Source organism: Podarcis vaucheri (genome assembly GCF_965113315.1).
Source record: "Podarcis vaucheri genome assembly, chromosome: 6".
In the NCBI taxonomy this organism is placed as follows: Eukaryota; Metazoa; Chordata; class Lepidosauria; order Squamata; family Lacertidae; genus Podarcis; species Podarcis vaucheri.
The window spans coordinates 98,665,346-98,737,434 of record NC_138764.1 but is presented as its reverse complement, the minus strand read 5'-3'; the positions used below and the strand labels follow the sequence as shown (position 1 = coordinate 98,737,434).

At 45.7% G+C, this 72,089-nt stretch overlaps 1 long non-coding RNA gene across 1 annotated transcript; it reads right to left on the bottom strand.

The window, feature by feature from the left end:
• Positions 1-28,971: 28,971 nt before the first annotated feature.
• On the bottom strand, positions 28,972-53,195 carry LOC309534428. Its single transcript, XR_014220716.1, has 5 exons — positions 53,118-53,195; positions 51,779-51,869; positions 49,370-49,440; positions 48,549-48,667; positions 28,972-29,137 (listed from the first exon to the last, which is right to left on the bottom strand). It is a non-coding gene; the product is annotated as an uncharacterized lncRNA (long non-coding RNA).
• Positions 53,196-72,089: the final 18,894 nt, after the last annotated feature.

Genomic DNA, 72,089 nt, shown 5'->3' with positions numbered 1-72,089 from the left:
GGTTACATACGCTTCAGGTTACAGACTCCGCTAACCCAGAAATAGTATAGCGGGTTATGAACTTTGCTTCAGGATGAGAACAGAAATTGTGCGGTGGCGGTGGGAGGCCCCATTAGCTAAAGTGGTGCTTCAGGTTAAGAACAGTTTCAGGTTAAGAATGGACCTCCAGAACGAATTAAGTACGTAACCAGAGGTACCTCTGTAAAGTGAACAAAAGAACAAACAGTGAGGCAGATCCTCAATTTCTGGGGCTCCTCAAATACACAAGCAGAGCACCAAGGGGATATGACAGTACCAGCTGTCAATCATACCTATGGGCATCGCTTGGAAACAAAGGCATGTAAATGCTTGCCTAAGCTTTGGAAATGCCAGCTTTACAAGGTAGGCTTGGAATCTGGTAACCCTACTGCTAACTCGTGTAGCCCACCTAAGCTTAAGGACCTGACCATCTTTGGAACACTCCAACAGCCTCTTAAAGGGATCTCCATGAACGAGCCGGCTGAAACTGAGACACCCATCAATCCTTTCCTCCAGGCATCATCTCTGAAGCTTTCGATGCAGCAGTTTCCCTTTCAAGTTTAGGTTGACGGTTGGGGAGTCACTGTCCTTAGGATCCCTGGAGCAGCCCCAGATTCCCAGCAAGCCTCCCACCCACCCACCTGGTGCCAAAATTCAGCATCGTGCCTGGGCCGCGCAAGCACTGACATGCCGGTGAAACAGAGCCTCACCTCGGTCTTTCCAATCGGAAGCATGGGCCCTGATCCAGCTGCTCCGCCACCTGCCAACAAGCCTCCCCAACCTCCACATACCGATGAAACCTCCTCCCCAGCTGCCGAAAACTGCTGGGGCATCGGCGCGCCAGCTGGCAGGCAGGAAAAGAAAGCAAAAAAGAAGCCAGAGCAGGAGTTGGAAGCTGGAACCACAAAGGAGGGGGTGGGAAGACTTCTGGCACTGGGCCTTGTATGTATGTGGTGCCAGTTGCACAGATAACGGTGGGTGGAGGGGAGCAGAGTGGGGAGAGATCTGTAAGCAGCATTTGTTGCAGCTGGAGCTTCTGCCTGCTTTCCTGGAAACAGAAGCTTCCCCTGGCTGCCTTTGCTTAAGCTGGGAATGCTGCGTTCCCACTTTGTAACCCCAAAATGGAGGTCATGGTAAAAGACATCGCAAGAGGCTTGCTGGACCAGGCCAAAGGACCGTCTAGTTCAGCAGTCTCTTCTCACTGTGGCCAACCAGATGTCTATAAGAAGCAGGGGAACAAGATCTGAGTGTGACAGCATTGTCCCTGCTTGAGATTTCTAGCAGCTGGTATTTGAAGGCACACGTTTGCCCTGAAAACTGGAAGGAGTAGCCATCATGGCTGGTAGCCATGGAATTTAAGGACATAACTAAAGCCCTGCTGGTTCAGTCCAGTATACATCTCACCAAGTGGCCAACCAAGATGCCTGTGGGAAACCCTCAAGCGAGATCTGAGCACGAACAGCTTTCTCCCTGTTTGCAACCCCCAGCAGCTAATATTCAACACCTCTGGCAGTAGAAGCAGAGCGCTGCCCTCTTAGCCACCACGGTTTTGCCTAATCCCCTTTCAAAACCGTTCAAGTTGGGGGCCATTTTGTGGGAGAGAATTCCTCCAAAACTGTCAGATTTGGACTTCTGGAGGTATATGTTGATTCCAGGCTTGAAGGGTTGGATGCTAAAGTGAAATTTTGACAGCAAAACCCCAAATGCTGTTTCTGAACACATATCAAGGCCGGGGGGGGAAATAGTTTCAGCTCTCATCAGAACAATTCTGTCATTTTAGCGCTGCATACCCAACAAGCCAAAGGCACATTCCTGTGGGCTGAGTGTGATACTGGTCCATTGTTCTGAACTGGGCAAAGCCTTACACCACCATACTGCTGTCTATATAGATCATCTTGTGCTCCCATGCAACTATCCCATTTAATGCTCACAGTATCTCCAGATAGATTAGGCTGAGAGAAAGGGACTGGTGCGAGATCACCACACAAGCTTTGTGGATGACCAGGGATTTGAAAGCCATGGCCCCGCAGCCCAAGGAAAAACCTCAATGCTTTGGCTCTCATGAATGAAAATGAATGCAGCATGTATTCTGGGGGCTTGGCTTAGCGGTAGAGCACATCTATCTCAGCTTCAATCCCAGGTACCAACACTTAGAGAGCAGACGAAGGTAGCCCACAGCTCTCCAGATGTTGTTGGACTACAACTCCCAACGTCCCTGGTCAATGGATTTGTTGGTGGGATTTGGAGTAGGGCAACAGCCAGTGGGTGGGCACAAGTTAGCCATCCCTGACATAGCATTTCATTACAGCATTTCAAGTAAAGTACAGTGGTGCCTTGGTTTAAGAACAGCTTAGTTTATGAACAACTTGGAAATAGAACGCTGCAGCAAACCCAGAAGTAGGTTCAGTGTGTTCCGTTTGTAAATTAAGTCCCCTGCAGCTAATCAGAGGCTTCCTATTGCGTCTGTCAGCTGTTGAGTCCCCAGCACCCATGCAACACAGAGGTGATATTTGGAGCTGTTGTTTTTGCTATTTATTTATTTTGCGTTTTTGTTTGTGTGGCTTTTTTGTTGTTGTTTTTTATTGTGACTTGTTCTTTATGGGACTGACTTGTGACTGTGGCTTGTGACTTCATTTTTGTGACTTCTTTTTGTGACTCTGTGGAACCCAGTTCAGCTACTGATTGATTGATTGTGTGACTGCAGAAATGGATAAAAGCCCCCCCATCCAAACAATGACTACCATCAGTACACGTAATAAAAATAAATAAATTTTAATTCCTATCATCTACAATACTGTCTTATGGTTTTGTTAGTAAAATTCATGTTAAATTGCTGTTTTAGGAGTTGCTTTTAAAAGTCGGGAACGGATTAATCCATTTTGCATTACTTTCTATGGGAAAGTGCGCCTTGGGTTTGGAAAGCTTTGGTTTTGGAACAGACTTCCAGAACGGATTAAGTTTGGGAACCAAGGTACCACTGTAATGAAAGAGCTCTGATACTCTCTGTTGCCTACTGGAAGAGATGGAAGAAGACATAATGGACCAATAGTCCTGCTGCTCCAGAGAAGAGGACACGGAGCAATGGATCCAAACTACAAGAAAGAAGATTCCACCTAAACATTAGGAAGAACTTCCTGACAGTAAGAGCTGTTCGACAGTGGAATTTGCTGCCAAGGAGTGTGGTGGAGTCTCCTTCTTTGGAGGTCTTTAAGCAGAGGCTTGACAACCATATGTCAGGAGTGCTCTGATGGTGTTTCCTGCTTGGCAGGGGGTTGGACTCGATGGCCCTTGTGGTCTCTTCCAACTCTATGGTTCTATGATTCTATGATATAGAGCATTTTCTCATAGATGTGTTCTCTATGCATACCTGCTCCAGGTTTGAGGGAACTTTTGAGAACTGGTGGATCTTTTCTTATGTCACTCAGCTCACCCTGATGAACTTTTTTGGTAGCAGGTAGATGGCAACAATCCAGTCAGGAATTGACAGCTGGGTCTGACCACCATTTTACTTTCCCACAATGCCTTTCCCCCTCCATTTCAGTTTGACACATTTTTACCAATGGTCATATCCAATCTTCCCCCCCCCCTCCCCCATTAAACTGCAAAAATTCATCTCAAAATACAAATTTAAATACTTTTTTTAAAAAAAAATAAAAATGCATTTTTAAATGTGTGGCTTCTCTCAAACTGTTCATTTAAAGGACTTTTCTCTTTCCAAAGCTGGTGCAGTGTGGTGGCTAAGACTGAAATCATATACCTGGAATTAAGTCCTATTGAAAGTAGTGGAATTTGGCTCTAAGTAGAATTTACTTCTAACGCAAAGCATAGGGGTGGTGCAGGGGGAGGGAGAAAAGTCAGTATACAAACGTAAATTCATTTAGGACAAAAAAAACCCAGTCATTTGGGAAACACATGCAATCAGCAGTGGCGTAGCGTGGGTTATCAGCACCCGGGACAAGGCAAGTAATTTGTGCCCCCTAACCCGGGGCAAGGCAAGTAATTTGCGCCCCCTAATACCTAACCATGGTCATTAATACGCCAAGACGCGCGTCTTTGGGCGTCGCGGCGCAGCCTTCTCGGTCTCCCTCCCCGGCCCGGCTAGTCCCGGCGCGGCTTCTTTCTGGCGCGGGGAGGGGGCTTCTTTCTGGTGCGGGGAGGGGGCGGCTCTGGGGCCAGTGCGTCGGCCGGCCTCCGGCGCGGGTGGGGGGGCCCCGTCGGGGCGGGTGGGCGGTCTTGGCGCGCAGGCACTAGAGCGCCGCCGATGGCGCGTTTGGCGGGCTGCGCGCGTCCAGACAGTGACCCGAGCCTGGGCGGCGTGGCGCTTGGTGCCGGAGCCTCCGCCCGCAGCGCCCCGTCGGGAGACCCGGCCGGAAGGAGCCTCGAGCCGGCTGTCGGACGCGGTTGAAGCAACCAGGGCGGCATGGCAGGCGGCGGCGGCTCCTCTGCGACTCCACGCGGCCAGCCCAGCGCGCTGGCCGAGCCCCACAGGCGAACGCTGCCCGTCGGTGAGGAGGGGCTGCCTGGCGCGCCCTCCGTGGCCCTGACGTGCGGGGACCGCGGCGAGCGCTGAGAGCCGCTGCCAGCTACAGCCTGCGCCCGAGGCTCTTCGGCGACTCCGGAGGCAGCGAGCGCGCCCCCCCAGAAATTGAGCCCGGTGCGGCTGGCACCCCTGGCACCCCCCACGCTACGCCACTGGCAATCAGTATTACAAAATAAATAATCCTGACTTAAATGCATAAATTCAGAGCAGCAGGAAAAATTTAAAAAACAATAAAGTTCCACTTGCTCGTGGGGGTCTCATGAAGCCTCAGTACAGGCTTAAATACAGTTCAGATGAGAGGAGTCCTTTCACCAGGCTAGATGACTTACACTATAACAAACTCCCTCTACTCTCCTTGTGTGGTGTGTGTGTGTGTGTGTGTGTGTGTGTGTGTGTGTGTAAGAGACAGGGAGGGAGAATTATGATATGAACTTGATTGATTCGCAACTCCTGAACTCATGTACAAATCAAAACAAAGACCTTGTTTAGATTTCTCCAAATTTTGCAATATAGTTTCCTGGCTCTATATGCATCTAAAAAGAAGCTTTTCTGTACAAAAAAAAATGTTCAAAAATGCATTCTTTGAGGGGAAATGCATCTAGAAATTTCACTTCTGTATGTGTTCATATGTGTTCAAAAATAGGTGATTTTAAAACTGTGAGATGGAAACAGGGTAGAATGACAGAAAATAACACAAAGTGGACGTAGACTGGTCCATTCTTAGTGTGTGGATATCCCAGGGCAAGTATGTCTCTGTCCACCACTCAATCTGTCAGTGTATGTAGGCATCTACCTATTGACTTATGTATCTATCAGTTGGTCTATGTATCTATCTAGCGATGAAATTTCAGTCTGCCAGGAAGCCCCTGCTGTTTGCAGAGGTTAATTGACAGCTGGGAAGCAGACACATTTGAGTCCAAACATGGCTTCACATGCAGACTGATACATAAGAAATATTTATACAACAACCTTGCTGGAACAGCTTGAGCTGCTAAGAGACAAGGGGGATATTTCAACCGTAGAGGAAGTGTCGGGTTCTCAATGTCCACCCCCACTCCTCTTTAAAGAGGTTGTTGTATGCAGCCACAGCAGAGTCAAATATTCAGAATAAGCATCATATTATCATAGAACTGTAGAGTTGGAAGAGACCCAAAGGTATCGCCCACCTACCTGAAAACCTACCTCACAATCCTAAGGTAGGAGTTTTGTCACCTTGGGACTCCTCTGGGCTGTGTGAAGGAGAATGGAATCTAATAAAATAATCTATGAATTGTGACCCTGGGGGCTAGAAACTTGATTTTAAAAGCAATGAGAGCTGAAGGTCACAGATGGTGGAGGTAGAACTAGTAGCCATTGACAGCTATCAATAGCCCTCTATGAATTTGTCAGGATTCACAGTCTCCCTTGCCAACCACCTCACTGTGTCACATCTAAAGCTGATCTAAAATGGTGCCACTTGTGGTACAATTTTGGTGACTTTCTGGAGGGATGGGAAGAATTCCAGTAATTTTTCAGGACTGGGGCCTTTTGAGGGAAGAGGTTCCAGCCTCTTGTATATGTATTTATTTCTGCCGCAGTTTTTCTGCTACCACAAGTGGCATGGGGACACCTTTTGGTGGCCCAGCAAAGGGCACCTTTCCACACAGCGACCCACCTTGGAACAATTGTTACAGCATGATTTAATGCAGCAAAAAATGCCCCCCCCGACACACACAAAGGGAACTGGAAGTAGGGGGGGGAGATTATTATTATTATTATTATTATTATTATTATTATTATTATTATTATTATTTCATTTCTATACCGCTTTATATTTTTAAGAAAAATCTCAAAGCGGTTTACAGAATATTATGGTCAAAAGAGATGTTTACAGAGCCAGTGTTTTAGTCCCTACTGAAGAAGGGACAAATTTTGAGCCTTTGTCTATCCAAATTTCGCCAAGGAATGGCTGGTGGGACTTCTCCTTTGACTATCCCAAAGCTGATTGTTCTGACATCATGATACAAACTCGTTCCAAGGGCATTGTATGTGTGGGACACACACACACACAGAGTTGAGCTCTTTCGAACAAGGCTATACAGTCATACCTCATGTTACATTTGCTTCATGTTACATTCTTTCAGGTTATGTCCCGTGGCGGCCTGGAAGTACCAGAAAGGGTTACTTCTGGGTTTCACCGCTCGGGCATGCGCAAAAGCGCAAAATGACTTCACACGCATGTGCAGAAGTGGCAAATCGCAACCCGCGCATGCGCAGACACGCTGCTGCGGGTTGCACTCTTTTCATGTTGTGAACGGGCCGGGACGGATACTGTTCGCAACCAAAGGTACCACTGTATTATGACATGCCACTGTTCCAAGAGGGGCATTGTGGGACTTGTGCACTTGCCACTCAACCTACAGGAGTTCTGCCATTTTCTTGCACCAGGAAAACTTCTTCAAAGAAAAGAAACCATTGCTGCAGCCACCTTCCTTAGTAAGCTCTGCTGAAAATGGTGAGATGTTCTCCACCCACCTGGAAGAAGAAAGGCAAGGATGATTTGCCTACTCTTTCGCTCAGCCTTCCCCCACCCACATGCGTCAAATTTGCACACACATGCAATCAACAGAGATTTTGGAACTCTGTGCTAATCCTATGTTAAAACCAGAATTGCCCCCAGTGAACCATTGGGCACTTTTGAACAGTCTCATAGCAGAGCCTTCTTCCAGGTGCTGAGCTGAAAGGCATTGTCTGCCCCAAGATCATCCAAAGAGCTTGGGAATTTGAACCCTGATCTCCCAAGTCCTGGTCCAATACTCTAACCACTACACTACCACTGGCTTCCTGAGCCTCTGGTCCCCATATGCTGGACATGTTTAACCTGGAGAAGGGGAGGTTAAGGGGTGATATGATAGCCATGTTCAAATATATAAAAGGATGTCATATAGAGGAGGGAGAAAGGTTGTTTTCTGCTGCTCCAGAGAAGCGGACATGGAGCAATGGATCCAAACTACAAGAAAGAAGATTCCACCTAAACATTAGGAAGAACTTCCTGACAGTAAGTGCTGTTCGACAGTGGAATTTGCTGCCAAGGAGTGTGGTGGAGTCTCCTACTTTGGAGGTCTTTAAGCAGAGGCTTGACAACCATATGTCAGGAGTGCTCTGATGGTGTTTCCTGCTTGGCAGGGGGTTGGACTCGATGGCCCTTGTGGTCTCTTCCAATTCTATGATTCTATGATTCTATGATTCTATGATTCTATGATTCTATAACCCTAACCAGAGAATCATAGAACTGTAGGATTTTAAGGGACCCCAAGCAGTATCTAGTCCAGTTCCCCGCAATGCAGGAATACGCAGCTGTCCCATATGGGAATTGAACCTGCAACACTGGCGTTATCAGGACCACACTCTAACCAGTGTGAGAGCCAGTGTGGTGTAGTGATTAAGAGCGGTAGTCTCGTAATCTGGTGAACTGGGTTCGCTCCTTACATGCAACTGCTGGGTGACCTTGGGCTAGTCACACTTCTCTGAAGTCTCTCAGCCCCACTCACCTCACAGAGTGTTTGTTGTGGGGGAGGAAGGGAAAGGAGAATGTTAGCCGCTTTGAGACTCCTTAAAGGGAGTGAAAGGCGGGATATCAAATCCAAACTCTTCTTCTTCTTCTTCTTCTTCTAACCAACTGAGCTGCCCAGCCATCATGTCCAATATTTGGGGATGAGGGGATTTCTGCTTTAGCAACATCTGCTGGGGACCCAGCACTGGGGGAGGCTGCCCTACATAATTGCTAGTTCCCTTCCAGCTATTTTTGCCATGCAATGCTGTGAGATCCCTCCTGCTCCCCCTCCTGAGTTATACAGAAATCTAGTTGCGCTTTCTTCTCTCCATCAAGATCATTGCTCCCAATCTAAACTGCATGAAAACAACTCCTTCTCCTCCTTCTCCTCCTTCGTCTTCTCTGCAAATTCACTCTCCTGCTACCCGACTCCTTCATTAATCAGAACGGCTGCACCGAACAGTGTCCTGCCCTCTGCAATCTGTGGGGCACTCGCTCCACAGGGCTCCTGTTTGAATTTACGATTGTTTCATGTGTTGTAGTTCTTTAAGCAGACCCCAAACAAAAGGGAACCAGATGCCCGGAACTTATTTGCATATGCCAGCCAAAGCAGGCATCTGAGAGACTGTACCCAGCTTCAATAACCACACTCGGCTCCATCTGGTGACACCCCAGCACAACAGCAGTGGGGAATCTGTACTGCCAGAGGCACTGTCCTTTAACAGCTGAATGGTTGAACAGCTGGGAAATCAAGCAAGGACACTTTTCATAGTCGAATGGGGGCCTCGCCGTCCTGGCTTTCTTCTTTGTCTGCATTGCACATTGCGTGGCAAACGCAGAGGAGTCAGCCACTACACAGAGGCAAAAATAAAAATAACTGAAGCAATAGCAGACAATAGAGATCACGTAAAGAGCCTTCTCATTTTATCATACACACACAGAGAGACCCTTCAATTCTCCTTATTTTCCAGATTCAGTTCTGGAGTTACAGAAGCCATTCTGGTTTCTGATTTGAACCTAAAATGTCCCTTTTCCCCTTTTGGGTTTCCCTATTTTCATTACAGAAATGTTGGAGGGTGTGGAGTTATGCGACCCCTAAGCCAAGGAGATGTAACTATACAGTCTTTAGAAGACATTTGAAGGCAGCCGTGTATGGGGAAGGTTTTTTTATGTTCCATGTTTCATTATGCTTTTATACATGTTGGAAGCTGCCCAGATGAGTGGGGTATTATTGTTGTTGTTGTTGTTGTTGTTGAATATGATGTCCCTATTTTCATCAGAGAAATGTTGGAGGGTATGATATATACATAAAAGGTGAACACTTAAATTATAAACATGGAATGACTCTTGGACTGATGCCTTTTGGGATATGACTGAAGTGAACCAGTTCCCTTATTTTGGAAAATTCAGGAGAAATAAAAGAAAGTACCTTCTTCAGGCAGTGCATTGTTAAACTGTGGAACTCATTACCACAGGAGACAGTGATGGCCACCAATTTGGATAGCTTTGAAAGATTTAAGACAAATTTAGGACAAATTCATTGAGATTAAGGTTATCAGCAGCTACTAACCATGAGAGCTACCGTATTTTTCGCTCTATAAGTCGCACCAGACCACAAGACGCACCTAGTTTTTGGAGGAGGAAAACAAGAAAAAAAAAATTCTGAATCTCAGAAGCCAGAACAGCAAGAGGGATCGCTGCGCAGTGAAAGCAGCAATCCCTCTTGCTGTTCTGGCTTCTGGGATAGCTGCGCAGCCTGCATTCGCTCCAAAAGACGCACACACATTTCCCCTTACTTTTTAGGAGGGAAAAAGTGAGTCTTATAGAGCAAAAAGTACGGTATGTTCTGCTTCCATTGTCAGGACGGGAGAGCGCTCTTGTGTCCAGGTCTTGCTTGTGTGCTTCCCATAGACATCTGGTTGGCTGCACAAGCTTGACATGAGTTAACAATGTGTTGCAGCGGCAAAAATAGCTAATGCTACTCTAGGCTGCATCAACAGACGTATAGTGTCCAGGTCAAGGGAAGTAATAGCACCACTCTGTTCTGCCTTGGTCAGACCACACCTGGAGTACTGTGTCCAGTTCTGGGGACCACAATTTAAGAAGGATGTTGACAAGCTGGAACGTGTGCAGAGGAGGGTGACCAAGATGATCAGGAGTCTGGAAACCAAGACTTATGGGGAACAGTTGAGGGAGCCGGGTATGTTTGACCTGAAAAAGAGGAGACTGAAAGAAAATATGATAGCCATCTTCAAAGATCACATGGAAGATGGAGCAAGTTGTTTTCTCCTGCTCGAGAGGGTAGGACTCAAACCCATGGCTTCAAATGGCAAGAAAGGAAATTCTGACTAAACATAAGGAAGAACTTTCTGACAGTAAGAGCTGTTTGACAGAGGAACGGTCTCCCTTGGGAGGTGGTGGACTCTCCTTCCTTGGAGGTTTTTAAGCAGAGGCTGGATGGCCATCTGTCACGGATGCTTTAGCTGAGATCCCTGCATTGCAGGGGGTTGGACTACATGGCCCTCAGGATCCATTCCAACTTTATGATTCTATGCCTGGATGGATCATTGGCCTGATCCAGTCGGCTTTTCTTACGTTCTCATTAGGATACACTATGGTTGCAATCCTGTGCACATTTACCTGGGAGCCAGTGTGAACTCAGTGTTGCCTACTCCTGAGTAGACATGTATATGGTTCCACGGTTAAGTTATCTAAATCTCATTGCACTTGCAGAAATGAAGCTCCCTGTCACTTACTGGCTGAGCTGGTTTGGTAGCTCAGGATATTCAGAAGCTCACAGGATTAAGCTGTCCAAATTCCATGAGGGAAGGGGAAGTTGTCAGCTTGGCTGGGTTTAAGACTTCACACACAAGGGCAGGCTAAGGACTGGGATGGATGTTCAGTGTGTCAGGAAGCTAAGCGGTAAGGAGCCTAGAGGCGAGGAGACTGAACAAAGGGTGCAGAGCAGATGAAAGAGGGGAAAGTGAAGGAAGGGAAAGATGAGGCCTGAGGAAAAGGACAAGGGAGGCATGAAATTGAGGTAGGAAAGACATAATGAGAAAAGGGACTTGAAGCAACTTCACAGCATTTAAGATAAAAGGTGGGCTATATGAAAGGGGGTGAGAAAGGAGTGACAGGTGTTTAACATTATTTTAATAGCTGCAGACTTGCTATATGCAATCTTGCAGCCCCATCCAGGTTGTGTTTAGTGTACAATCCCTGTTTCACTATTGGTTAGCATATGAGGCATGAAATATAGACTGGACATAGCCATGCCTACCCATAAGGAAGTAGGGTATTAGCATGTCACATTCCATGGCAAGGTAATAGCTCTCCCAAGCTGTGAAAGCTTCCTCTAAGTTGGAGGTTTATGTTCCTTCTGCCTGTAGCAGCTGGTTGGTGTTCCTTTTCCCAGGCAGTTCTGCTTATGAGGAGAGCACCTATCACAGATATCATCAACGTGCCCTCTGGGTGGCGCTGTGGGTTAAACCACAGAGCCTAGGACTTGCCGATCAGAAGGTCGGCGGTTCGAATCCCTGCAACGGGGTGAGCTCCCGTTGCTCGGTCCCTGCTCCTGCCCACCTAGCAGTTCAAAAGCACGTTCAAGTGCAAGTAGATAAATAAGTACCGCTCTGGCAGAAAGGTGAACGGTGTTTCCGTGCGCTGCTCTGGTTCGCCAGAAGAGGCTTAGTCATGCTGGCCACATGACCTGGAAGCTGTACGCCGGCTCCCTCGGCCAATAAAGCGAGATGAGCGCCGCAACCCCAGAGTCGGTCACGACTGGACCCTAATGGTCAGGGGTCCATTTACCCTTTACCTTTATGAAAAACAAAGAGCCACTTGAGGCATGCCCAGTGGGATTTTGTGGAATCTTTCCCCTTTGAACAATAAAGGTAAAGGTAAAGGACCCCTGAAAGTTAGGTCCAGTGGCGAACGACTATGGGGTTGCGGCGCTCATCTCGATGTACTGGCCGAGGGAGCCAGCATTTGTCCGCAGACAGTTTTTTTGGGTCATGTGGCCAGCATGACTAAGCCGCTTCTGACAAAACCAGAACAGTGCACAGAAGCACCATTTTCCTTCCCGTTAGAGTGGTACCTATTTATCTCCTTGCACTTTTGGAGTGCTTTTGAACTGCTATGGTGGCAGGAGCTGGGACCGAGCAACAGGAGCTCATCCCGTTGCAGGGATTCAAACCGCCAACCTTCTGATCGGCAAGCCCTAGGCTCAGTGGTTTAGACCACACAAATTCCCCTCCATTTCAAAGGCCGTTTTCCAGTGCTATTGGAGGGTTCGGGAGACCTGTGGTCCTTCAGATGTTGTTGGACTACAACTCCCATCAGGCCCAGCAAGCACCGCAAATGGTCAGGAATGGTGGGATATGTGGTCCAACAGCTTCTGGAAGGAAACCGCTTCCTCACCCTAGTTGTCAGGGACTGGCTGGATGAGGAAGAGTGGTAGGAGCTGCCCAGCCAAGAACCCCCCAGGAAGGGCACAGAAGATGATGGCGTAGATCCTGGATCCTGGTGGCGGGACACTGAAGAGCAGACTGCAGAAGGGACAAGCTGGGAGGTGATGAAAGCAGGGGTTTGAGCAATAAAGGGGAGTCATGAGAAGGAGAGCCTTCCAGGACAGGGTTAGAGGCTGAGAGTCACAGTATGAGCACAGACTCAGACAGAGAGGAGTCAGTGGTTGCCCCCACTGCACAGCAGCAGGACAGTCCCAATCCTGTGGCTCTCCTCCCCCTCTGACACCTCACTCGAGGAGAGTCCTGCACAGTGCTGAGCAATGGACCAGACATACCCAGAGGGGGAACCCATCAGGTCGACTTTGTCTGCTTGGGAGGGATAATAATAATAATAATAATAATAATAATAATAATAATAATAATAATACAGTGGTACCTCGGGTTAAGTACTGAATTCATTCCAGAGGCCCGTTCTTAACCTGAGACTATTCTTAACCTGAGGTACCACTTTAGCTAATGGGGCCTCCCACTGCCGCTGTGCTGCCGCCGCGCGATTTCTGTTCTCATCCTGAAGCAAAGTTCTTAACCCGAGGTACTATTTCTGGGTTAGCGGAGTCTGTAACCTGAAGGGCATTCCACAGGGCGGGCGCCGCTACCAAGAAGGCCCTCTGCCTGGTTCCCTGTAACCTCAGTTCTCACAGCAAGGGAACCACCAGAAGGCCCTCGCCGTTGGACCTCAATGTCCGGCTGAACGACGGGGTGGAGACGCTCCTTCAGGTATACAGGAATCCAGAGTGAGAGGGCAAAGGGCAGAGCTAGTGGTCAGTTTCAGCAACGTCTCAGCTGGATTATGGAGAACCAGAGGACTCTGCTGTGTTGCTATTTTCTGTTAATGAAAAGCTAATTGCATTCCGCGCCTCTCATGTGAGTGCCTGCCCTGTGGTTGACCTGGCTTGCTTGACAGCTCCTTGACACTACTGTTATTGGGCATGGATTGTTCCTTTTTTAAAGAAAAGCAATGCAAGATCGAAAGCCTCTCGATCGCTTGAAATTCAGCTGTTGGCTTGGGAAGAGCCATAGCTGAGTGGTAGAGCTATGGTTTGAATAGGGAAGATACCGGATTCAATCTGGGTGTCTCCACGTAGGGTTGGGAGAGAACGAAGCATGAAACCCTGGAGGTGCCAAGCAAACCCCTTCACCCAGGTCACACCTGGAGGCCTGGCAACCCTACCTACCCACAACCACCCCAGTCCTGCCCAGGGAGGGAGATCATCAAGTGGGGAGTCTGCCCCAGGTGTATAAGTGAGTAGTTATGACACACAAATGCACACACACACACACAAACAATTGACACACAAATGACAAATAACAACCCTGCTAGGATTGCGCCCTCCTTCCTCCTCCCCCCACCCAAAAGAAATCTCCCGCCGCCCAAATAATTCTGCGATTCTTATTCAGCTGGTGCTTTCCTTAAAGACCAAAGAGCCTATATGATAAGCATATTTTACAAATTAGGTAGCGATTTATCCTGCTTTTGTTTTAATGATGGAAATGAATGATGTCGTGCCGCTTGCTGCCGCAGCCGCGTTCAGCGCCCGCTGTTCTCCGAAGCCGGAGACAGGCCCACATTTGCATACTTAATGCCAGGAACTGGCACGGGCTAAATAGCTTCTTTTCTTTTCCTCTGTGTTTGTAGATTTAGTGCTGGGCTTAATCAAAGACTTTTTTAAAAAGCAGGCCGTGTGCCATTTCACAATGCTGAGCTCGCCCGGTGACAAAAGGCTCCTATTTATTACTTATCTGCTTTAGGGGAAAGACCACAGGCCATTCTAATTAAAGGTAGAGGGGGCTCTCGCACCCAGCTGCTGAAAATTGCATTTGTCAGTTTATATTTCTAATCCCTAGTTGAGTCGCGACAAGGATTTCTATTATATCTTTTTTTACAAAAAAATAAAATTGCTTAAAATATTTTGTGGAAATATCCAGCCATGAGACTAGGAGAAGAGGCGCTGGAGCAAGAAGTTTCTCATAGCCTAGGATATGAGGGGTGTTTCCTGGAGCCAAACTGGGGAGATTCCATTTGAGTCCAGGTGAAGGAGCCCATTTGACTCCTTCCTTAACCCTTGTATTTTCCTCCCATAGTCAAGCAGAGTGCCAACTGAGAAAGGGCTCTCCATTGGCCAATCAGGTCTGGAGGCTACTTGGCATCTTACAGGAAAGGCTTTCGGAAGAGGAGAAGGATTGACTCATGCAATCCGGCGAGGGCAGGTTAGCTGCAGGGAATTCAGTTGCCGACCAGCCAGAATTTTATCAGCCCAGCCGGAATTGTGTTTGCCTGTACTGTTGCCAGAAGATTGAGAGACTTGGAAGCAAGAGAGGGAAATTTGACTTTGAGTTGCTATTCCCCCACTTTAAGGTTTTTAAGACAAAAGATTTCACCCTATTGGCACTCTATTGCCAACTGACCACAAATATTGTTGTTGCCTGTATTATGTATGTGTTGTCCTTCTGCATTCAAAGCAGCTGCTCTACCCATCCAGCTGTGGCTCCTGCCACCCTCACAGCAATCTCTGGCCATAAAATGGGCCTGTCATTCTCCTCCACCCCCCAAAAAGACCATGTGAGCAGGACCATCAATAGGCATTGTGTGGGGGAGTGTGACCGCAGCTTTCTCCCGATTGAAGTGCAGAGTGTCTGAGGACTGGGACATTCGCAGGGAAACAAAAATGCTTGTTAACAAAGCTATTGTACTACCAACCTTCCTGTAATCTTGTGAAACATGGACCACTTATAAACGCCATCTCCAACTCCTCAAAAGATTCCATCAACGGTGTTTTCCAAAAAAAATTACACATCATTTCGGAAGACAGGCGAACTAATGCCAATGTACTGGAAGAAGCAAAGATCACAAGTGTCGAAGCAATGATTCTTCAACATCAACTTTGTTGGATGGGTCATGTTCCAAACTTAAAAATGGAAAGCGCAATGCTGGTGGTCAACAGAAGAGGTTTAAAGACTCTCTCTCAAGGCAAATCTTTAAAAATGTAGTAAAAACACCAACAACTGAGAAACACTGGCCTGCGAGTGCTCCAATTGGAGAACAGCCTTTTCCAAAGGTGTCATGGGCTTTGAAGACACTTGAACTCAGGATTGAAAGGGAGAAACATGCTAAGAGGAAGGCATGCTTGGCAAACCCTCACCATGATCAACTCCCACCTGGAAACCTCTGTCCCCACTGTGGAAGGACGTGTGGATCCAGAATTGGCCTCCACAGTCACTAACGGACTCACTGTTAAGACCGTGTTCATGGAAGACACTCTTACTGGGCTACAAGTGATCACCAAAGAAAGAAGGATTCATCCAACCTGGAATCCTGTTTTCAACCACTGACAGTCAGATGTTTCCAGGAAATCCACAAGTAGGACATGACAATAACAGTTACTCTTTTGAAATCAGTCCACCAGGAGAGCTACACTTGTTCAGAGGTAAACTTCTTCTGGCTGTGGAGGTTCAATTTTACTAGCCTGGCTAATTGCCACGATTCAGACTTGGATGCTGTAGACTTGCTGGCATTCCTTCGTTGCTTTGATGAGTGCCAACTATGAAATCTCTTAAGCTGTCCACTGTCCAATACTACCATTGCATGTCATCTATCAAATACACCCAGCTACTCGTAATTACCATTGCATGCCAAGTATCAAACACTAGCAGATGCCAAACACCATTGCATGCCAGCTCTCAAATGCTGACACCCACCAAATACTACTGAATGCCAACTCTAAAATATTGTCACATGTGAAACATTACAACCGAGCATCAAAGTCAAATCAAATCATTTGAATCAAATATTGCCGGAAATTGCAGAGCTATCCATTAGTTGGCAAATGCTCGGGCAAGATCTGAAGGACTATTCAGAGAACATCTTGTGAAGTGTACAATCAAAATTCACAGAGGACATTTTGGGGACTGAAGTTAGTTGTTTAAGCTCTAGCTTGGAATCCGTTCTGAGCACAGCTTCCTAGCAAGGCATTTGGTTTTTTTTAAAAAAAAAACTAGCAGCCTTCTGCAAGCAAGGAAAAATTGTTTTTCCTCTTTCCAAAGAACAAGCCTGGTGCACAGCATTCTGGGTAACCATATGCAACCTCCCTTGACACCAATCAGTAAGCAAAATCATTAGCGCAGCCAAAGTGTTGAAAGGGACAGGAGAGGTTTGCATTCCATCCACTGCACTTGTGGCCACATTTACATGCCATAATGGCCTATTTGGGTCTCATAAGGCCGGTGCAGCTGTTACTTCTGCTTGGGCAGCAGTAGCCTAAAGGAGGGAAAGATGCTTAGGCTTGGCTATTGCTGCTGCTTCAGCAGCCTGATTTATAGGCTCTGTTCCATTCATTCGCTTGCTTTGAAGCCAAGGTCATTTCGAAAACCATGCGTTCCCATGCAGGAAATGGAGGCATCTTATCTACATAGCCTGGGTTACTGGGTTCCTCTTTGCTAAGCTGTTCAGCAGATTACTGCATTATGATAAAGCTGGAACTGAATTCAGGGCCGGCCCTATCATTGGACAGAGTGAAGTAGCCATCTTAGGTGGAATGCTGCTGCAGCCCCTGATGATTCCCTCTGATGGGGGCACTGCTTGCTGACGGCTTCACCTAGTCATCTTCTCCCGGTGCATTACAGATGACAGTGCTAAGGGAAGGGTCCCTGGTGGGATGTGATCCATGAGAGGCTGTCAAGTACAACATTCCTTGGAATGCTAAAGAAGACATGCGAGGGAATGTTTGGTCCAGCCAGTCAAAACTTCTTGTTCCTCCTGGCTGGAGCATCCTTTCTTTTGCATGTGATAGAAGGTGGGCATTACCTAACCTGTCCAGGTAACCAAAGGACGAGTCATGCAGCCCAACTTCCTCTTTTTTACTTTCTTCTTCATTTGACCAGCTTCTAGCTAGGACTGCTCTGCTAGCTCTTAGCTAGCAGAAGCATTGTGATTATTCCCCCATATGGGGTAGATGCACATGTACATGGTTGTAACTAAGTCTGCCTTCAGGAATCCAACTGTGAACTGATGTGAGTAAAATTCTTTTATTGGCTTTAAATAAGATTGTCTTGTCTGTATTCCTTTAAGAGGGATTAAAGGGAATTTACCAGGAACGTACAATTCAATCTGAGACAGACTGAATTGTATACAGTGATACCTTGGTTTGCATATGTCTTGGTTTGCATACATTTTGGATTACAAACACATCAAACCCAGAAGTGTGTGTTCCAGTTTGCAACCTTTTTTTGGATTACAACCCCTTTTTTTATTACGAACAATTGGGGGGGGGCATTGGTGAAAGTGTGCATTGGGTTACAACCTGTTTTGGTTTACAAATGGACCTCTGGAATGGATTATGGTTGTAAACCAAGGTACCACTGTAATAGTGAGAGGCTCACATGAGCCTGCAACCAGCTTTCTGCTGTGCATATAAAAAGGGGAATGTAACTCTGCTACATAAAAGAACTTTTTAGCGCAAGTTAGGAAGGATATTAATAAACAACATATCCTCTCCTGCCTCCTTGAACATTCCCACATTCCTGAATGAGTGAGAAAGCCGAAAGTCAGCTACCCTGTGCTACACATGGCAGCATTCATCACACATGCATGTATGTTGCCCAACTAACATGCTGGTGCACTGTTGTATTTAAGCCTGCTGCAAGCAAGTACCAGGCAGAAGAGGAAGCAAGCGGTGAAAATGTGCTGGACAACAGAGCTGTTTGTGACACACAGCCTGCCCTGAGCTCCCTACGCTCAGGACCGCAATACTTCAAGGACCACCTCTCCCCATATAAACTGACCCAGACCCAGCAGTCATCATCTGAGGCCCATTTTGTGTGTGCCTTCTCCATGTGAGATCCAAAGGGTGGCAACACGAGAAGGGGCCTTTTCTGCAGTGGCTCCCCATTTGTGGAATGCTCTCCCTAGGGAGGTACATCTGGTGCCTTCATTATACATCTTTGGGTGTCCCGCAAAAATATTCCTCTTCAATCAGGCCATCGGCTGATTAATATTCTACAGCCTTTTAAATGTGTTTACAGGCAGCCAGGGGAGTATTGTTCTGTTGTTTGTGTTTTAACCATTTATTTTGATGATATATTTTCATACGAGGCAATATATAAATCTAATTAATTAGATGATAGATGATAGATAGATAGATAGATAGATGATAGATGATAGATAGATAGATAGATAGATAGATAGATAGATAGATAGATAGATAGATGATAGATAGATAGATGATAGATAGATAGAGATAGATAGATAGATAGATAGATAGATAGATAGATAGATAGATAGATAGATAGAGATAGATAGATAGATAGATAGATAGATGATAGATAGATAGATAGATGATAGATAGATAGATGATAGATAGATAGATAGATAGATGATAGATAGATAGATAGATAGATAGATAGATAGAGATAGATAGATAGATAGATAGATAGATAGATAGATAGATAGATGATAGATAGATAGATAGATAGATAGATAGATAGATAGATAGATAGATAGATAGAGATAGATGATAGATAGATAGATAGATAGATAGATAGATAGATAGATAGATAGAGATAGATAGATAGATAGATAGATAGATAGATAGATAGATGATAGATATAGATAGATAGATAGATAGATAGATAGATAGATAGATAGATAGATAGATGATAGATAGATGATAGATAGATAGATAGATAGATAGATAGATAGATAGATAGATGATAGATAGATGATAGATAGATAGATAGATAGATAGATAGATAGATAGATAGATAGATGATAGATAGATAGAGATGATAGACAAATAGATTCAGTTCACAAATACAAACCCTACTGAAATGAGAATGGGGCTTATGCAATATGCCTTTGCACAAACTCCATTAATTTCCATAAGACTAGCATGTAAGAATTTCCTGGTGGATTTTATCTAATGCTAGCATAACCATACCTAGAAACATTAATCGGGGTTTGGTTTATTTGCTTTGCATAACTGATTATTGTAGCAGAGTTTCTTTAAAAGCCAACAAATAAATCCATACAGGTTCGAATTTTGGTCCAAATGGGGGAAAACCTGAAACTCTGGTTTCAGGCTGCAAACATAACTTTGCACATGTGATGTTCTGGACATCAGTGCTTCTACATTTCAAAAATCTGGCCTTCTAAATTATACAAATGCCGAAGTTTAAAATCGTTTCCGCAGTGCAATCCATTTCTCAAAGTTTTTTTTTATAAAATAAAAAATGACATTTACATTTCAAGAGTTCTCGAAACGCACACTTCACATTCCAGATTTGCCAAATCTGAAAGTGACGCCTGTCTCCGTATTTTAAATCCAGCAAATTTAAATCCAGCAAAACTGAAGCTTACTTGGTCAAGTCTCTTGAGCAGGGCTGTGATTGCCTCTGATGTGGATTAGTTCTGTTCTGCACTGTTGTTGTTTTTTATCCCTACTTGTCAAGGGAGCTTCAATGCCACGCAGAGGCACCCCATGCCCATAAACCACTTTACAGCCCCAGATGTTTCCAGTGTCCTGGTGATATGACACCATGCTCCTTTCCCACCCCTTACGATCCATCAGCCTTTGCTCTTCACTTCTCTATCCATATGCAAAGGCATTAAAATAATGTCTCCTGAAGAAAAGCCTTTTCTCTGAATTGTAGCCCTTCTCTTACTGAAAAAAAGAAGAATCTCCTTAGGATACATTGGTGACTGTGTGTTTCATTTGCTGAAGTCTAGAGTACCAAAGCATAGAATCATCAAAGCTGGAAAACTGCACCCACTGGGCGTGACCTCAAGGTGTGCGGACGCATGAATGCACAGACATGCATACACGCATAATGCATCTGGAACTGCACAGGCAATAGCATAGTGATAAATCCATTTGGCCATTATTTATTTATCGATGTTTATGAGAGGCTTTTCTGCTGAAAGGAGCACACAAATAAACACACAAAAACTTACACACAAAAAAAATCCAGTCTTGCAGCTTTGTGCAGATAGAAAAGGAGAAGATGTTGCGTCCAACACTGTTGGAACAGACAGTTCCACTGCACAATGGGAATTCCCCTTTCTCTTCTGTCCACGGGTGGCTTCAAAATCTGCCCCATAGGGTCCTGCAACCCCCCAGGAACAGATTTCGAGGGTGTGCAGGGATTGCAGGACAGAGGAGGCCACTTGCAGATGGCAAAACAAGACAAAATGCACCATCGGAAGGGATAGAAGAGGACACTGGTTTGCAGAAAATCATGGCATGTACTCTTCTGTATGTGTCAATATTACATTGTTCTAATTTGAACAGAAATCACAATCAATCTCACAGGTGCTTACCTGGGGGTAAGCCCCAGTGAATTCACTAAGGCTTACTTCTGAGTACATGCGGGGAGGCTTCCTCTGCAGCCGACAAAATATGAAATTAAATGGCAATTGCCTGTGCAATTGCTCTTCACAATAGTAGGGGCAGAAACCTAGCAGAGAGTTATTCCAGATTGCCCTCATTCCCTTTTGCTAGCCGCAGTCCTGAGATGAGAAACTTGAAAATGGAGGGAGCTGCCTTTCCTTGGAAGGCCCTAATCAATATATCTGACAGGCTCGCTTCTGCACTGCTGCCTGTGTCCTTGGACTGAAGCCCACAGTCCATCCTTCTTCCTTGTATGGGAAAGCAGGGGCCCATCTGGTTAATGCTGATGAGACAGAGCTTCCATTTTGCCCAGGTTGTCTCGCAGGTCACCCTGTTGAGCCGATTATTAATGGGAGCTGTGAAACACCGGGTGGTTTTATATACACCATATGGGCAAGGAAACTGAAAACGGTTCATCCGGTGGTATGGCATCTTCAGTTCTCAGTCTTGTTGCCGCTGCCCACTTCATAAGCAATAATGCAATTTGATATCGGGTTGAGAACTTAGCAGACTGAACAGCATTTTCACGATACCTTTGGGTGCTATCCCATAGTCCCTGGGTGTCAGGGCAAGACACATCTCCCCTCCGCCCATGCAGAAGGAGGTCTGCAAGAAGAAGAAGAAGAGTTTGGATTTGATATCCCACTTTATCACTACCCGAAGGAGTCTCAAAGTGGGTAACATTCTCCTTTCCCTTCCTCCCCCACAACAAACACTCTGTCAGGTGAGTGGGGCTGAGAGACTTCAGAGATGTGTGACTAGCCCAAGGTCACCCAGCAACTGCACGTGGAGGAGCAAGGACACGAACCCGATTCACCAGATTACGAGTCTACCGCTCTTAACCACTACACCACCAACCACAATGACCAAAAGAGGGTGTGAGGTGGGACAAACAGGGCAGGCTCCCATTCCTGCAACATGGTGGGTCACGGGAAGTCCACCAAATCTGGAGCTGGCATGCTTACTTTCTTGTCATCTGCCTTTGGCCCACCCTCCGCCCCCGCTGGTATCTTCTTCTTCTTCTTTGGTGATCACTCGTAGCTGAGTAAGATTGTCTTCCATCAACAGTGAGTCCGTAAGTGACTGTGGAGGCCAATTCTGGATCCACACGTCCTTCCACAGTGGGGACATAGGTTTACGGGCAGGAGTTGATAATGGTGAGGGTTTGCCAAGCATGCCTTCCTCTTAGCATGTTTCTCCCTTTCAAACCTGAGTTTGAGTGTCTTCAAAGACCATGGCACCTTTGGCAAAGGCTGTTCTCCAATTGGAGCACTCACAAACCAGTGTTTTCCTGTTGTCGGTGTTTATACTACATTTTTGAAGATTTGCCTTGAGAGAGTTTTTGAACCTCTTTTGTTGACCACCAGCATTATGCTTTCCATTTTTAAGTATGGAATAGAGTAGCTGCTTTGGAAGACGATAATCAGGCATCCGCACAACATGACTCATCCAACAAAGTTTATGTTGAAGAATCATTGTGTTATGTACTGAGTTGAATAGGATCCAAAATGCAGCAGTCTGACTGGTCTTAGAACAATAAGATTCAGAATGCAGCAGTCTGATTGGTCCGCAGGAACCACCCAATCCAGCTCCAGGCAGAAGTGAATCCGCAACCTGATTGGCCTACAGGAGAATCCCGGAATTAGCCAATCACATGGGGCCCATTGTGTAAATAAAGTATATAAAGCAGACATTCTGGGGGAACTTCCATTCCTCCTCACCACTATGAGCTGAATAAAGAGCATGAAATCCACTCTCGACTCCGAGTACATTTCACATTGCTTCAACACTTGTGATCTTTGCTTCTTTCAGTACACTGGCATTAGTTCGCCTCTCTTCCCAAGTGAAGTGTAAAAATTTTCAGAGACACTGTTGGTGGAATCTTTTGAGGAGTTGGAGATGGCATTTATAAGTGGTCCCACTGGTGTGAGACAAGCAGGGCACAGGATTGGGCAGATCTTCTGCAATGATTTCTTCTTCCTCAACCCCTGTTGGGTTTCTTGGCACAAGCCACTTGATTCTCAGCCCCAAATACAAAACTAAACAAAGCTTGCACATATTAAGAACCCAAGATGAGCTTGCTGGATCAAGCCAAAGGCCCGTCTAGTCCAGTGTCCTGTTCCCACAGTGGCTGGTCAAATGCCCATTGGAAGCCTGCAATTAGGATTCAAATACAAGAGCATTTTGCCCACTTCAGATACCCAGCCACCCGTATTCAGAAGCATTCCTGCCTCCAACAATGTAGGCCCCTATTCCCCTCCCAAACCTACAATTCCCAAAGTCCTCTGGGAAGAGGGATCGGCTGTGAAACCAGACCGGAAACTGTGGCTCTGGGAGAGGAGCTCTGTGAACTCTCAGCACCCGTGACAAACTACAGCTCCCAGAATTCATCGGAGGAAGCCATTACTCTTTAAACTGGCATCACAGTGCTTTAAAGGTGTGGTGTGAATGTGGCCACACACAAAATTCAGTCTTGAGGTGCCCTTTAGTTCTTAAGTATGAAGATGCAACTCACTGCAGATCAATGGCAGAGCAAAAGAAAGCTGTCAACAGGTTTATTTATATATCTGTTTTAACATGCACCGTAGGTTGGCTTGATGTTGCAGACGATCACATGGCCCAGTGCGGGAGGGGAGGATAATAAATTATATCCCCACTTTATTTTTTGTTACAGGAAACCTTGTGGGATTTTTCAGCAAGCTGGAGCTCTTATCTGCCTTTGGGCAACAGCATTATCAAGCGTTCATTTTTGCTCCCCAGCAGGATAGATGGCCTGCAACATACGATAACCTCTGCTTATGAAACATACTACAGAAATTGCAGATAATAGCTCAGCTTAAAGGGGGAAAGCAGCGAGCAAAGTGCTCAGCTTTTCGGTCTCCGAGGAGGATTAAAGGCACAAGCCCCCTGGGTACACGTGACACAAATACATGCCGTGCAGACTATATGCAAAGCATAGCCGTGCAACCCATTTGTCCGTCAAACGGCAGCAGTGTTTGAAACCTGCAGCAAGGGACTAAACTGTTGCGCAGTGCTCAGATTGTTTGCGGAGGGGGTGGCAAAGAAAGAAGTCTGGCCCGTGGGCTGCTGATGGGGTCACAGTGGGTAGGATCTATGCATAGGCACAGTTGCAGGAATTTATGTACCGTATTTTTTGCTCTATAAGGCTCATTTCCCCCCCTCCTAAAAAGTAAGGGGAAATGTGTGTGCGTCTTATGGAGTGAATGCAGGCTGCGCAGCTATCCCAGAAGCCAGAACAGCAAGAGGGATTGCTGTTTTCACTGCGCAGCGATCCCTCTTGCTGTTCTGGCTTCTGAGATTCAGAATATATTTTTTTCTTGTTTTCCTCCTCCAAAAACTAGGTGCGTCTTGTGGTCTGGTGTGTCTTATAGAGTGAAAAATACGGTGAATGTAGGGGGTGGTTGCTACTCCAGCAGATACCATACACACACACCCTGACTACCAAAATCAACACAATCACTTCTGCAAATGTCCCCACAAAACACTTCATCACAGTTTTTCCTATCTCTATTCAAAGCGCCTCTGCTGCACATTACAGTTCACTGATAAATTTCTTCTTCTTCTTCTTCTTCTTCAGCAATCACTCATAGCTGACTAAGATTGCCTTCCATCAACACAGTTTTAACAATGAGTCCGTAAATGACTGTGGAGGCCAATTCTGGATCCACATGTCCTACCACAGTGGGGAGATTGGTTTCTGGGTGGGAGTTGATCACGGTGCAGATTTGCCAAGAATGTCTTCCTCTTAGCACCTTTCTCCCTTGCGTTCTGAGTTTGAGCGTCTTCAATGTCCATGACACCTTTGGTAAAGGCTGTTCTCCAACTGGAGTGCTCACAGGGCAGTGTTTCCCAGTTGTCAATGTTTATACTACTTTTTTTTTTAGATTTGTCTTGAGACAGTCTTTAAACCTCTTTTGTTGACCACCAGCATTACGCTTTCCATTTTTAAGTTCAGAATAGAGTAGCTGCTTTGGAAGACGATAATCAGGCATCCGCACAACATGACCAGTCCAACGAAGATGATGTTAAAGAATCATTGCTTCAATACTGGTGATATTTGCTTCATCCAGTACACTGATATTAGTTCACCTGTCTACCCAAGTGATGTGTAAGATTTTCGGAGACACTGTTGATGGAATCTTTCGAGAAGTTGGAGACGGTGTTTGTAAGTGGTTTATGTACAATAGCTTTGTAAACAAGCATTTTTTGTATATATATAGATATATATAGATATATATAGAAGGTTTTGGTGTCTTCGGGTGTCTTCCCGTGTAAGAGTCGGGGTGTCTGTGCGACGTTTCGACGAGGTCTCACTCGTCATCTTCAGGCTGGTGCTTTCGGCTTCTTGTTACTGGAACAGAGCAGAATCTGGTGTTTGAGTTCCTATAAATACTGTTGAGGGGTGTGGTGTATAGCCTCCAACGTTCTGGGCAGAGAGGAAGTTCCTAGATTAGTGTGCCTTTTCTTCTTTTGTTCCTTAATTACTTGAGGGATATCTTGAGTGATTTCATGAGTGATATTCTGAATACCACTGGGTGGGTCATTAAGTGTAGATTAGTTGCTAAAGCTTTTGTGTCTTGACCTCTTGAGCTTGTGAAGAGTTTTTCTGAGAAGATGGCTGTGCTGCATTTAGTTGTGCTCTGGCTTGGCTTCGTGTATAGGGGCGAGCTGTGGTTTTGTGCCTTGTGCCAGCCAGATCTGTGTAGGGATTGCAGGGGGGTGCAGCATCCGGAGGTGCCACTATAGTTTGGCTACTGGATGGAGTCTGTAATATGTCTGTGGAGAGGGTCTGGGTTTGGGTCTGGTGTGGTTGATTGGTGACGGCGTTCTGTGTGCCTCTGGTTCTGGTGTCGGTTTTTGTGGGGAAATTAGGAACTTCCTCTCTGCCCAGAACGTTGGAGGCTATACACCACACCCCTCAACAGTATTTATAGGAACTCAAACACCAGATTCTGCTCTGTTCCAGTAACAAGAAGCCGAAAGCACCAGCCTGAAGATGACGAGTGAGACCTCGTCGAAACGTCGCACAGACACCCCGACTCTTACACGGGAAGACACCCGAAGACACCAAAACCTGCATTCCTGTACCCGTGAAAATCTACGAAAGCATATATATAGAAGGTATATAGATAAATGTATCTATGTAATGGCTCACTGGGAAAGTCATATAAAATTATTCCAGTATGGATTTGCACCATTCTAACTTTGTTCTGTTCAGGAAAGTAATGGCTACGAGGGAGTGCAGGCAGCCATAATCCATGAAACCTGGGATCAGGGAGCTGGGCATGTTTAGCCTGGAGAAGAGGAGGTTAAGGGGTGATATGATAGCCATGTTCAAATATATAAAAGGATGTCACATAGAGGAGGGAGAAAGGTTGTTTTCTGCTACTCCAGAGAAGCGGACACGGAGCAATGGATCCAAACTACAAGAAAGAAGATTCCACCTAAACATTAGGAAGAACTTCCTGACAGTAAGAGCTATTGGACAGTGGAATTTGCTGCCAAGGAGTGTGGTGGAGTCTCCTACTTTGGAGGTCTTTAAGCAGAGGCTTGGCAACCATATGTCAGGAGTGCTCTGATGGTGTTTCCTGCTTGGCAGGGGGTTGGACTCGATGGCCCTTGTGGCCTCTTCCAACTCTATGATTCTATTATTCTATGATTCTATGATTCTATGTTCACAGCAGCCTCTTGCACAAGACATAATCTCTGGCACCCTGGCAGATGGGTGCCAGACAGCCAGTCATCCCAGGAATGGATTAGGTTCTCAGTCAGGACAAAGGAGTGTGATTACCTGACTGGGAAACCCAGGAACTTGTAAACAACAACAACAAAAGAAATGATAGCGCCCCCTGGAATTCCACCACGGACAGAAGCTAACTAGGAAGGCTCTTGAATAACAGTTAGGTCTAGGGCATTGTGAAGGATGCAAACTGGTGTCCAGGCTACCCAACAAAGTAGCTGTTGGTGCCATTTGCAGCACAGGAGGGATGGGGGAAAAGAAGGATCGTGAGCTACTGCCAGAAGCAGTTCAGGTAGGGCAAAGCTGCACTGCGCCCCTTACTAGAATGGAGATAATGAGATATGGGGCTGTGTGGATGCCCCAGCAAGAGTGCTGGATGGACTCCACAGATACGGCCTCCACCTGCCTCAGGCGCCCCCACCACTCCCTCCCAGTGCACAGCAGCAACACCACTGTCAGGAAGTGAATGCTGTGGCTTCACCCCATTGAATGAGCTGCTTCTGGCTGCAGCCACTGCAAATGATGATTCTCCACCTCCTAGAAACTGTCTGAACGGTGCTTAACTTTGACACTGCCTGGCTCTGTGGCACCAAAAGCAAGCAGTTTAGCTTAAGTTATGTTGCACACTCTGCCTAATGCAAGAGCCGGCCCCAACTGCATCACACTGAGACTTAATTGCATTTGTTGAGCAGGAGGTTCTCTCAAGAAGGCCAAAACTTCCCTTGTAAAACTAAGCCAGGCCTTGGTGGTTGTTGACGGTCTTTTATAGCACAAGACATCCGCCAGGTTTTATTTTACACAACCAGAAACCACCGCCATCGAAACAACTTCTGCTCATGCACACACACCAACCCACGGTGCTCAATTTCCTACCCCTTAATTACTCCTACAGGTCTAATTATTTGCATTTCACACACGCTCCTGTCTTAGGGTGCAGACAGTTGGAAGGAGATAGAATTCACCCTTGTTCTCATCTCCTTGCTAAGAGTAGGTAATTATCTTTGCATTCCTGGAGGAATGTTACAATAAATATGGCTGTCATTTTTCATTACTGCACAGCGAACAAAGAAAGTGAAGAGAACAAAAGAGAATGTGATTATGCTAACCTGTGTATGGGAGCGCGTGTTTGCTGGGGATAGTGATGAAGGGGGCTTTATTGCTATTATTTATTTGGTACACAAAGGACTGGGCAGCTGTGTTGCAAACAATCGCTGATACACTGGTTGTTCCTTTTTTTAAAAAAAAGAAGTCATCATCATCATTATTCATATATGATACCAGTGAATACCAGTGGTATTCAGAATATCACTCATGAAATCACTCAAGATATCCCTCAAGTAATTAAGGAACAAAAGAAGAAAAGGCACACTAATCTAGGAACTTCCTCTCTGCCCAGAACGTTAGAGGCTATACACCACACCCCTCAACAGTATTTATAGGAACTCAAACACCAGATTCTGCTCTGTTCCAGTAACAAGAAGCCGAAAGCACCAGCCTGAAGATGACGAGTGAGACCTCGTCGAAACGTCGCACAGACACCCCGACTCTTACACGGGAAGACACCCGAAGACACCAAAACCTCCATATATATATATATATATATATATATATATATATATATATATATATGAGAAACCGTGCGGATTTAAGACCAGAGTTTAGGTTGACTCGAGCTACACAAAACTGAGTAACTGGAAGCTAAGCTGTGCCCTGTATATAAGTAACGTTATTGTGTGGTGTCACAAATTGTGCTTGCTCACAACTTACGCACCATACACAGATGTTTTTTCTTGGTCTTTAAGGTCAAAAATGGAGATGATGGCGTGTCTGCTGTACTGGTCCTGTCCTGCCTTATGAAGTATCAGAGTCTTACTATGTTTCTAAAGCAGGGATGTCCAACAGGTCAACCGTGGGATCCTGATGCCACTGGTGCAGTGCTTGAAGTCACAAGACTCTGTTTTGCATTCCAGAGATGCCAGGCTATTGGAAGTTTCACGGAAGACAGGAGACGGATGTGATGTTACTGGTTTCCTGTTCCTTTGTTTTCCAGTTGCTCTCTGCTCTCATAGAGAGATGTATTTTCTTTTCTGTCTGCGTAGTTAGGAATAAAACTCTTTGCAATGTAGCTCATATTTTCTCGTCCTTCCCTGCATGCTGGATACTCTGCGTAATGAGGGAATGTGCCTGGAGGAGGAGCTCAACAACTTTGGCTCCCCCAAAAAATCTCAACAACTTTGGTCAATCCAATGGGTAGATCATTGCCAGATTTGTTAAAGTGGGAGTAGATTGCAGTTTCTTGGAAGTTGGACATACCTGTGCTGGAGGAATCTTCCTGGGTGTTTACCCATGCCTTTGCTGGTCACAAATCTGGTTTTAGATCTGAAAGACCAAGGAAAAGTGGAGGTTTATATTCAAGGTGTAATTCAGCAAAATTTGTGACTTTGCACATTGGGTTAAACCACAGAACCTAGGACTTGCCAATCAGAAGGTCGGCGGTTCGAATCCCCGCGACAGGGTGAGCTCCCGTTGCTCGGTCCCTGCTCCTGCCCACCTAGCAGTTCGAAAGCACGTCAAAGTGCAAGTAGATAAATAGGTACTGCTCCGGCGGGAAGGTAAACGGTGTTTTCGTGCGCTGCTCTGGTTTGCCAGAAGCAGCTTAGTCATGTTGGACACATGACCCGGAAGCTGTATGCCAGCTCCCTCGGCCAATAAAAACGAAATGAGCGCCGCAACCCTAGAGTCGGTCACGCGTCCCCTCCATCCTAGATTACTTAAACTAAAAGGCTAAAACTAGCCTCTCTACGCTTCCTCTGAAGCTGCAAAGGGATGCATTCTGTTGAACTCCCAAACGCGAGGAAGGAAGAATAATAACTAGCAAATATATCATCTCCCAACATCTATCAACATCCCTACGCCGCTTGACATGTCAGAAGCAGCAGCCAGCTCAACGTATTTCCAGTGTGGCAGTGTGGGAAGAACGCTGGCAGACAGCACTGGGAATGTCTATCACTTCCTGGGTTCACAGTGAACTTGTCTGACACATACTATTCAGCTAGTTTACCTTGGTAGGGTATTACTTTCTTATCTCCTTACATTAATTGATTCTACATCCCTTAATAGCTCAATAGCTTATCAGGCTCTTCCACTCAGTAGACCTACTGAATGTCTGCAGGCAATTAGAGTGTCATTTTCAGTAATAACAAGTTTCCTTGAGAAGTTCCTGATGAGCCGGCTTTATTGCTCAGATTATAAACTGAAGCCCTGTCCTGTTATGAACACAGGTACAAATTGAAATGACTTCTCGAGAGCAACGGAAATCTCCCTGTTCCAGCCCTGGAAAGGGGATTTCAGGCTTTTACATAGACGGCAGCCTCTTGCCTTGCTATCCCCACTGGCCACCAGACTTTCCACTTCATATCATTGTGTAGTCCGCTTCCAATTTTCTGTCAGGTGAATGTCATTTACAACCCTGGAGTTTCTGTGACAAAATCCCTAGATGTGTTCATTCCGTTCGTTTCTACCTCAAGGGTAGCGGGGCTCAACATCACAGTGTAATTATTATCGCCCTTGTTCGTGGTTGCCAATCGCATGGTTAAGTGTGAAGTCGGGGATATAAATACCCTGCCTTCAGATTCGCATGTTCAGTTGGCCAGCTGAGAACTAGCAGCTTTAAAAAGGAAAAAGGAAATAATTCTAATTATTTACTCTGTGACAGGCTTCGTTCCCACCTCTCCCCCTTTTGCTGGAAATGAACAGCACTGAGGTATTTGGGTCCAATCAAACCGGATTTCTGATCTCAGCCTGGGGGAGCAAAGAGAGAGGTAGACAGAAGGATTACAAGCCCTTTATTGGGATATAGACAAGATTAATGTGTTGGGAAAACAGAGACATCACCTTGCCAACAAAGGTCCGTATACTTAAAGCTATGGTTTTCCCAGTAGTGATGTATGGAAGTGAGAGCTGGACCATAAAGAAGGCTGATCGCCGAAGAATTGATGCTTTTGAATTCTGGTGCTGGAGGAGACTCTTGAGAGTCCCATGGACTGCAAGAAGATCAAACCTCTCCATTCTGAAGGAAATCAGCCCTGAGTGCTCACTGGAAGGACAGATCGTGAAGCTGAGGCTCCAATTCTTTGGCCACCTCATGAGAAGAGAAGACTCCCTGGAAACGACCCTGATGTTGGGAAAGATGGAGGGCACAGGGAGAAGGGGACGACAGAGGACGAGATGGTTGGACAGTGTTCTCGAAGCTACCAGCATGAGTTTGACCAAACTGCGGGAGGCAGTGGAAGACAGGAGGGCCTGGTGTGCTCTGGTCCATGGGGTCACAAAGAGTTGGACACGGCTAAACGACTAAACAACAACAACAACAAATGTGTTGGGAGAACAGTGTATTTTAAAATATTTTGTTGCGGTTACTGTGTATCAGTGCAGATCAAACATCTTCAGCTTCTCCCCACCCCCAAGCAAAGGTGATTTCTGCCTCTGGTATTTGCATATGCATTGACCCACTTAATTGTTTATAACAAGTCACTTAGGTATAGAAGTAATTGAGTTTGGTCAGAAGTTTTGTCGCTACTGAGGAATAATTACAAGTGGTCTGAAATTGTCTCGGCAAGACTTCTGAAACCTCATTGAAACCAGAGAAGTTTCACATCTTCCCTACTAGGTTATATATTGTAAGGAGTTCCTTGTTAGTCTGTGCAGCTGCAAATGAGTGAGAAATTAGAAGGGTAGAGGCAAAACTTCCCCACAGGAAAGACTAAAAGTGAAATACACAACAAGAATAAGCTTTACCCATAGCTTAAAAGGTGAATTGCACAAATTCATAGGGAAGGTTTTATTACCCATGAGAACAACCAGTAGCATAGCTCTGAATATAAGTTGCTAGCAAGTTGGTAGGTAAACAATGGGAAAGGGTTGACCTGGGTGAGAGTTGTTGGGTGATAATTGTTGAAAACAGGATTCTGGACTAAAATTGTGGAGGGTTACCAACCTTTTCAGCCCTGTGGGGATCTTTGGGAATTTTAGAAAGTGTTGGAGGCGCCACTCACAAAATGGCTGCCCTTGGGTGTGGCGCAACACAAAATGGCTGCCACATCTAAATGAGCAGAAGGGACAGGAGCACAAATGGTGAAGGCATGTCTGGGAATCTCTTTAAAATGGCATCGGGGAGGATTTCTGCTGAATCAGAAAAGCCGGACATACGGCAAGTTGGAGTAATATATATATATAATTATAAAAATCAAAGAAAAACTCCAAAACAAATTTTTTGGAGAGGAGATGGAAAAGGGCACCTACACCAGCCATTGCTGTGCTCACCCACAGAGAAAATAAGCTATTGGATCTCTCCTCTGTTCAGAAGGGAAGGTGGGTAACCAATCCTGGTATCCAAGGTAACTATCTGGTGCCTCCCAGCCCATCTCTACATCCAGCCAGTCCATGACAACCTACAATGAAGTGCATCTAGCCATTCAGTTGGAGCCAGCACTGTTGGGCACTGCCACTTTTGGAGAACAGTTGGGATCCACCAATGGTATCGATTCCATTGGCACTGGATTTCAGCCTATAGGTTTCCACACATGTCCTTTCCATTCATGTATTTTTAATCTTTTGTTGGAAGCCGCCCAGAGTGGCTGGGGAAACCCAGCCAGATGGGCGGGGTAGAAATAATAAATTATTATATTATTATTATTCACATGAAGTTAATCAAAAGCCAAGTTCCTTCTTCACCAACAAAAATTGCAGTATTACTTCCAATCAGACTAGGAAGACTGGGCCAACACTCTTTGGGTCTTCACATGAGCAAAAATTCTGGTAAAGTATTATCACATGCAAATACCAAATCTGAGGATTTGAAGTAGTCCCCCTCACCTACTAAACAAATTTCACCTTAAGCAATAATTTGCTCCAGCTCTGAAGATAATTGATAGATTGCTTAATAGCGGCCATTTCCCACTGTAATGAGAGAATCATACAGTACAGTGGATGCTTGGGTTGCAAACGTGATCTGTGCGGGAGGCATGTTTGCAACCCACAGCAGTCACAACCCGCAGGGCCGCATCAGTGCACATGCAGGTTGCGATTCGGCGCTTCTGCACATGCGCAAAGCGCGATTTAGTGCTTCTGCGCATGTGCGACCGCTGAAACCCGGAAGTAACCCGTTCCAGTACTTCCGGGTTTCAGCACGTCCGTAACCCAAAAAAACACAACCTGAAGCATCTGTAACCCAAGGTATGACTGTATTACATCAATAGCAAGTAGCACACACGTCAGTTACTACATTATTTTTGTTGGGTTGTTGAAATAGCATACATATATTATTACTCTTTGTTGTAAATTAAAATGTCAGAACTATTTGTGGATGTTACACCTAAAAAAAGATCCATCTGACACCCAGATTATCAGTATGCAAGAGCCACAAGGGTGTCTATTGGAACCCGCCATGAATGATTAACCAATGAGTTAAAAAATAAATAAATGCAATTCAGTTAGTATTGAATGCTGCAAAGCTGGTGTCAAAAGCTTGGCTTCTTCACCAATTTGCAAGGTAGTTCCAACACACTGGGTTCTCTCTCCCTTTTTAACGAACAGCTCAAGTTTTTTTTATTTAATTTCATTGTCACCTTTTCATTCTCAGCTGATTTTCTTACCAAATCTGTGCTTTGCATTCATCTCGCCCCCCCCATAACAGAAATATCTTGTTTTCCTACCCTCCCCAACATCCCCACCCTTTGATGCAGCTGCCTCTCCTGATGGTGTTATCTTGTGGGCTGCCAGATAAATGTTTCCCATCCATTTTTATTTATTTTATCGATATTTTCCCTCTGCCCATTCATCCATGGGCATTTAACATTCTGCCAAAGAAAAGATGTAGAAATCAGACTCATATACACCTGCATGTGCACATGTGGGTGTGTATTGTGATAATTTACAACATTTAAATAGTTTAATATCTGTCTTGTTCCTGTCGGCACAAATATTAAAATACGAGTCTCAGGAACAGAACATTTTGTGCACAAGAGAACTTCCTTCCTTCCTCTTCCTGTTCATTTTCATCAGAAATGCATATAGACTTCAGAACCAAACTGGAAGTTGGGCATAAATTGCACAGTGTAGTGAATTAGAGACTTCCTGTCTTAACTGCGGCTAACCACAATAAGGATCAAAGGACCTGTATCTTGGCTTATTAAGATGAGATATGATCGACCAGACCGGTCAGAGACGCTATCATAATGGTCTTGTTTTGTTATAATAATAATAATAATTTTTGTAGTTAAAGTATTTTTCGCTCCATAAGACACACCTAGTTTTTAGAGGAAAACAAGAAAAAAAAATATTCTGAACGAAACAGTGGATGTATAATTTTTGTGGTTCATGCTGTGGCCACAAACATGTGATTTGACGGTGTGTATGGGGTAGCCCAATGCAAAAATCCTGAGGATCCACGTGGATCTGTGCTTTGTAACCACATTTTTGCACCATTGCGGCTCCACAAAATAGTGGAATTTTTTTTGGTGCAGGTTGAGGATCCATGGGCTTTTACCTCCCCATTCCCAGGCAGCCTCCTTTATTGCTAGCGTCCCTTATCTTATGTCCCCCTTTATGCGGGGCTGCCCTTGAAGCTGTCCCAGAAACTCCAGCGGGTACAGAATGCTGCAGCGAGGCTCCTCACGGGGTCTCTGCCATGGGAGCATATTCATCCAGTGCTTTACAAGCTGCACTGGCTCCCGGTGGAGTACAGGGTCAGATTTAAGGTGCTGCTTTTGACCTTTAAAGCCCTTCACGGCCTAGGACCCTCGTACCTACGGGACCGCCTCACCTGGTATGCCCCACGGAGAGCCTCAAGGTCCATAAATAACAACACCCTAGTGGTCCCAGGCCCTAAGGAAGTTAGATTGGCTTCAACCAGAGCCAGGGCCTTTTCAGCACTGGCCCCAACTTGGTGGAACGCTCTGTCTCATGAGACCAGGGCCCTGCAGGATCTGATTTCTTTCCGCAGGGCCTGTAAGACAGAGTTGTTCCGCCTGGCCTTTGGCTTGGAGCCAATTTGATTCCCTCCCCCCCCCCATTTTCTTTTTTCTTTTCCTTCTCCTACAATGAGGCTACATTTTAATATTTTAATGTTCCATTATTATTATTATTTTTTATAAAATTTTTATTGGGTTTTCACATTTTATATAGACAAAAACAAAAACACAAGAAACAAATAAACACATAAACAAAGAAAGAAAAAAAAAAGAAAACAACAACAAACATATATACTTTCCCGAAAATATTATTTCCTAACCCTGGTCATTGACTTCCCCCTACCCCCTCCCTTGCATCCCCATTTCCAAATTTATGTCAGCAAATTGGCATTTCCCTATCCTAATATTAGTCCTTTTATAAAAACAAACAAAATTAATTTTTTCTAAGTTGGACCTCAATTCCCTTCCATCGATTTCCCATTTTGTCTTGAATAATGATCTTTTTAACCAAATCCCATAATCATGGATGTTGTTAGAACTTAATTTTTCCCTCCCTCCCATCCCCGGTTTGCGTCCCTTCCCAAAGCATGTCCAAAATAACAGTTCTTAGCCCGGGTTCCTCACGTCCGAGGCCCTCCAGTCTCTTTCAGTCCCTCTCCGCCGGTCTTGTTGGTAACCCTTTATGCCAGTCGTCACATCTCGAAAGAGTTCTTTCACCATCAGTCCAAAGTCTCTTCCCATATTTGCAAACAGCTGCTGAAGAGTTTCCACAAGGCATGAATCTTGAAGGTAATCAAAGTCAGAGTCTATGTGGAGGCCCCAATTATATTTCTTTATTTTAAATTCCTTAATTTCATAAACTCCCAGGGCCTCCACTTTCGTCTTCTGCATCTTTCGTGGATTTATAGTAGATTTACTCCAATAGTCTCCTTGTTTGTATTCCACAGGCGTCAGCTTCTGCTCAGTATTTTCCCACATCACTTCTTCTCTTTCTTGTTTTGTCTTCTCCTCTGCTTTTATTATCATTTCTGATTCAGCTGTGGATTCTTTCTCATTGAGGTCCTCTTTAAATTCAGCAGGACTACTTGTTTCAGAAGTCAAGGTCATCAATTGTTCACTCATAGCCGTAGTCTGCTCTTGTAAGATTCCAACCAAATAAAACATCCTTTCGATTTCTCCCAGTATCTTTCCATCCACAGCCATTGTAATTCCACAGAATTCCCTCTAGAGGGAATCTGGTTACTTAGTATTCTTTTCCCCAACAGTCCTCTGTCTTGTTATTGTTTCTTTAATTCCAACAATTTTAGATCAATTGTAACTCTTTTTAATCCAGAGGTAACTTAGGTAGCAATTTTCCACTATTAACAGTCCGTTTGACAGCTTTGACAGCTGTCAAACTCTGCGCTTCTTAAACCAGCTCCAAAGCAGGACGCTCCCGGGCCCGGGAGGGGGGTTGTTTACAGCAGAACATAAAACATCCAACACTCCTCTCTCCTGCTCAAAATTTCCAAATCTTGGAAGTTACTATCTTTTTTAGAACTCACCCTTTACCGGGTAGGCACTCCAGCTTAGTTCTTTTTTCGTTGCTCTAGATCGTCTGCAAGGTAGGGGGTGCGGACTTCCTTTTAGCACATCCCCCGATCGTCTCAAATTCAGTGGATAAATTTCTTAAAAGCCAAGTCCAAATTACTCACGGGTTGTTTTTTCAGCCGAATTTCAAGGAAGGAAGTCAGCGCTCTCCGGTCATGGCTCGCGGCTTCGCTCAGCAGAGGTAGCGATGGACTCTCAGTGCCGCGCCACCCCCCGTATCCCCTCCGCAGCCTTTAAAAAGGCTCTTCGCGAATCAGGGGGGGCACTTAAGGCACCCGCCGAGTCTTCAGTCCGCAGGCATTCCGCGCCTGCGGTTTTAAGGGTCCCCGTGTCGCCGGCACGGCAAAGACCCGTCCCCTGCTGAGCCGATTCCCTCCGGAGCTCGGAGGGAATCCGCCATTCCCAGATCGCGTCAACCCCGGAAGTCTAATGTTCCATTATTTTAATGTTGTATTTTATTTTTGTTTTTAAGTTGTAATCATTCATCTTGTTTTTATTATTGCTTGTAAGCCGCTCTGAGCCCGGCCTTGGCTGGGGAGGGCGGGGTATAAATAAAAAAATATTATTCTTCTTATTCTTCTTCTTATTCTTCTTATTCTTATTATTATTATTATTATTATTATTATTATTATTATTATTATCTCCCTCCCCGATCACTTGCCAATCAGCTGCTTCCTTTCAACACCCCCTTCCCTTTTTCAAAAAAAAAACAAAACAAAACACGACCTGCTTTTCACCCCTGGGCAATTCAGCTCCAGGGACCACGCATTCGCTCCATAAGATTCACAGACATTTCCCCTTACTTTTTAGGAAGAAAAAAGTGTGTCTTATAGAGCGAAAAATACGGTCTACCCCACCCACCTTGTCAGGCATGCTAGTCAATTTTGGTGCTGAATTGCCCGTTCCCAAGTCTAGAAAAGTCCTTGCTACAGCTTCTCCTGTTGAGTGGAGGAGCTATTGCAACAAGACTTTTCTGAGTCAATCTTTGGCACTGATCCAGTTGGACACTAGTGTCGTGAATTCTTCAGGTACAAGCTCAGCATACATGATAACAGGTGTTAATGAACTCCTCTTAGTTCACAGACAATTAGGATACCTGTTCAACCTCTCATAAGGCAAGAATATACATGGATTCCTACTGTAGCTTTACTGTAAAGAGTCCTCTCTCTCTCTCTCTCTCTCTCTCTCTCTCTCTGTGTGTGTGTGTGTGTCTGTGTGTGTGTGTGTGTTTAAACTGCCCATATAGTTTATCTCATGTTTGCTAAATATTTAAATTGAACTCAAACAGTGTGACCACAATATCCAGCGATTAAAATTGTTTTAGAATGCAGTTAGCTCTTGACTTCTTGTTAAAAGATTAGGAAGCGATGATATATATATTTTTAATTTCAAGGGGGAAGTTGCGGAGGGGGGGAGGAGTGAAATGTGTGTATATGTAAGTGCTAATAAATTGCTATTAAACAGTATTAATCCCTCCTGCTTGAACAGAGATAATGTCAGCTATTGGTACTTAACCACACAATTTATTGCAACTGCCTTATCTTGGGTTAGTGCTTTCTCATTCACACATAAACTTGAGATTTTGTTCTGGGCCATTTTTTTAATGGAGTCCTTCAATTTTTTTTGAAATAAAATAAATAAATCCAAACCTTAATTTCTTCTTTCCTCATCTCCTGCTGGGCTTTGCATAAAAGTTTAATTTGGCTGAGATTCCTTTTTAAAAAATCATTTCTGTTTAATGCTTTGCAGATTTTCTGTCACCAAACTGCCCGTCCTTTTGAACAAAAGCCTGAGGAGTGGTAATCACCAGCTCTTTCCTGCGCTTGCAGTAAATGTCAGGTTTTCTTCAGCTGGATTTTGGGAGGGGGGGTTGATGGGAAAGGATATATTTCCACTCCTCTTGGCAAGACAAATTAATCAGCCTGTCTTTAAGAACTGCTGGCACGAAGAGTTCCAACACTGGCGCTTTCTTGGTGAAAAGGAAACTGGACATGTTTCAATGTGAGGAGTTAGGACCACAGTGGGTACTGCACCTGGGACTACCTGAGCATAGCTGTCAACTTACAGATTTGAAAATAAGGGACCAGCAGCCTTGAAAATAAGGGATCAGCAACCAAAATAAGGGATTTTCCGAACACTGGTATGTTCAACTTCTGAGCCCCTCTGAGCCAAAGGCAGAAAACCCAGCCAGCAGCCAAACGAAGCCTCAAGCGGTGGTTCCCACAGCGCAGCAACCCGGCAAAGGGGATGCAGCAAGGAAAACCACCGCCACCTCTCCGCTGGGAAGCGCTGAGCAAAAGCGAGTCCCCAGGCAACGCAGCCGATTTGATTGGCACAAGGCATGGAAGCTCCACCCCCCAGTCGTTCTTAGACTCCTTATTGGGTGAGCAACGCAGCCAAGCAACACAGTTGGAGCCTCCCTCCTCCCTGGCCGACAGGGAGGGAGGGAGAGGAGCTACTTCCTTTGAAACCCGGGAAATTTAAGGGCCATCATCAATAAGGGACAGCAGCGGGACACAGCGCTGGGATAAGGGACTTTCTCACCAAATAAGGGACAGTTGACAGCTATGTACCTGAGGCCTATCTGGCAAAGATTCAGCCATCACCTGGTTCAATAAATTGTGAATAGCTCCAACTACAATCTGGCCCCATGATGGAGCCCTCGCAAGACCTCTTCACCACAAGCAATCAGCACTCTTATTCTTTAAATGGGTTGTTTTATTAAGATATTCCACAGATCCTGTTTGGGTGCAAGATTTGAGGTAGAAATGATTTCATAAACAAATGAATCTAGGTCAGGGTATCTTTGCGGTTTTGCAATTCGGCCTTAAGAGATGCCATCCATATTGAGAAATGGTTTCTACAGCAGGTCTTAGCAGGCTGTCAATCACACAACTAACTTCCAGCTTTCTCTGTACATGTGAGAGAAAGAAGCTTATTTCCATATCTTAATTAAAATTTCTATTAATCCCATCTGAGGCTTTGTAACTTCAGGATGCATGCACAGAAAATAATAGCATTATTATTTCTGATAAACACTTGAGGCAGATTATTCCATAAGGTTTACCATGTCTTGTGTTGATGAACAGCGGCGACAAATCTGTGTTACAGGACAAGAGTTTAGAAAGCAGAAATTGTGTGTGCATTTGCATGTGCGCAAGAGTCTGGAAAACTTAACTCACATCCACCAGTTTGGTCAGCTGTGCCGGATTGCACACTGATGTCCACAGTGGTTACATGTTGGCAGCAAGTGTACATCAGAGAAGGAGATGGAAGAGAAATGTATGGCATTTTCTGTTTGGTTGTCCTCTAGCGTCAAAACGTCCAGAGCCAGCCCTGGATTCTGTGGATGCAGGGACATGCCTGGCATGCCCTGTTTTTGGACCCATTGCCCACAGGGCACAACCAGCAGAAGAGAAACATTCCTGGACTTTGGAAAGAGAATTCTGCAACATTCTATGGCCCTCATCTGCCCTTCCAGGGAACATAAGTGTGATGGCCTGGGATTCGGATTCAGAGGCTGAACCTGAGGAATCCCAGCCTGCACAGGAGTCCCCGCCTCCAGGGCCGGCTGAGCCAGGGCAGGGGCTTGAATCTGAAGGGCCCTCACCTGTGCCGGATCCTCAGGAGCAGACACCAGCTGAGTCTGCTCGGGCTCCTGAGGTGATGGAGGACCCATGGCCTGCAGGTGCTCCACTCTCAGCCCCGTCAGGGGAAGGTGAGGTTGCCTCTGGGTCCGGTGACCCCCCAGCCTCTACTGAGCTGCAGAGGCTCAGGGCAGAGAGGCGGAGGGAACTAAGTTCCTACAGGAGGAGTGCTCGCCTCCAGGCCAGGAGAGGCGAGTCACCTGTGGACCTTTGCCTTGGGGCAGATAAAAGCCAGCCAGCCCCAGCCCCAAGTTGCAGGAGCAACGTTGTTGCTAGCCTGTTGCTGCCTGCACCCTGTCCTGCTCTTCTGCCAGAGTTCCTGACCTCACCCGACTCCCTGCCTTGGACCCAGCTACAGCTTTGACAGACAGCCTCCATACCGCACCATCAACCTCGGACTGGACTCGGACCTCGCCTCTCAGTTAGCCCCAGGACCAGCACAATAAGGTTCCTCCCTCAATCATGGGAGGAGGAAGGGGGCAGTGGGGGCGGTCCGCCCCTGGTGTCACCACTGAGGCCGGGTGACAAAATGCCAGGCGGCACTCATCGCAGAGCCTGAAGTGTGCCCAAGCTATGCATCTCTCCTGGGAGTGACGCAGTGACTTGGGTGCCCGCAGGCTCTGCGCTGGCCCAAACGGTCCGCCCGCCGCCTCTCCCTCAGCTGTAGGGTGGCTGAGTGGGAGGAGGCAAGCAGACTCCTCGGAGGCCCCACAAAGCATCCTGCCCCGGCTGGCCCAGCCCTGTGAGCAGCTGGCCCTGCCCCATGGGCATCTGCCCCCGCCCCAGGGCGCAGGTCACACACGCTGCCCCTGGCATCCAATCGGCTTGCTCCACCGCTGCCATCAATGACTGATGGCATAGCCCTGTTTTCTTCCAGATATTTTTGGGGAAAGTCACTCAGATTTTTAAAGGATCAATGTTGAGCTGAGGCTACATGTCTTAAAGGGACTGATTTTCCTAAATTCAAATAGCACAGGTGTCACCAACCTTTGGGGGTCTCTAAGCATATTTACATACTCGATAAAGCATTGTGAGCTTTAAATGAATTATATATAAAAAAACCCTCCGCTGCAGTCCAGCACACAGGGCAACCTATTCTACTGGATAATTTCAGGGCAGGGTACCAGGTGCACCCATAAGTGCTATACTAGCAACCTCTAAAGCAGCATAACAGAAATGAATAAATATTTATTTATAAACTAAATATTTTATTTTTATGATGTGTGTGTGTGTGTGTGTGTGTGTGTGTGTGTGTGTGTGTGTGTGAATTAATGCATGTATGTATGTCTATGTGTAAGGTACATCTGCAGCTCATAAATGTGAGGAATGTGGGCCATAGAATCCAATACACAGCAGCAAAGCGACTCCGTTATTAAGTCTGTAATTGCCAATAATTAATTTGCTAATTGCATGCAACTAATCTGTGTCCTTTTTGTTTTATATCAATTAACAGAGTAATTTTTTAAAAAGCAATCTACTTGATAGTTCCTCACTGGCAGACCTAGCCCAGCAGAGCTAATGAAACAGGGCAGCCCCTTTAACTAACCTCATTAGGATCCCTCCTTTTGTTGAACGTCCTGGAAGAAATAGTTAATTCTGCTGCAGGAGAGCCTTTGATGTTAAGAGTGCTAATGAGGGGACTGAGTTGCTCTGATGATGTTTGTTTAGAAGGCTGTTTTGCTAGTCGCAGTGGAATCCAGTAGTTTTCCCCCTCTCCTCTCTATTTCTGAAATCTTGGTGCAAGCAGATTAATTCCCCCCACCCTCCATCAAGACATTACAGAACACTGCATAGCTGACATGGTCACTAATCCATTATATATCTTCAGGTTTTATGGGGAAAGCAGTTTTGCACCCACCAGCCATCCATGAGGGGTGTTCCAAATTTCCCATGCCCCCAACGGCATGAGGAGGGGAGAACTCAACTCTTCTTTATGTCTCACAAGTAGTAACGTTTTGTTACTGTGGTTGTTAGCTGTTGTTGTCGTTTAGTCGTGTCCGACTCTTCGTGACCCCCTGGACCAGAGCACGCCAGGCACTCCTGTCTTCCACTGCTTCCTGCAGTTTGGTCAAACTCATGCTGGTAGCTTCGAGAACACTGTCCCACCATCTCGTCCTCTGTCGTCCCCTTCTCCTTGTTGAGAGCCAGTGTGGTGTAGTGGTTAAGAGCGGTAGTCACGTAATCTGGGTAACCGGGTTCGCGTCTCCGCTCCTCCACATGCAGCTGCTGGGTGACCTTGGGCCAGTCACACTTCTGTGAAGTCTCTCAGCCCCACTCACCTCACAGAGTGTTTGTTGTGGGGGAGGAAGGGAAAGGAGATTGTTAGCCGCTTTGAGACTCCTTAAAGGGAGTGAAAGGCGGGATATCAAATCCAAACTCTTCTTCTTCTTCTTGTGCCCTCCATCTTTCCCAGCATCAGGGCCTTTTCCAGGGAGTCTTCTCTTCTCATGAGGTGGCCAAAGTATTGGAGCCTCAGCTTCAGGATCTGTTAGTTACTTGTTACCAAAGGTCTCCAAGTGACTGAAAACTTGTTTAAAAACAGTAAAGCATCACAACTGTCTGCTGGATCAGACCAATGGCCCATTTAGTCCAGCATCCTGTTCTCACAGTAGCCAAGCAGATGCCTGTGAGAAACCAAGGAGCAGAACACAAGCACAAAAGCCCTCTCCCCTCCCTGTCGCGAATTCCTCGCGACGCTTTAGCAGAAATGCTCAGAGCTCCAGGTTCTTCAGTGCAGTATATTTATTGTAAGCTATATAGAAGAGTTTGGATTTGATATCCCGCTTTATCACTACCCTAAGGAGTCTCAAAGCAGCTAACCATCTCCTTTCCCTTCCTCCCCCACAACAAACACTCTGTGAGGTGAATGGACAGAAATAGACTGGAAAGAGAAGCTGCTGAATTGCAACTCATTACCAAACTTAAAACCATGGAGAGACCTGGTCTGAACAGAGACATTGGATTCTTATCTCATTATACATGACTAAGCCATTTCTCACCTTCTCAACCCTTGCCTTTTCCTGTTAGACCTATTACAGTCGTTAAGAGTCATCAACAGGCTCATCTCAGCCATCTGCCCATCTCCCATTCCCACCACCCTTCTGAGTAATACCCCTCCCCACCTTCTCACTATATAGAAGGATCTGGCAACTTCTGTTTCAGTGTATCTGAAGAAGTGTGCATGCACACGAAAGCTCATACCAAGAACTAACTTAGTTGGTCTTTAAGGTGCTACTGGAAGGAATTTTTTTATTTTGTCTGTGAGGTGAGTGTGACTAGCGCAAGGTCACCCAGCAGCTGCATGTGGAGGAGAGGGGAAGCGAACCCGGTTCACCAGATTACGAGTCCACTGCTCTTAATCACTACACCACACTGGCTCTCTACAGGCTATAATACACGTCTACACCACCACCACCTTTACTGCTGGACAGGTTTCCCTTTTAAACCGATGACAGCCAATCAACTGACAGCACATTACTGCTGAGTCATTCTGACCCAGCACTTCCATAGAAAGTATTGCAGGCTGATGGCATCAGCCAGTTGCATCAGCTAGCAAACTCAAGCCTGCAGACTTACTATCTCACACAGCATTCTGTGATCCCGACACTCCCATGGTTTCAAACAACTAGGAGTCACTGGCAGCCCTCTCCTCCACCATGAATTTGTCCGATCCTCTTTTAAAGCCATCCGAGCTGGTGACCATCACTGGGGGAGTGAGTTCCATAGTTTAACTATGTGCTGTGTGAAGGACTATATTTCACCAGTCCTAAATCTTCCAATATTCAGCTTCATTAATGTCCGTGAGTTCTTGTGTTATAAGAGGAGAAAAAAACATCACTATCCACTTTCTCCATGGTATGCATAATCTTATAGACGCCTGTCCTATTGCTTCTTACTCACCTTTTGTCTAAACTAAAAAGTCCCAAACACTGCAACCTTTCTTTATATTAATGCCATTGGCTAAACAGCATTTCCCTCTCTTTTAAACAGCACCCTTGCTTATTGCCTTGCCTGCCATTTATCATACTGGTGTTGGCGTGGCTGCCTATCAACAGGCATACAAACTGCCGGGTGACGACAGCCTTACATTTTTATGTATATAGGAGGAAAGCAGTTTGAAAGCACAAAGTGCAAGTAGATAAATAGGTACCACTCCAGTGGGAAGGTAAACGGTGTTTCCATGCGCTGCTCTGGTTCACCAGAAATGGCTCAGCCATGCTGGCCACATGACCCAGAAGCTGTACACCGGATCCCTCAGCCAGCAAAGTGAGATGAGCGCCGCAACCCCAGAGTCGTCCGCGACTGGACCTAATGGTCAGGGGTCCCTTTAACTTTACCATCAAAACAAAGAAACCTCCGTAACAGGAAGATTTGGCAGCACAATAGTAACATTAGTAACGCTAGTTACTACTTCCATCTGGAGTAATTCTTGCAGACAGGGATGGCCCCAGGACATTCTGCTTCCTGGGAATGAGGGGATGGCTCTCCATGCTCCATATACAAAGAAAAACTAGATGGGCAGTTTAGCCTTACTTCGTTGTTGCAAATGGGGCAATGTCCTCTACAGCACGTGCAGGGGGCATCCCAGCTTTGAGGGTACACCACATGGCACACATAGCTCTCTCCTTCAGCTCCTGAGCCAGTGTGGTGTAGTGGTTAAGAGCGGTAGTCACGTAATCTGTGAAACCGGGTTCGCGTCTCCACTCCTCCACATGCAGCTGCTGGGTGACCTTGGGCCAGTCACACTTCTCTGAAGTCTCTCAGCCCCACTCACCTCACAGAGTGTTTGTTGTGGGGGAGGAAGGGAAAGGAGAATGTTAGCCGCTTTGAGACTCCTTAAAGGGAGTGAAAGGCGGGATATCAAATCCAAACTCTTCTTCTTCTTCCTTCTCTGTGCACCCTGCCCCACAGCATCTGCTGCCTGTGGTAGATACCTCACTCTGCCCAATGCTAGGACTGGTCTTGCGCTGTGATTGTTTGTCAGCTACAGGAGTTCCTCTAGGGCTCAGCCAAAGTTGTGTCCTGGTAATAGCATATCCTTCACTTCCAACAATACCTCTTGGTTCTTTGGGTGGAGGGTAGAGAAAGATGTGCAACTGTGCATAGACAGCAGCCTAGCATACAAAGGCGAAAATTGCATTCATTGCTCTGCCCAGTTTTGTCTGTGGCTCCACCCTCCACTGGAATATGGCCCCCAGAAAGGAAGGCGGCCTTTGGGCTGGAACAGGCCCTGTGTTACAGAGTACAAGAAGAAAGCAGTCCCAAGCAACTTATAATATAAACCTTGGCACAGGGAGGGAGCAGGGAACAGAGGAAGGAGAAGGAAATAGGTCGGGGTAAAAATGCGACTGGGAAGCAATCTATGATTGTTTGGGGTGCCCATGCTTAGACTTGGTTACAGGCTGAGGTACAGTCATATGGCCTGACAACGAGGAGGCTGTGCCAATAACAGCTTTCTTAATGACTTTTTAATGAGTTCCACGGTGAGCTGGCAACTTTCTGGCTCATGGCCAATGCTCCTAACTACTACTCCACACATAGCAAATTAGTCAAACCCTCCCAGTGAGAACTGAGACCACATTTGCATGATGATCATTACTACTGATGGCAATCAAGATCTTTTGTCAATTTCTTGACACCTAGTCTAGTCCCACACGCACCCCTAAAAAGATCTGGTCCTCTAATCAGCAGTGGCTAGCTAAGACTAGAGGTCACACTTTCAATTTCCCATGGTGCCTCTGACACAAGCTATATGTGAGGCATTGTGGGAAAATAAAAATGGCGTCTCCTGGCTTCCTGATACTTATTGGAGCAACTACCGCTACTTACTACTACCACTACTGGAAGGGTAGATGGAAAAAGAGGGCAGTGCTCCTATACCTTTAATAGTGAGAAATTATACCTGCTGAAATTCCCTCTTCTACATTACTATTAAAGGTGCAGTAGCTCTGTCCTTTTCCCCCTCTTCCTTTTTTTTTGGGGGGGGGCATATTACATTGGAAGGGGGCAGAAATGTAGGATAGGAATCACCAGGTGACACTTTGTTGATGATCTCCTCAAACCTGCAACTTGCCATGCTAATTCTCATGGAGAGGTAATCCTGTGACTTAAGTGTGTTGCTTCATAGTTTCAAGATCATAGAATCATAGAATAGAATCATAGAATCATAGAGTTGGAAGAGACCACAAGGGCCATCGAATCCAACCCCCTGCCAAGCAGGAAACGCCATCAGAGCACTCCTGACATATGGTTGTCAAGCCTCTGCTTAAAGACCTCCAAAGTAGGAGACTCCACCACACTCCTTGGCAGCAAATTCCACTGTCAAACAGCCCTTACTGTCAGGAAGTTCTTCCTAATGTTTAGGTGGAATCTTCTTTCTTGTAGTTTGGATCCATTGCTCCGTGTCCGCTTCTCTGGAGCAGCAGAAAACAACCTTTCTCCCTCCTCTATGTGACATCCTTTTATATATTTGAACATGGCTATCATATCACCCCTTAACCTCCTCTTCTCCAGGTTAAACATGCCCAGCTCCCTTAGCCGTTCCTCATAAGGCATCGTTTCCAGGCCTTTGACCATTTTGGTTGCCCTCCTCTGGACACGTTCCAGTTTGTCAGTGTCCTTCTTGAATTGTGGTGCCCAGAACTGGACACAGTACTCCAGGTGAGGTCTGACCAGAGCAGAATACAGTGGCACTATTACTTCCCTTGATCTAGATGCTATACTCCTATTGATGCAGCCCAGAATTGCATTGGCTTTTTTAGCTGCCGCGTCACACTGTTGGCTCATGTCAAGTTTGTGGTCAACTAAGACTCCTAGATCCTTTTGACATGTACTGCTCTCAAGCCAGGTGTCACCCATCTTGTATTTGTGCCTCTCATTTTTTTTTTTGCCCAAGTGCAATACTTTACATTTCTCCCTGTTAAAATTCACCTTGTTTGTTTTGGCCCAGTTCTCTAATCTGTCAAGGTCGTTTTGAAGTGTGATCCTGTCCTCTGGGGTGTTAGCCACCCCTCCCAGTTTGGTGTCATCTGCAAATTTGATCAGGATGCCCTTGAGTCCATCATCCAAGTCGTTGATAAAGATGTTGAATAAGACCGGGCCCAAGACAGAACCCTGTGGCACCCCACTAGTCACTCTTCTCCAGGATGAAGAGGAACCATTGATGAGCACCCTTTGGGTTCGGTCAGTCAGCCAGTTACAAATCCACTGAGTGGTAGCATAGTCAAGACCGCATTTTACCAGCTTCTTTACAAGAATATCATGGGGCACCTTGTCAAATGCCTTGCTGAAATCAAGGTAGGCTACATCCACTGCGTTCCCTTCATCTACCGGGCTTGTAATTCTGTCAAAAAACGAGATCAGTTTAGTCTGACATGACTTATTTTTCAGAAATCCATGCTGACTATTGGTGATCACAGCATTCCTTTCTAGGTGCTCACAGACTGTTTGCTTAATGATCTGCTCCAGAATCTTCCCTGCTATTGATGTCAGACTGACTGGGCGATAATTATTTGGGTCCTCTCTTTTCCCCTTTTTGAAAATAGGGACAACATTTGCCCTCCTCCAGTCTGCCGGGACTTCGCCTGTTCTCCAGGAATTCTCAAAGATGACTGCCAGTGGTTCTGAGATCACATCTGCCAGTTCTTTTAATACTCTTGGATGCAGTTCATCTGGCCCTGGAGACTTGAATACATCTAAACTAGCCAAGTATTCTTGCACTATCTCCTTAGTTATTCTGGGCTGTGTTTCCTTTGCTGAATCATTTGCTCCAAATTCTTCAGGTCGGGCATTGTCTTCTTTATCGGAGAAGACTGAGGCAAAGAAGGCATTGAGGAGTTCAGCCCTTTGTGTGTCCCCTGTTTGCATTTCACCATCTTCTCCTCTGAGTGACCCCACAGTTTCTTTGTTCTTCCTTTTGCTACGGACATACCCAGATACTGTCCCTGAGTCCTTTTTTCATGGGGAGCTATTGAAATCTGCTTGGAAAAATTCCTTCCACAGAGAAAACTAGCTTGTTAGAGAGTTGCCTAGCCTATGTTTCTATATGCAGGGAGAAGCATTCATGTGCTGTGTTTCCATGTGCTGGGAGAAGTACCGGTAACTGCCTGTGTAAAAGGAAAAACTCAACAGTGCCCATGTGCACCTGAACTGCAAGCCCTCCCTCACAACTATTCAAAACCTCAACTTCCATCTGCAACAGAATCCCAAAAATTGCACATGCGTAGCTGCGAAATGCAGGGGTAACTTTTTGCATCTTTTTGAACCTCCCAGATGCACGCTTCCCCCCTGTGCTTTGATGATCTGGCAGCAGATCTTCTTGCAGATGGAATAGCTGCTGCTGCATCCTTCGCACAACATCAAAGTCCTGCTGCCTCTCATCCGCTCCCTGCTAAGCAGCTGATGGGCAGGAGAGGACCCAGAGGACCTGGCAAAACCCTGCTGTCAGCTGGAGTTCCTTACTCCTGGTGTACAATGTAAGTGGAATGCTCTTGTTGGAGTGCCTTAAAAAATTAAACAGCAATGGTATTTTGTAAACAAGTAACCAGGCACAAAATACAGGGAGAGATAGAAAGGATAACTCACAGGGTTCCCGGTGCATTCAGTATTCAATATATGTGTCACATTTGCTGTGACCTCACTTCTTACAAGCTTCTCTTGGCTTTTGTTGTGATGTTCCGGGGGAGGTCTATTCCTGCTGTGTTCTGCAGAAAGTGTGATAAAAGCAAAATAAACTGAGATATCAACCCTCTCTCTTTCTCAGCCTCCCTCCCTCATTCTCTCTTTCTCACGCACACAAAACATACACTTCCAAGATGGATAGGTTAGTCATTTTTTCCTCTGCCAGCAGTTTATCCGCTAAGGTTAAATGAACTGAGCGGAGGGTATGGTAGTGACATCACACAAAAAAGAGGAAATGTATCATGGGGGGGGGGGGACAAGAGCACAGATCCGCATAAAAACTGCATAGGATAATTTAGTCCATTTTAGTAATAATTACCCTAATTTAAATCGGACCACAGTAGAGCTTAGCAATGATGATGAAGAAGAGCTTGGATTTGATATCTCGCTTTATCACTACCCTCAGGCATCTCAAAGCAGCCAACAATCTCCTTTCCCTTCCTCCCCCACAACAAACACACTGTGAGGTGAGTAAGGCTGAGAAACTTCAAAGAAGTGTGACTAGCCCAAGGTCACCCAGCAGCTGCATGTGGAGGAGCAGGGAATCGAACCCGGTTCACCAGATTATGAGTCCACCGCTCTTAACCACTACACCACACTGGCTCACTGTGACCAGGTGCTGTTGATGGGCAACATCAAGTTGTACTTTGACCTGTTCCAGCCCTTCCCACCCCAGTCTCCCTTTAGCTTTAAACCAGACATCGGCTGCCCTTCAACAAGAGTACCCTCATCCATGGAGTAGGAGACACAACAACCCTAGCAGAGGCAGGCTGGTGTGGCCAGACAGGATGGTCATCTGGAAAATCAGAAATAATTTGTCAAGTTGAGAAAAACATGCAAGCATGTATCCTTCTCTTCTGAAGGAGCGTCTCCACCCCCATCGTTCAACTGAGGTCCAGTTCTGAGAACCTACTGGCAGTTCCCTCACTGTGAGAAGTGAGGTTGCAGGGAACCAGGCAGAGGGCCTTCTTGGTAGTGGTACCCACCCTGTGGAATGCCCTCCCATCAGATGTCAACTATCTGACTTTTAGAAGACATCTGAAGGTAGCCCTGTTTAGGGAAGTTTTTAATGTTTGATGTTTATCGTGTTTTTAAAATTCTGTTGGGAACCGCCCAGAGTGGCTGGGGAAACCCAGCCAGATGGGTGGGGTATGAATAATTTTTATTATTATTATTATTATCCTGTGGCCACCTCTAGTCAAGCAGATTTCTCAAACAATATGATACCCTGCAAACCATGTTCAATAGAGATGAAAATGGAGTGTAGATCAGAGGTGGAAGAAACTGTTCTCTCGATTTCTCATTTTTCCAGCCTTAAGTTCTGTTGTCCACATTTCCACATCTCTTTGTGATGGTGAAAGAATTGAAGTCCTCATGAAAATTCACCAGCACATTAGTGCAAATGACTCCTAACATACACATTCTTTGCTATGTGATATTGCCTAACATGCACATTTTTTGCATATCAATTTCATTTATTTTTACGTTCTCTTCACAAACATTTTTGCATGTTATTTTCACAAACATTTTAATGCATGCTTTATCGCAGCATGTGGTGCTTTTCCCTCCATGTTACTTGACTGGAGAGCTGCATTGCAAAATTCAGAGAAGTGTGAATTTCATAGGATAGCTGTGTTTCGGTTTGTGCGTTGTTTCTGAAAGTGTGAATGGGGCAGGTTCACCTTTAAATGTGAACTGAATCTGACTTCTCCCCCATTCGTGGCAGAGAGGGTGGGTAGAAGAGTATGGATTTCCCTAGAAGCAGGTGCAAGGGGCTGAATCGCAGCTCCAGCTCTGAGCGTTGCTTCTCTCCCCTCCTGCCAGGCAGCATGTCAAGGAGCAGCTGAGATAAATTGCAATGCCTCCCACTCTCCTGGCCCATTTCTTTCTTATGAATGTGTAATGTATGCTAATGAATTCCTCACTTTGGGGGCATATGGTTAAGACATATAGATAGAGCCTAATCTTAGGAGGAGGAAGAAAGGGGCTTCCATGCTACAAGCTGGGGGTGGGCAGGGAAGGAGAGAGGGAGGGGTGTGTACTGGGTGTTGCCAAATAGACATTTGGGCCAGTGGGAGCAACACTGGTTGGTCTCGAGATTTACCGTATTTATTTATTTTGGAGGAAAGGAAGAGGAAAGCGCATGACTGATTTCTCCATGGAGGGGGGTGGAATGAGAGAGAGGGGAAAAAAATGTATTGCAAGGTTATGGAATAGAGGCAAAGATATTGTTAAAGAGAAAAGAGAGGAGGCATAAATTATTTGATTGATTGATTTTTATTGATTAGATTTATATCCCACCCTTATTCCCAAAGGAGCCCAGGGCAGCATCAGAAAGTCTCCAAGGTGCCCCACCCCCTAGAAAGCATATTAAACTCCCTCCTGACCCCTTCCATACCGCCTCTGTCTCTGGAGGTGATACAAGACCATCATGACTAGTAGCCACTGGTGATAGCCTTCATCTCCCATGAATCTGGTCCAAACCGGTCCAAGTTGAAAGCCATCACCACATCTTGTGGCAGCACACATGGACACAGAACAAAAGAAAATAGAAATCAAGGGTCATCTCCTGCCCACTGCAACACACATCATTCCTGGTCTCTGTGCTGATCAGAGCCACAGCGGAAAAGAACCTTGAAAGCACGTCCCTGATTCTGGAGTTGTTACATATCTAGACCAAGGAAGTTCTCCCACCTTAAAGGCCTTCTTCTCAAAGGAAGGAGTAGTTTTCCACAGGCAAGAACTGGAGGCATGGAGCCACTCTCCTTGCAGTTTGAAATAAAACAGGAAAGCCTACAGACACAAGAACCCCTTGCACATCACAACATTCCCAAAGGTCTTTCCCTCTTGTCCGTTGAGTTTCAAAACAAAAGGCCTGCAGGCATTTGGAGAATACTAAAAAGAAGGCTGTATTTCTCTCTCTCTCTCTCTCTCTCTCTCTCTCTCTCTCTCTCTCTGAGTCAGATAAAGCCCAGTGATGGAGCCCCCTTATCCCAGCTGTGGTGCGCTCTGTGGCTGGTACATCATAATGACATGAAAATGAGACTGAGTGACACTGTTATTAACCTTTGTTACCTCAATAAATCACAGCAAACAGCAGCAATTACTCTGGTTTTCTGACAAATACTACTTACACAGCAGATCTTTCCCTTGTTCTCGGCTCTGACGCGCTCTGTCTTTTAACAACTGGAAGTGGAGCCACGCAGCTGCACACATATCAATTTGCTGAAAAGCAATGGCAATAATTGAGTGCTCTTTCATAATGGCCCATAACAGACTTTCGTACAGTTCTTCTCTTGCCGCATAGTCAACGGGTGGGTGGGGGCAGGCGATGGAATTCCTGCAGTGCAAAGCACTGGCAGAACAGTTGTAAGATACACCCATCAGCACCGCTTGGTGGGGAAGCGATCTCCACGCAGGTGCCATAGGAATGGGGAGAGCCCTCAGCTCAGCTGTGCATCCCAGTTAAAAGCCTCTCAGGCATTAGGGCATGGGCTTTGGCTCAGCAGTAGGGCATCTGTTTTTGCACACAGAAGGTACCTCATTATCTCCAGGTAGGTCAGGAGTGTCCTCTGCCTGAAACCTGGGAGAGCTGTTGCCTGTCTGTATTATTATTATTATTATTATTATTATTATTATTATTATTATTATTACTACTATTATTATTATTATTATATTAAAATGTGTATGCTGCCCTATACCTGTAGATCTCAGGGTGGTTCACAACATAAAATCACAATATGAAGGTGAAATGTACTCGGAGTCGAGAGTGGATTTCATGCTCTTTATTCAGCTCATAGTGGTGAGGAGGTATGGAAGTTCCCCCGAAAAGTCTCCTTTATATACATCATTTACACAATGGGCCCCACGTGATTGGCTAATTCTGGGATTCTCCTGTAGGCCAATCAGGTTACGGATTCACTTCCACCCAGAGTTGGATTGGGTGGCTCCTGTGGACCAATCAGACTGCTGCATTCTGGACCCTATTGTTCTAGGATTTGTTGTACAGTGGTACCTCGGGTTACAGACACTTCAGGTAAAAGGCGCTTCAGATTACAGACTCCGCTAACCCAGAAATAGTACCTCGGGTTAAGAACTTTGCTTCAGGTTGAGAACAGAAATCACGCGTCGGCAGCGGGAGGCCCCATTAGCTAAAGTGGTACCTCAGGTTAAGAACAGTTTCAGATTAAGAACGGACCTCCAGAATGAATTAAGTTCTTAAGCCGAGGTACCACTGTATGCAGTGCTGTTTCCATTTCACTGCAGTTTGCCTTCCAGCAAAAACTATGTTGCTTCTCTCACTGTCCGCTGTGGCAAAATTACATAGCTTACTGAACTAATGTAACTAATCATGTAAATTGCCATGAGTATAGCCAGGGGGCAGGGGGGCAACTCTGCCTAAATCGAGTAAATAAATAAATATACTTAACTAAAAGTAGAAATACTTGGAATATTTGAAATTGAAATAGTCACCAAGGTCACTTGGATGATTTTGTGGTGCATTCTAGCAACGCAACTGGCAAGCCAACTAAGCGATAGACGTGGCTTCTGTGAACTCACCAATCGCCTCACAGGTAGCTCGGTTCTGGAAGAGGACAGGTGGGTGTCCTCCCCGCCCATCATGGTTATCTCCCGCTTGGACTACTGCAATGCGCTCTATGTGGGGCTACCTTTGAAGGTGACTCGGAAACTACAACTAATCCAGAATGCGGCAGCTAGACTGGTGACTGGGGGCGGCCGCCGAGACCATATAACACCGGTCTTGAAAGACCTACATTGGCTCCCAGTACGTTTCCGAGCACAATTCAAAGTGTTGGTGCTGACCTTTAAAGCCCTAAACGGCCTCGGTCCAGTATACCTGAAGGAGCGTCTCCACCACCATCATTCTGCCCGGACGCTGAGGTCCAGCGCCGAGGGCCTTCTGGCGGTTCCCTCATTGCGAGAAGCAAAGCTACAGGGAACCAGGCAGAGGGCCTTCTCGGTAGTGGCGCCTGCCCTGTGGAACGCCCTTCCAGCAGATGTCAAAGCGATAAACAACTACCTGACATTCAGAAGACATCTTAAGGCAGCCCTGTTCAGGGAAGTTTTTAACGTGTGATATTTTATTGTATTTTTGGTTTCTATGGAAGCCGCCCAGAGTGGCTGGGGAGGCCCAGCTAGATGGGCGGGGTATAAATTATTATTATTATTATTATTATTATTATTATTATTATTATTATTATTATCATCATCATCATTATCATAGATCCTGGCTACGCCCATATAAATTACATTGTCATTATGTTATTCCACCCCACTCATGTCAATTTAAAGGAAATGCCATGCAAATGGGATGGAAATTTAATCAAGTATGGACAATTTGCAAACTGATCGTGTTCACTGGATTGATTTCCATTCGGAACATGGAATTGATAAGCGATCATTGGCAGTTTCTGTTCCTACTGGAATTATCTGGCATCCCGACATCCAGACTACCTGTTTATATAGTGTTCATCCCAGTTTGCTTCCACAGGGGTTAAACTATGTCCAGTCTTTATTAAGTATTATATTGGATTTGTTTCCAGAGCAGTTACAGTGGTACCTCGGGTTAAGAACTTAATTCGTTTTGGAGGTCCATTCTTAACTTGAAACTGTTCTTAACCTGAGGTACCACTTTAGCTAATGGGGCCTCCCGCTGCCGCCGCGCGATTTCTGTTCTCAACCTGAAGCAAAGTTCTTAACCCGAGGTACTATTTCTGGGTTAGCGGGGTCTGTAACCTGAAGCGTCTGTAACCTGAAGCATCTGTAACCCAAGGTACCACTGTATGAGCATTCATCCTGATTTGATTGTACATGCCTCCCCATTAATCATTCATTCCTCCTGCACTTTTCAATAAATTTATCGTCACTTTCCTAACTGTGAAAAATCATTAAATGGGGGGGGGGGGATTTGTTGAGCTGGGGCAAATGAGTACTTAAATTCCCCTGACACCATTTTCTTTCCACAAACATAAATTTCCAGCCTGTGTTTGAACTTGTAAACCCACACAGAGCTACAAATCCCAGAGTTCCCTGGGAAGAGAGATTCCTTGTTAAACCACTCTGGAAATTGTAGCTCTGTGGGGGGCGGGGTGAGGAGTCTCCTAACAACTCTCTGCACCCTTAACAAACTACAGTTCCCATGATTCCTTGGGGGAAGCCTTAACTGCTCAAAATGGTATGATACCGCTTTAAATATCTCGTGCAGATGGGGCCTAAAACTGTTCATCCTCCCTCCCATATTAGTTCAGCAATTTAAGAGTAATTATTCTGAAATGAGAAGCCCCTTCGACACCCTCTCAAAATATCCAGCGTTTGTTTTTAAATTAAGTAACTGCTTGCAGCAGTCATTGTGTTATTGATGGATGTTGGGAGGAAAAGTGGCCTCTGTTGCAAACCCGCTTGAATCTAATTTGGGAGAGAAAAGCTTTGTCATACTCATCTCCCTGTGACTTATGTGTTCAGAGTTGACTTTATTTCCCCCCAATCTTATTAAGAACCTATTACACAATGAACAGGGCTGCAGAGGATGTAAGGTTAGGGGAGAGCCAAGCTTTATTGCTGACTGAGGAGGTATATACACAAAGGACAGAAAGAGGGAGAAGAAACCAAATGGACATAAATCACCCGGCTTGTCACCAATAAGTCCAAAAACCCTCCGAGAGTTATTTATTTTGCTGTCTCCCTTCAGCACAGAATCCAAATTATCATGGAGCCCAACAGCGGAAATGGAACTGGTGACTCACGTGGTCTTGATCTGAGCATGTGCATGACCAAAAGCCAGCAAAAAACTTATCTTCTTGCTTACGTTGCTCTAAAGATCATCAGGTACACCGTTGGCGCTGTATAAACCGTAGCAATAACATCATTCGCCAGCCATATTCCTATTAGACTAGACAGGTAAAAGTTAAAGGGACCCCTGACCATAAGGTCATCTCGCTTTATTGGCCAAGGGATCTGGCGTACAGCTTCCAGGTCATGTGGCCAGCATGACTAAGCTGCTTCTGGCGAACCAGAGCAGCGCACGGAAACACCGTTTACCTTCCCGCCGGAGCGGTATCTATTTATCTACTTGCACTTTGACGTGCTTTCGAACTGCTAGGTTGGCAGGAGCAGGGACCGAGCAACGGGAGCTCACCCTGTCGCGGGGATTCGAACCACCGACCTTCTGATCGGCAAGTCCTAGGCTCTGTGGTTTAACCCACAGCACCATCCGCGTCCCAAGACTAGAGAGAGATGCAACCCTATTCTAGGCCCGGCTCACCTTGGTTTCCCTTTGTTTTCTTTAATAGCTTTAAACGGAAAGGAAAGAAATCTGATTGTAAAAGGTGAAAAAACCGGGACAATTTTTTTTAAAAAAGGATAAAGAAAACTCTGGATGACCATGGCTTTTCTCAGATGTTAATAATAATAATAATAATAATAATAATAATAATAATAATAATAATAATACTGAACAGCCAATATGATGTTAATGCTTCTGTCAAAAGTGGAAAGAGTGCCTTCCTGTCAATTACAAGAGGGACAGCTGGAGCCTCTCCTCTCACTGTCAGAATGTGGACATATTGCATGTCAGGGGGAAGGTAACAAATGCGGCAGGGCAGCTTCCCCATCTGTCACCAACAGAGACATTGCAGAAACAAAGGGCCAGGCTTTCCCGGGGAAAAGAGGCCTGATCCAGAGTGAGAGTCTGACTTCAGCTCGACTTTTTCAGGCATTTGCTTATGGCCCTGGGGCCACAAAAGGGCTCACTGCCCTACCCTGGCTGCCCCTCTAATTTTGCATAGAGAATCCAAATCCAGGGGTCAGCCACTGGTGTTGCCAACATTTGTATTTCCTGGTTCCGTACAATGTGAAGTTGGGCAGCTCATAATGTTTGCCACCAGTGCAGGGCGAGGATTTTGACCCTAAAGGTTGTTCTCTGGTTTGAGGTTCTCCCTCCTTGCCTCCTTTCTTCCTGCCTGCCCACCTCCAAATCCCTCTATATATTAGAATAGAGGGATATCTCCCTCTTCCCCCATCTGCTGTTGCTTCGCATGCTGCTGCGAATATAAAATGGGAGCAGGGAAGACATTATTATCATCATCATCATCATCATTATTATTATTATTATTATTATTATTAATAATAATAATAATAATACCCCACCCATCTGGCTGGGTTTCCCCAGCCACTCTGGGCAGCTTTCAACAGAATATTAAAATACAATAGTCTATTAAATATTGAAAGCTTCCCTAAATAGCCTTCCCTAAATAGCCTTCAGATGTCTTCTAAAAGTCTGGTAGTTGTTTTTCGCTTTGACATCTGATGGGAGGGCATTCCACAGGGTGGGTGCCACTACCGAGAAGGCCCTCTGCCTGGTTCCCTGTAACTTGGCTTCTCGCAGCGAGGGAACTGCCAGAAGGCCCTCAGCATTGGACCTCAGAGCTCAGAATAAACCATTTTATGTTATGTTAACATATTTCAGTTTTTCTAAGCCTTCGGTTTTTCTCCTTACCACTGTAGGGAACAATTGGCCCTACTGATGTTCCTGGAGTCCCAGCCCCATGGCCAAGGTATGGGACATAGGAGCCAACTCCTAGGGGCCAATGGGGCTTCATCCCCCCCATAAAATATTTGAAGGGGCCGCCCACCCCAAAGTTGATGGGCATTGCCATTCAAATGGCGTGCATGCACCGCATCATGTGATCAATTATGTAGGATGGGTCTTAGCTGCCCCCCCCATATTGTATTCCAGTTGGCACCCCTGGTATGGTATGATGGGAGCTATAGTGCAACAACATCTGGAGGGCCAAAGGTTCCTCACCTCTGGCTAATGTCCATTGACAGAATTTCCCTATATGAATGGTCTAATCCAGAGCCGGGCAGCTTGCAGCCTCCACATTTTGCTCCATAACTTTCTTATGTTGTTGGGCTCCAGCTCCCATCAGCCCCAGCCAGCATGGTGAAGGTGAGGGATTATGGGACTTGTAGTCTAAAAAAAAACTGGAAGGCCACAGATGCCTCCCACCTTGCCTGACCTCCGGTAACCTCCTTGATTTATGGCTTTCTCCCTCCCTCCATGTGTCTATTTAGTTCAATTTCTTTAATGTCTCTCCTAAAGGCACAAGGCAGGGTACCAAAACTTTAAAAAGAAAACAATAATAATAATAATTTTAAATGTTCGTGCACTGTGCAAATGGAAGAAGAGCCACAAGACAAATATCTAATTGGTACAATAAAAAAGGAAGGCTACCAAAAGGCACCGTTGATGCCATGGCATGCCATGGGCAGAACCCTGAGTGCATGGAAAGGCATTCCTCACTGTGAGTCTATTAAGCCCTTCACCTTTCGCCATTGACTCTCAGCTGGGTGTGGATTGTGTTTGGAGCGTCACACAGAGATATGCAGAGACCTGCTCCTCTTAGGTATATAACATTTTGCTTAACTCATCTCTGAGTCAAGCTGTCCAGCCTCCTGAGATGCTGGTGTCAGCACTGGATTGTTAGGCAGACAAAGTTGATCCAGACTTGTCTCACTGCAGAATCAAGGCCAGGTGTTGCCAGGGAGCTCTGGATGGATAGATGGAGATGCAAAGCCTGGACCACGCAATCACAAATATTGTTGTTGTTTAGTCTTCCACTGCCTCCCGCAGTTTGGTCAAACTCATGCTGGTAGCCTTGAGAACACTATCCAACCATCTCATCCTCTGTTGTCCCCTTCTCCTTGTGCCCTCAATCTTTCCCAACATCAGGGTCTTTTCCAAGGAGTCATCTCTTCTCATGATGTGGCCAAAGTATTGGAGCCTCAGCTTCACGATCTGTCCTTCCAGTGAGCACTCAGGGCTGATTTCCTTCAGAATGGAGAGGTTTGACCTTCTTGCAATCCATGGGACTCTCAAGAGTCTCCTCCAGCCCCATAATTCAAAAGCATCAATCAGCCTTCTTTATGGTCCAGCTCTCACTTCCATACATCACTATTGGGAAAACCATAGCTTTAAATATACGGACCTTTGTTGGCAAGGTGATGTCTCTGCTTTTTAAGATGCAGTCTAGGTTTATCATCACTTTTCTCCCAAGAAGCAGGGAGATATGTTTCTGGATAATATGTTTTGTTTTAATTTTGAATTTAAAAAACCATAATATTTCTTTGATGAAAATAGGGATGTCCTATTCCATCATCATCATCATCATCATCATTTTATAATTTATACTCCACACATCTTACTATGTTGCCCCAGTCACTCTGGATGGCTTCCAACATATATGTAAACATAATAAAACTTTAAGCATTAAAAAACCTCCCTATCCAGGGCTGCCTTCAGATGTCTTCTAAAGGTTGAACTCCTTGGTTCGGGGGGGGGGGGTTGTGTCTCCTAACTCCACATCCTCCAACATTTCACCAGTGAAAACAGGAAAAGTGGGATATTCCAGGATCAAATCAGAAACTGGGACGACTTCTGAAAATCCAGGACTGCCCATCGAAAATAGGGGCACTTGGAGTGTCTGCAAATGTGGTCAGAAAGGGGATGAACCCATTTAGCTGCGCATAGTGCTGAGATCCAGCCCCTAACAGATTAATATAGTGGTCAATGGGGGGGCGACCTTGCCCACCTTGCTTTATATCATCCTTTAACCCTGATAGCAAGTGGTGAAGAATTTGCTATTCCCTGAATCCACACCTCAGTCCACAGGCAGGACTGACCATTGTGTATCCTTCCAATCTTTTACCATTCCCCATTCAAATTTACAAACTAAATGAACATTTTAAAGGAGAGAAAGATTGGGAACGGTTCCTCTCCCCAACCCCCCGCCGCCCCCTGTTTTCAATTACATCAGCTATCTCATGCTCATTAGGAAGACAGTCCCATATTCATTAAGTGCATAAACTAACTTTCCAGCAAGAAGGGGGATTGGGTGAAGAGGGTTAATGATTTAATTTTCTTCATTTCAGAGAATTACATCTCTTGTCCTGGGGCAATATGCCTGTAAATGCAGACAAAGTGCCATTTCAGACTCCATTTGCGGTGCTAATTTGGCAGAAGCGCGAGGGTGCCTGGGTAAAATGTGGTAGGCCTCTTGGCGCCACCATTTTGTTCGAAAGTTTTCTGCTTCTCCCCACAAACTTTGTACCTTGTTCATGTCACATGACAGAACACTCTTTGTGTTCCGCAGAAACACTAGGTGGCTATTGTTTTTTATTTTTATTTATTTATTATTATTATTATTATTATTATTATTATTATTATTATTATTATTATGTTTGTTTATACACCTCCCATCTGACTGGGTTTCCCCAGTCACCCTGGGTGGCTCCCAACAGAATTAATGATGGTGATGATGATGATGATGATGATGATGATGCGATAAAACATCAGACATTAAATATTTCCTAAACAGGGCTGCCTGAATTTTGCTCAGAAACGTACTGGGAACCAATGTAGGTCTTTCAAGGCCCACTGCTTCAGTTTTAACACTCTTATGAGCATATGTCATACCCTCCAAGTGTCCCTGTTTTCCAGAATTGCAAAAGCCATCCCAGCTTCTGATTTGATCTTGCCATGTCCCTAGGCCTATTTCCCCTGCCAGCCCTGCCAGCACCAAGCTCAGGGAGGAGGATGAGCTGGCGTTTGTCCGGACGATGGCAACAGCGTCTGCAAGAGAGCGTCCTGTTGCCTCTCCATGGCCATCGCAACCAGGTTCCTCCATTCTGGCAGCTTGTAGTGGCTGCTGGAGAGCAAGCAAGGAGGAGGAGGAGGAGAGCTTGCCCCCATTTAGAATCATAGAGTTGGAAGAGACCACAAGGGCCATCGAGTCCAACCCCCTGCCAAGCAGGAAACATGGGTTACTCATGGGTTACGTTGTGAGGCCCCATGCACATCAGTGAAATCACATACTTTTGAAACACAATTGGAAAAGCCGACAAACACCCCACCCCGCCCACTTTCTGTGCTGTTCTTGTGACATTTGCGGTCACTTCCAGGTTCGCCACAATTCACGTGTGCGCAGTTGCACACAAATTGAACGTGTGTTGTTAATGGAGAAATCTGAGGGCTCCCTTGGACAAAAAACAAGGACACCAGCCAGGAATATCAGAGCAAAACAGCAGTCAGTAGGCTTGGTCTTTATTGAACACAGTCACGACAGGACTCCCACCTGCCACAAGGTGAAACAAGAGAATCCAACAAAAGAGAATCCAAACTTTTATTAGCTGCTAATCCCCATGTTAGGTAAAGGTAAAGGGACCCCTGACCATTAGGTCCAGTCGTGACCGACTCTGGGGTTGCAGCGCTCATCTCGCTTTATTGGCCGAGGGAGCCGGAGTACAGCTTCCAGGTCATGTGGCCAGCATGACTAAGCCACTTCTGGCGAACCAGAGCAGCGCATGGAAACGCCGTTTACCTTACCGCCGGAGCGGTACCTATTTATCTACTTGCACTTTGACGTGCTTTGAACTGCTAGGTTGGCAGGAGCAGGAACCGAGCAATTGGAGCTCACCCCGTCACGGGGATTCGAACCGCCGAACTTCTGATCAGCAAGTCCTGGGCTCTGTGGTTTAACCCAGTGTATCCCAACCTTTTTTGGGCAAAGGCACACTTGTTTGATGAAAAAAATCTCGAGGCACACCACCATTACAGCCCCATGATGTCAGCGCGCAGTGTCACGCCGGGAGGGACGCACGAAAGTGTAAGTTTCAATTTTTTTCCCTCCCCCTTGCCGGGGAACCTCCAAGCTTTGGGGGTGGGGGGGAGGAGGCAGCAAAGCGAGGCAGGAAGGAGAGCGCGGCTTGGCTGGGTGAGCTTTGGCAGGGGCAGGGAATGAGAGCCACGAGGCGGGCGCTGCGGACGGAGGCGCTGCCCGCCGAGCTCGCAGGCAGCCAGGCAGGCAGACGGCGAGAGCCCCGCGCTGGGCGGCCTCTCCTCGCCGCCGCCACCCCGCCTCTCGCCGCCCGACTCACCCGCCTCCCTCCAGGCAACATCTCGCGGCACACCAGGCAACATCTCGCGGCACACTAGTGTGCCGCGGAACAGTGGTTGAAAAACACTGGTTTAACCCACAGTGCCACCTGCGTCCCAATCCCCATGTTACACCCCCCCAAACTACATCACTAATACATTATGGTTACATCATGAAAGGGGAGGTCTGGTGGCAGTAATCTGAGCATCCTGTACCCTGCCCCATGCCTCCCCTTGCCCTCCACCAAACAGCCATCAAGCGTAACAAAAGCAATATTTACATTTCCCTGTTTCCCAGCTAAGTTAATCACACCCTTTTGTCTTCATCTGGGTTTGGTATTTCTGGAATGGCTACCTGTCTGGCATTCAGGTATCAGGACGCCAGGGATTATCACTCAGGCGGAGAGGCTGCTGAGTAGCTGAGCTCACATGTCTATATGAATTTCTGAAGTTTTCACAGTACATAAATACATTTATCAGTGAATTGTTACATTTCGTATTGTGCAGCAGAGGCCCTTTGAACAGATAGGAAGAAACTGTGATAAAGTGTTTTGTGGGGACAAATCTCAAAAGTCGCAAAAGTGATTGTGCTGATTTTGGTAGTGGGCTGCATGTGCACGATATCTGCTGGAGGGGCAACCCCCCTCCCAACCTATATATAAATTCCGGCAATAGTATAAATGGGGGGACCAAACTGTGGGAGGCAGTGGAAGACAGGAGTGCCTGGCGTGCTCTGATACATGGGGTCACAAAGAGTTGGACACGACTAAACGACTAAACAAAATAATAATAATAATAATAATAATAATAATAATAATAATAATAATAATAATAATAATTTATTTATACCCCGCCCATCTGGCTGAGTTTCCCCAGCCACTCTGGGGAACAACAACAAAAATGGGGGGGGGGGGTGGGATTCTTATACTAAAAAAATAGAAAAATGAGAACTGCAATGAACAAAGTATGGGCGATGAGTCCGACATATCATCACCTGAAATGGTACCCAGAATTGAACAGCATCCCTCCTAGAGACCAAAATGAGGAAAGACCATTCAATCTGGAGAGCTGGTTTTTGAAGCAGTTAAGTTGCCATACTACAGGTAGCAGTTGGGCCAGAACACTTGCCCTTCTATGTGCAATTACTATAATTAATGTGCATTTTTTAAAAAAACCAGTTACCCTTTCCTTTTTCCATTTCTCTCTTCTAATTGAGTTCTCTTCTTTCAAAAAAAAATGGTTTAGGCGTAGTTGGGGGAAAATATTGATGACAGGCCTTAGCACTAGCAAAGATGTTGCCTTCTTATTAAATTGCTAATAACATTTCAAGTGCTTGTTTCTTCACTTTTCATCATTGTAGAGAAGAAGGAATAGAGCAGCGCAGTGGGCCAAAGTGATATTTGAGTGCCTATCTCTCTCTCTCTCTTAATTGCATGTTTTTTCTACTTCCATTTATTTTTGTAATCCCAAAGCTTGATTCTGACCACACAGAACAACTTCAAAGGGCAATCTTTTAAAGATAGATGCTGCTAGGAGATAGATTTGGGGAAAGGGGAGCTTTTTATTATTATTATTTGATATGTTTGAGTCATTTATGCTAAATTAGTCATGAGCTTTTAATGAAAACTGATGATTAGTTGCCAAAAAATGGGTGGCCAGGGTAGTGTCTTCCTCGCCCATACAGGCTGTTGTCTCTCGTCCCTCGTCCCCCCCCCCTCTTTAGGCTGATTCACACTTTATCCCTTAAAAATATAGTTGAAATCCCACCCTTTGAATTAGAGATAGATGATCTATCATCTACATGCCTCATTACTCTCAGACCTGTGAATGTTTTCATACAGCAAGACTGGGAAAGCACTTTGAGCCTGAGGGCCACATTTGATTCTGGACAAGCTCCTGAAGTCCACATGCCAATATTGGGCGGGGCCTAAGGAAAAAGTGGATGGAGCAAAAAATACATTTACTTTTGTGCAGTAGGCTCATTTCTACACAAGCTCGCACAAACCTCTCTAACCCCTATCCTGGCAAGCAAGAGTTGAAGCAGGCACCCCCAAACTCAGCCCTCCAGATATTTTGGGACTACAACTCCCATCATCCCTAGCTAACAGGACCAGTGGTCAGGGATGGTGGGAATTGTAGTCCCAAAAAACATCTGGAGGGCTGAGTTTGGGGATGCCTGAGTTGAAGGACACATTCAAGGAGGGAGTGCAGTGCAACAAGGCTGGGAGGTGATGTGGCTGGGTGTGTTGTGGTCTGGGAAGAGTCCTGAGGACCAGATAGATAGACCTGCAGGGCCACATTTGAGTCTCAGGCAAGAGATTCCCTGTCATAAAGACTGCCACCTCCCTGCCACTGCACACAGAAAAGGTGATATCAAAAATATTTTATATATCTATATCTATAAATGAATACATCAAACCCTAAAAACCCAACATTGTCTGATTCACTCCAAACTGGTGCCAAAGGTAAGGCGATCCTTCGATGTCACAAAGGCCTGAAGAGGGATGGTCCTGGGATGGTTTGGAGCAGTGGAGGACCAGGAAAAGGCATGAACCCAAGTAATCCATAGCCTTCCCAACTAATAATAATAATAATAATACCTTTATTGTCAATTTACAACCTGTGTACAATGAAATTAACTGTGCCTCCCTCCCTGCCCCCAAGCACTCAGTCTCATTGCACTCTGTGTGCTTGTCGCACAACACACCAACCCCAAAAGTCAATTGCGTTATATTATTTACCGTTCAGCAGCCTAACAGCCCACGGATAGAAACTGTTTCTTAGCCTGTTGGTATGACTGATTACTGATTATACCGAAGGTAGAAGATTAAAGAGGTGCTGGCCGGGGTGTGAATCGTCCCTGAGAATTTTTCTCGCTATCCTAAGGCAACGATCCCTTGCGATGTCATCTAGTGGGCTCAGGCGACAGCCCATGATATCATGTGCTGTGTTCACCACCCTCTGTAAAGACTTTCTGTCCATGGCTGTCAAGCCAACATACCACACTCTGTTACAATATGAGCGGCTGCGCAGCTAAGCCAGAACAGGGAGAGGGAGCACTGCGCAGCACTCCGTCTCGCTGTTCTAGCTTCGGGATTAGCGGCGCAAAGCCTCCGCAGGGCAGTGGGGTGCCTTCATCCTGCTGCCCTGCGGAGGCTTCGTGGGCTGTCCCAGAAGCCTCCACAGGGCATGTGGATGAAGGCTTCCCGTGCCCTGCGGAGGCTTCGCGCAAAGCTAGACCAGCTATCCCAGTGGCTATCCCAGAAGCCAGAACAGCAAGAGGCTATCCCAGAATCCAGATCCCTCTTGCTGTTCTGGCTTCTGGGATTCAGAATTTTTTCCCCTTGTTTCCTCCCCCCCCCCAAACTAGGTGCGTCCTGTCGTCTGTTGCGTCCTATAGAGCAAAAAATACGGTATATTGTTTTTTCCAAGTGAGGTCTTCACTAAGGTAAACTCCCAGGAATTTGAAGGAAGAGACTCTGAGCATGCCACCATACCTGGTAGCTGGAAGTGCAGCTCAGTTGCACTTCTTTCCCACCAATTGAAATATATATATATATATATATATATATATATATATATATATATATATATATATATTCAATGAAAGCTGCTCACCCCTCCCACCCTGGTATCAAGAGCCTAGCAAGGTATCAAAAGCCTAGAAGAGCCCCATTGGACTCCCTCCAACCCCCAGCCAAATCAAGTTACTGCAAACATTTTTCTAAATTTCACCGTGACTCTGTTGCTATCTATTTCTAACTCCTGCTACATGCCAACTGTTTGATACTGTCAAATATTGACTGCTCCATGTCAGATCCTGTCTGTTGCTGCATGCCAGCTGTCAGAGGCTATCAAATTGCAACTGCTACTTGTCAGATGCTGTCAAAAACTGATGGCGACTGCAGGTCTGCTGTCAAATATTATCAAATGATGACTGCCACGTGTCAGATCAAATGCAGATACAGGATGCCCAGTGTTCTCCAAAGCTTCTGAGAATAACTGCATGCCCAGAGAATTTTCAGAAAACATTCACCATCAAAATTCTCAGTGAAGTTGAGATGTTCTTTGTCCCCTGTTCTTGCTTTGACTCTCCTCGCATCTCAGCACTGACTGCGCCTGTGTTTTCTCTCAACCTGTTTATTTGGACTTCCTATAAAGTACTGACCTCTGCTTGTCTCCTTGGCCACAAATCTGGCTACTCCCTTGACAAAATAAAAAAATTCCTTCCAGTAGCACCTTAGAGACCAACTAATTTGTTATTGGTATGAGCTTTCATGTGCATGCACACTTCTTCAGATACACAGTGTGCATGCACACGAAAGCTCATACCAATGACAAACTTACCATATTTTTCGCTCTATAACATGTACCCGACCATAACACGCACATAGTTTTTAGAGGAGGAAAATCCATAGGCATGCCACCTGTAGGCATTCCCTCCATAACACGCACAGACATTTCCCCTTACTTTTTAGGAGGAAAAAAGTGAGTGTTACGGTGCAAAAAATACGGTAGCTGGTCTCTAAGGTGCTACAGGAAGGATTTTTTTTATTTTGTTTTGACTATCGCAGACCAACACGGCTACCTACCTATTTCTACTCTCTTGACAGTATGTCTACACTTTCTCTGTATCTCCGGGACCCCAAACAGTGCGATTTCATAGTATAGGCTTGGACCACACTCAGTCTTAGGGGCCGAATGCTGCCCTACAGCCCTTGGGATTCTCAGTAGGCCACACCTACTCCTTCAGGCACACCCCTCACTGGTCCTACCCTGTACCATGGGGTCCCCCAAGCTGATGTCTATGGGTAACATGGGGCCTGCAAAAGTCTTCACTTGAGGCCCCAGGCAGAGCCCCCAGATCCCTACCCTTCTTTCTTTTTAAAAAAGAAGTCTCTAGCCCTCCTACAAAGAAAGTTATGAAGCAAAATGTGCAGGCAACCTTCTAAGCAAAGTCTGCAAAATGAGCTAATAAGTCAGAGCTATGATTGATAAGCGAGTTGTTTGGACACCAGGCAATGGGACTCTCTGGAGTTCTAAAGGGCTTATGTTTTCCTTTCCCCTTTTGTGTGCTTCTCCTGCTTCTATTATTACTATTACTATTACACTATTACTTCTCCTGGGAAGTAATAGTGCCACTGTATTCTGCTCTGGTCAGACCACACCTGGAGTACTGTGTCCAGTTCTGGGCACCACAATTCAAGAAGGACACTGACAAACTGGAACGTGTCCAGAGGAGGGCAACCAAAATGGTCAAAGGCCTGGAAACGATGCCTTATGAGGAACGGCTAAGGGAGCTGGGCATGTTTAGCCTGGAGAAGAGGAGGTTAAGGGGTGATATGATAGCCATGTTCAAATATATAAAAGGATGTCACATAGAGGAGGGAGAAAGGTTGTTTTCTGCTGCTCCAGAGAAGCGGACATGGAGCAATGGATCCAAACTACAAGAAAGAAGATTCCACCTAAACATTAGGAAGAACTTCCTGACAGTAAGAGCTGTTTGACAGTGGAATTTGCTGCCAAGGAGTGTGGTGGAGTCTCCTACTTTGGAGGTCTTTAAGCAGAGGCTTGACAACCAAATGTCAGGAGTGCTCTGATGGTGTTTCCTGCTTGGCAGGGGGTTGGACTCGATGGCCCATGTGGTCTCTTCCAACTCTATGATTCTATGATTCTATGATTCTATGATTCTATGATTCTATGCTTTTGTCTTAGTTTCCAGTAGTCCTTGGAATCGCCATAGTTTGCCCTTCCACGTTTCCTAGCACCCTATGCATCTTTCTTATGGTGGGTTTCTCTGACAGCAGATACCTCCCAGAAGTTATTTTCTGCAAACACTACTACACAGCAAGTATGGGTGGATTTCATAATACCCATACAAGTAAATGCAAAATGTGAATACATAGCAAAGAGGCTTAGGCATGCCTTCTGCTGTCCTAGAGAAGTAGAGGCACTCATTAGGAATTTATTGTATAGTTTGTACAATGGTATACATGTCTCATTAGAAGTCACACTCTCTGTGCTTAATCGGGTCCTCCCTTAAAGAGGGCATGTGTTGCGGTGAGACCTGGAAACCTAACCCTGTGTTGTGGGTGGGTACGTTTGGATAGCCACAACACCCGATTGGTAGGTCCCTTGATGCAGGGTTCAATCAGGCCAATGGGATGCAGGCTAAACAGATCAAGGGACCTGTATATACCTATGCACGTGACCCAGAGCTTCCTCTTTCAGTGCATGCATCGGAACACCCACCCACCTCTCCCTATATTTTGGGCTTGTGTGCTTGACCTTGCTATGCCGTCGTGTGTCATCTGTCATTGGGACAGAGGCATGGCAGGAATTTTCCCCACTTGGCTGATTGGCTGGTGCCATTTGGGTTTCGCCTGCTGTGTAGCAAATCGTCACTACTCGTAAGGTTGTGGATAGGCTCAGGTGATAGGGATGGGAGAACGCTCTCACCATCCCTATGCGAAGGGTATTCCGTTAAAGGAATCCAGGGACTTGATGGTTTGGTCAACCCCTGTGAGGGGGTTGTGCCCCTGCCTGAGTCGAGGGGGGGCATTTGGGTGGCGGAGACAGCCTCTTTCCGGCTTTCCACTTATCCAGGTGTTCACCCTAGGCTGATCTATGCTGGTGCCCTGGGTCAGCGCTACCTGCAACGGTGCAGGGAACTAGTCAAACCAGAGCCTATGAAACCACTCACTTGCTGTAGTCAATAAAGTTGTGGCCTAAGTTCTGCCAAAAACCGAACCAAAATTTGAGTCAAGTGTGTCTGAATTTATTTAAGGCGGAGGTTTAAAGGTCTAAACATGCAAATGGGGAAAGATGGGTACACACTCAAAGAACTGTAGAGTTGGAAAGGTTTCCAAGGGTGATTTAGTCAAACCCTCTGCAATGCAGGAATTACAGCTAAAGAGTTCGTGACAGATGGCAATCCAATCTCTGTTTTGAAACCTCCAATGAAGGAGAGTCAACCACTGTCAGATGGTGGTGTGGTTGCTCGAGAGCAAACAGGCAAGACTCCGACCTGTCTTTTCCAGGCTTTATTCTTAGTGCAAAACTATTTACAGTGAAGAGTGTCACAAGTTCATGTCTGGCTCAGTCGCTAGCAGAATCTGGGAGTGGTCGGTCCTTGTACCTGCCCCAGCATAACAGTCACTTGACCCCCAACCTTCTCCTCCCCTCCCTACACAGAAACCTACTGCGCAGAATGGGCTCTGGCAAAGGGGTACTTCCCTCCTCCCCAGCTTGCTCAGGGTCGGTGTTGAGGCTCTCCCTAGCACCCCCTGGTCCCACCACCTCCTCCCCACTGAAGGTGGGGCTTTCCTCCTTGCCAGAAGGGGGAACTGCTTTGCAAGACTTTCGGAGGTTCCGTATAACACAACTGCCCTTCCACCTCTCGCGTCTGAGCTGATGGCAGTTCCCTGACAACCACCTTCTGAAATAATCTGTTCCACTGTAGTATTTGGTTTGAGTGGGGAGGAGCAGAAGAGAAAAATGCACTTTTCTGGCAACTGGCCTAAAATCAAAACATGGAAAGAAGTCCCAAGAAAGGATACAAAAACTTTTGGAATATGCAGAAATGGCAAAACCTACCGGAAGAATAAGAAATCAAGATAACAAACTTTTTAGAAAGGAGTGGAAATGGTTTATTGAATATTTGCAGGTAAGTGGTAAACAGATAAGAACATTGGCAGGATTGTTGTAATAACCTGCAGTTTTATAAGAGTAGATATTTAAAGTAGATAAATAAATGAGTAAATTAACTGAATTTGGATATGCAGAAGATGTTAAAAATAAATTTAAGGAGCCACAGAAAGAGGGGGAAGGAAGTCAAGTTTTGACTCGTTAAAATGACTGCAAAATTAATGAAATGTATAAACCTGAAAAGCATAAATAAAATTATTAGAAAGCAAAACAAACAAATCTCTAGCCACACCCCCTTTTCTGATGGGCTGGCAATCATACCTTGACTGTATGTATGTATAATTTCCCCTGAAATATATAAACCCTCCCCAACATACACACACAGTCCAATACATGCTTATTAGGTGGGAGTGCGTTTTGCTGAATTCAAAGTCGTTTCCTGATCGTATAGGGTTGCACTGTTCACATTATACTTAATAGAGAAACTGCCCCCAAAAAAACAATTAATGCCAGAGATCTCATGCATTTCATAGAACTGTACAGTTGGAAAGGACCACAAGGGTCATCTAGTCCAACCCTCTGCAACGCAGGAATATTTCACCCAATGTGGGGTTCGAACCCGCAGCCGTGAGATGAAGAGACTCATGCTTTACTGACTGAGCTATCCCAGCTGCATTGGAAGGGGTGCAACCGATTCTGAACCAATTCCCACTCTTCTTTCTTACCCAGGAAACCTGACCTGAATACACAGCCTTGTGAGACGCAACCTGCCTGTGAATGACGAAGGGCTTGATGCGGCAAGATGCAGAGACCTTGAGTCGCAGCGGAGGGTATTCCACGCTTCCCAGAAGCCCTTCAGCTCCTTGCAGGATAGGGCCCTTGAACTTCCCATGTGCTAAATTGGCTGGTGAGTGCCCTAGCAATTAAAATGTCATTGCTCACCCATTATGTGTAAAGACCCCCTTTGCTCACAAGAATTTCTTCAGAGAGGCACAAAGGACTGTTCTCCTGTGTGTTTTTCTCCCCTGCTTTCTTTTATTTAGTGCCAGGGAGAGGGGGGTTGGGGGACTGTGGTTCTTTTTATTGTCCTTCATTAACACTTTCCAATTTGGGAGGGGAAGAGGGATGGGGATTATAACTGTTTCAACGCATGACATCATAATAAGTTCCTGTCCCAGGAAACAAAAGTCTCTGGGAGACAGCTACGAGACAAGTCCTATTTATGATGTCACCGAGAAGACAGTAGTGGAAATAAAGAATGGGAGGAGGAGGACTGGGGGGGGATAAGAATAAACATCTGTATATTGAGGATAACAATAACATTTGTTCCATCTTTTGTATTTCTCAGAGTCCCACCAAATTGTGTGCCTCGCATGAGAGATAAAAACAGATTTTGTGTGCGTGCAGGTGTAATAATAGTAAAAGTAAAGTTTGGGGTTCCTTCTTAAAGTTAGCTTCTGTTATGCTGCATGTGTAAGGAAGGGAGAGAGAAATGCAGGTCTTTTTAGGTGTCTGTTGAAGCCACTCCTATATGAAGCACATTTGTACTAAACATATTTATTTAAATAATTTTGATTCCAATCTTTGGCCAAAGAAGGCTCCCAATGCAGCTTAAGGAACAGTTGGGGGGGGTTATATAAAAAAAAGAGAGAGTTCTAGCTCATAGGTTTGCAATCTAAAAAGACACAACATGAAAGGAAAATGGATTGGGAGGGAGGAGGAAATAAGCAAGCACAGTTCTTGGTTACATGTTCTGCTAATGTCCAGCCAGGGTAGAAAAGTTCAAGGAGAGGAGGCACCAGAAGTTGCTGATGTTTCAATTCTGTATTAAAGAAAGTTTTGCCAGTGAAAGTATGAATAATATTCCCATGGCCCTGGATGATGCTTCATTTCCAAAGGTGTCAGCTCTTATGCTTCCAGTCGCTTCAAACTGTGCAATATTTAATATCTGCGACAGCGGCCAGCAAGGCAGAGCAGGGGTGTGTGCTGACCTGGCTTCTCAACTTGGACACCGCTGCTGGTAACAGAGAGGGGGTGGGGTGAGTCACTGGGGAGGCTGGCGCAGTGCAGACATGGTGGCAGGAGCATTGGATTGCTCCAAAGGATCTTCAGAGGGAGGTTGGTATCCTGTACCGCCCCTGCAGCATTAGCTACAACCCAAAGAGTCCAAAGTGGCTGCTCTGACAAATATCAGGGTTTTGTGAGCATTTGGGATTGAACCTAAGTGCCTCCTCAAATGAAATGTGCATGCACACATACACACAGTGCCGGATTTATGTACAGTGGACGCTCGGGTTGTGAACGTGCTCCGTGCGGGAGGCACGTTCGCAACCCGCAGTGTTTGCAACCTGCAGCACCACATCTGTGCACACGCAGGTTGTGATTTGGTACTTCTGTGCATTTGCAAAGCATGATTTAGTGCTTCTGCACATGTGCGAGCACCGAAACCCAGAAGTAACCTGTTCCGGTACTTCCGGGTTTGGCGCAGTGCGCAACCCGAAAATGCACAACCTGAAGCGTCTGTAACCTGAGGTATGACTGTATAAGCTAAACAAGCTATAGCTTAGGGCCCCTGTGAAAAAAACTGGATGTACATTTCCGAAATAAAAAACCAAAAACAAATGCTGTAAAGAAAACCTATATAAAGCAACAGTGTTTTGTGTTGTGTAGGCTCCTATGACGTAAGTAATGGGCCCCGCCTGCTAACCTGCTCCTTAAGATATCCCTGGTTTGCTCATTTCTATATATAGGGTGCCTACATTCTGCATGGACCAGTTGCATGGCAAACATGTGCAAATGGCTTTAGATACCTATTAGGTCCATAAATTACCATATAGCATATATTC